The 72,089-nt window shown below is 37.6% G+C and overlaps 2 pseudogenes; one reads left to right on the top strand and one right to left on the bottom strand.

Annotated features, from left to right (window-relative positions):
• Positions 1–11,832: 11,832 nt before the first annotated feature.
• LOC143683059 (putative ribosome biogenesis protein RLP24 pseudogene) lies at positions 11,833–12,324 on the bottom strand (annotated as a pseudogene).
• A 32,496-nt stretch (positions 12,325–44,820) lies between these two features.
• On the top strand, positions 44,821–71,867 carry LOC143683058 (phospholipid scramblase 2-like; annotated as a pseudogene).
• The last annotated feature ends 222 nt before the right edge of the window (positions 71,868–72,089 follow it).

Genomic DNA, 72,089 nt, shown 5'->3' with positions numbered 1-72,089 from the left:
TTCTGCAGAAGCTATTTTTAGAAGAATAAATCAATTTTGGAAGAAAATTAAAATCCTAGGTTTCTGTACTCCTCCATTAGAAATCAAAGATTTCCTTGCCTTGCGATGTTTGCTGAAAATAAAGATGAATTATTCATTATAAAGAGAAAACTATGCTTTCTACAACAGAATTGATAATAACTGACAACTTGGTATGTTTTGGGTAAAACACATTTTGTTATTGTATTTATATGGATGGAGAAAGTATTTGCTAAAAGAGCAAAACAATTTATGTTTCCAACCACATAAGAATTTTATGGGAAAAAGAAAAGTCCAGTTATTTCCCATCCAAATTCCTAAGTTCACAATAACATCTGCTGAAGCCAAGCTTTTTTTTTTTAATTTCATATGAGGAAATAAAAGTGATCCTATATTTGGAAATAATTTGAATTTCCATTATTCATGTAAGTAATAATCAACTCACCTTTTACCATTTCAGAGAATTATATATAAGGTCCTCTCTTCTAGATAATGTTTCCAAATACATATACTTTCAAATACTGTAAAAATCTATAGGAAGCATCATACATAATTGTACAACTGTGGAATAATACATGCCTCTTAAAATTAATAATAAAATATGGATGCACGTCCAATTGCTGATACTATTTAACAATGTTTTGGAAGTTCTGACCAACAAAAAAGACAAGAAAAATGAATAAATAAGGAATATAGGTGAGAAAAGATGAAATTGTCAGTGTTTGCAGATATTTTATTTTTCAAAGTAATAAACATCTGAAGGTCAATAGTGTTCAATAGGTTATCAACAAATATCAATTATTTTCCTATAAATCAGCAATAACCAGTTTGAATGGACAATGGCAAAAGATCCTGTCTTAGCTTGTCAGTGCTGCTGTGACAGTGCACCACAGACTGGCTGTCTTAAACAAGAATTTATTGTCTCAGAGTTCTGGAAGCTGGAAGTGTAAAACCAAGGCTTTGGCAGAGGCGTGCTTTCTCTGAAGTCTGTGGCTTTCTCTTGGTGGCTTCTGGCAATCCACAATTCAATTTCTCCCTCTGTCACAGGGACCCACGTTTCTGTCTTAGAAAATATTTCTTTTTTCCATTTTGATCAATTTTGCCCCCTTATTCTTATCTTTAATATGACATCATTTAATATGACATCAGCCCATGGAGATACATCTTGACAAATAAAATAGCAAGACAAACTGAACTGTTTTAATTTTAGGGCAAAAGCAAGGACTTTAAAGAATGAACCATTACTATCCAGAGGATATTTAAACTAAAGCCAATAAAAACAAGAATTGAATCTGATTAGACAGAAAAGTTTGAATGGTTAAGGTCAAAATATTCCAGTTCATATGCTCTTCAAACCAACCCTAAGCAATGGGTCCTATTTTAACTCCAGTTACAGAAGAAGAAGCGAGGTCCTAAAGGGATTATGCAGCTGGGTCAAGATTTCATGTCTAAGCCAGGATCTGAATCCAGCACTCCAGCTCTACTGTCTGCACTTAATCACCAGAATTTGCTGCCTGCAATCATAAATATGACATAGGTGTCAACTGATAGATTTTTGTTTTCACCATTTAATGTAAAAAGGTTTTTTCCCATGGTGTTATATGTTCTTTTTAACTATAATATGTAATGTGTGAGGAGCATTAGATCAAGGATATGGAACCTGTTGCCTATTTCACTATTTTATGACTGACATTCATTCAAGTTATTTCCACTTTTTTATTTTATAAATGATGCTGAGAGAATAAAGCTTTTATTCATAGTTGTCCATGCATGACATAATTTCTTAGAGAATGAACTAATTGTGAAGTACTCAAAACACAATATCCTCTGTCCAAATTATGACTATTATACAACATTTCACATCTGCTGCCAAATTTATTTCCCTAAACACTGTGTCAGCATGAGATTATACTCACGGGTGCTAATCAAAAGTTATACAGATATGAATCAGGAACCAAGAAACCAGAACAGATGTTGTAAACAGACAGAATTCTAAAAATTTCCCCCAAGTATCCTGGACCCTGGATATTCAACCAAGCATTTATGTAGGTAGTGCTGTGAAAGGACTTTGCAGATGTAATTAATGTTACTATTCTGTTGAATTTAAGATAAAGATTTCCTGAATAATCCAGGTGGGCCCAATGAGTCCACATGAGCCCTTAAAAAGCAGAAAAAGGTAGAAGAGGAAGTCAGAGAGATGCGGCAGAGAGGGACGTCCAAGAGATATTAACCATGAAAATTATTTGACATACAGCATGATGTCACAAGTATGGCAACCTAAGACAGCTACTGGAAACCTCTCCCCAAAGATTAAGTGAAAAAAAGGACAATTCTCACTTTTTAGATTTCTGGAAGAAGGTAAAGACTGGAGAAGGATCCCACAAGTGCTAAATCAAAGAAAGAGAAAAATATCATATAGGAAATTTCCATCCCGACTGGCTGGTCCTCTCCCCTCCCCTCACTCAATCCCAACTCGGAAAGTGCCCAGAGGTAGCAACCGGGATGCCTCCTACCTCCACAAAGAACATGGACTGTGATATCCCTCACAGAGGTGAGACAGATCCCCACCTATGTCCAGACACAGAGACCCAGGACCACGGAGACCTGCAGCAGGACTTAAGTCGATGAGGCAGAATACAAAAGGGCAACAAGAAGGAGTTTCCAAAGTAGAGGATTACAGAGGTGGGGGCAGAATTATTCCCAACAGCTGCAAGTAACCAGGTAGAAACTGCCCAAATCAACTGTTTGGGGACCTAGTGGACAGGAGAGGACATGTCAAAGCCCAGGTCAGTGAGAGACAAAGAGTCTGAGAAAGCATGGACAGAGACTGTAAATCCAGCCACGGGTCCTGGTCCAATTCTCACCTGGAGACATTTGCAGACTGATAGAGCTAAGGGAATCCTCAGCCACAAGTACAGAGTACAACACTGAGCTGGATTTTGACCGAAAATGTGAGAGCACAAGGACCCTGTGGTTTCAGCCCCACTCAGTCAGATGCTGCAGGGGTCGAGGAGACAAATGGCTTCTGAGGATGAGTAAGGCACTGAAGAGCACTATGTGATGTGCAGGCTGGAAAGTCCAAGGAAACCTGCAGGGCTTCTCACAGCCTCTTCAGACCATCTCCCGGCCCATCGGAGCTGATCTTATACCCACTGCACAGATATGTGGCCCAGTTTTGGCTGAGAAATATGGATGACCCAACTGTCAAAGCAGAGCCCTAAAACAAACACAAGCAACAACTAAATCCTATCAAGATAGGAAAACTGACCTTCAGAATAGACCCATCAAGATAATCAGATGACCAAATATTAGAAAAAATCATGAGGCATACTAAAACTCAAGAAGAAATGGCCAGTCAACGAAACAGATCAAAAACTCAGAGGAGACACAAAATCTGGAACAACTAATCAAAGATATGCAAACAAATCTCCTGAAACAGTTCAAAGAAATGAAGGAAAATGTGTATAAAGAGATAAAGTATATTAAGAAGACACTAGAAGGGTATAAAGAAGAAAAACAAAGAATACATAGAAAAATAACAGATACATGGAAACCAAAGACACTGTAGATGAAATTAAAAATATACTGGAGACATGCAGTCTTCTACCCTTGAAGAGATGAAAGAATCAGTGAGTTAGAGAATGGATCAATCAAATATGAACAGACAAAAGAACAAATGCAGAAAAAAAATGGAACAACTTGAGGAGTATTTCAGGGAAATGACTGACAGTACACAATCCCAGAAGGAAAAGAGAAGGAAAAAGGGCCAGGAAGAACATTAAAAGAAGTAATAGAAGAAAATTTCCCCATGCTTATAAAAGATATAAACATGCAAATCCTAAGAAGCCCAATGTACTCCACAAGAAATAAATTCAAATAGACCCACTCCAAGACACACAGTAATCAGACCGTCAAATGCCACAGAGACAAAGAAACATTTGAAAGCCACAAGAGAAAAGCAATTCACCACATACAAGGGAAGCCAAATAAGTCGAAGTGCTGATTTCTTGTCAGGCAACATGGAGGCGAGAAGGCCATGGAATGATATATTTAAGATACAGAAAAAGAAAAATTCTTGGCATAGAATTATCGGTACAGAAACACTGCTTTTCAAAAATGAAGGAGAGTTTTAAATATTCACAGATAAAGAGAAGCTGAGAGAGTTCAAGAAAAAAAAAAAAAGACCAGCCCTAGGAGAACTACTAAAGGGAGTTCTGTTGGTTGAAGAGACAGGAGAGCAGTCTGGAGGAGAGCACAGAACTGAAGATTCTGTAAGAGTAAACAAATGATAAAAAGAGAGAAAAGGAATAAATCTCACAAATAAAAAAACAATTGATAAGATGGTTGAATTAAGAACTGCGTTTACAGTAATGGCTCTGAATGTTAATGGATTCAACTCCCGACTCATATTGGACTCATATTGGCAGCATGGATTAAAAGATAAGATCGATATATATGCTGTTTACTGGTGATTCAGCTTAAACTCAAAGATGCAAATAAGTTGAAAGTGAAAGGGTGGAAAAAAATATTCCACACAGTAGTAACCAAAAAAAGATCTGGGGTAGCTATACTAATATCAGACAAAATAGACTTTAAATGCAAAAATGTCATGAGATAAAGAAGGACATTATATATTAATAAAAGGGGCAATCCACCAAGAAGAAATAACACTCATAAGTATCTGTGCTCTTAAACAAGGTGCCCCAGAGTAAATGAGGCAAACACTAGCAAAACTGAAGGGAGTAATAGACACCTCTACCATAATGATAGGAAACTTCAACACACCACTCTCTCCAATAGATAGAACATCTAAACAGATGATAAATAGAGAAACAGAGAATTTAAATAATATGGTAAATGAACTAGACCTAACAGACATATATAGAATATTGCACCACAAAACAGCAAGTTATACATTCTTCTCAAGTGCAACATATGCTAGGGCACAAAACATGTCTTAATAAATTGAAAACATGTGAAATTATATGGAACATTTTCTCTAATCATAATAATATGAAGCTGGAAATCAATAACAAACAGGAAATTCACAAATATATGGAGGTTAAGTAACATGCTTTTAAATAATCAGTAGGTCAAATAAAAAATTGCAAGAAAAGTCAGTAAATATCTCAAGACAAGTAAAAATGAAAATACAACATATCATAACTTATGAGATACAACAAAGACAGTGATGAGAAGGAAATTTATATTCCTAAACACCTACATTAAAAAAGACAAAAGAGTTAAAACCGATGACCTACCTGACCATTCTAGTTTGCTAGTTGTCAGAATATAATATAAAAGAAACAGAATGGCTTTTAAAAAGGGGAATTTATTAAGTTGCAGGTTTACAGTTTTATGGCCGTGAAAATGTCCCAATTAAAGCAAGTCTATAAAAATCACCAACAAGAGGTTACTTCAATCAAGAAAGGCCAATGGCAATGTCAAGAATGTTCGTATGTTTGTTTGTTGTTTACGCTAGAAATATTAAAAAGAAAGGCCAATGAGGTTCAGGCTTTCTCTCTCAACTGGAAAGGCACATGGTGAACATGACAATGTCTGCTAACTTTCTCTCCAGGCTTCTTGTTTTATGAATCTCTCCTGGGGCATATTACTTCATCTCCAAAAGTCTCTGGTTGTATGGGCTTTGGCTCTCCTCATTCTGAAGCTTTTAAAGCTTCCTCTTTTAAAGGATCCCCACCTGGAATGGGGGGAATCACAACTCCATCTAATCAAATGTTTATACCAATATTTGGATGTGTCACATCTCCTTGGAGATAATCTCATCAAAAGATTCCATTCTACATTATTTAGTAGGGATTAAAAGAAACTGTTGCTTCCACAAAGTTGCATTAGGATTAAGATGTGGCTTTTCTAGGATACATAATTCTTTTCAAACCAGTGCACTGACCAACTGGAGAAAGAACAGCAAACTAATCCCAAAGCAAGCAGTAGGAAAGAAATAACAAAGTTTAGAGCAGAAATTAATGAAATGGACAATATAAACAATAGGGAGAATTGAAAAATAACCGAAGTTGGCTCTTTGAGAAGACCAACAATATTGACAAACCATTAGCTAAACTGGCAAATATTAAAAGAGAGAAGCTGCAAATAAATAAAATCAGAAATGAGAGGAGGCATTACAATGGGCAACAAAGAAATAAAATAGATCATAAGTGGTTACCATGAACAACTGTATGTTAATGAACTGGATGGCTTAGATGAAACGAACAACTTCCTAGAACCGCACCAACAACCTACACTGACTGAAGAAGAAATAGAAGACCTCAACAAAGCAATCACAAGTGAAGAGATTGAATCAGTCATCGAAAACCTATGAACAAAGAAAAGCCCAGGAAGAGATGGCTTCACAGGTGAATTATATCAAGGATTCCAAAAAGAATTAACACCAATCTTGACCAAACTCTTCCAAAATCCTAAAGAGAAGAGATTACTATCTAACTCATTCTATGATGCCAAAATCACCCCAATACCATGCCAGATAAAGATACTACAAGAAAAGGAAATTACAGACCAATCTCTCTAATGAATGTAGATACAAAAATTCTCAACAAAATATTTGCAAAAATAATCCAACAGCAAATTAAAAGAAGTATACACCATGAACCAGTAGGTTTAATTCCAGATATGCAAGGATGGTTCATCACAGGAAAATCAATAAATGCAATACACTGCATTAACAAATCAAAAGGGAAAAATCACATGACCATCTTGATTGATACATAAAAGGCACTTGTCAAAATTCAGAATCTTTTCATAATAAAAACACTTCAAAAGGTAGGAATCAAAGGAAATTTCCTTAACATATAAAGGGCATTTATGAAAAACCGATGGCTAGCATCATACACACTAGTGAGAGATTGAAAGTTTTCCCTATATGGTTGGGAACAAGACAGGATGAACACTGTCAGCACTGTTATTCAATATTTTGCTAGAAGTACTAGCTAGAGCAATTAGGCAAGAAATAATAAATAAAAAGCATCCAAATTGTAAAGGAAAATTGTTACTATCTGCAGATGATATAATCCCATATTTAGAAAATCCTAAAGAAAATAACAGCAAAGCTACTTATTATTAATAAATGAGTTCAGAAAAGTGGCAGGATACAAGAGCAACATGCAAAAATCAATGGTGTTTCTATACACTAGTAATGAGTTATCCAAGGAGGTAAAAAAAAAATCCTATTTACAATAGCAACTCAAAGAATCAAATATCTAAGAATAAACTTAACCAAAAATATAAAGGACTTGTATATAGAAAACTACAAAACATTGCTAAAAGAAATCAAAGAAGACCTGAATAAATGGAAAGACTTCCCACATTCATGGATTGGAAGACCAAATGTCATTAAGATGCCAGTTCTACCCAAATTGATCTACAGATTCAATGCAATGAAAATCAAAATTCCAAGAGACAACTTTGCAGACATGGAAAAGCTAGTTATCAATTTTATTTGGAAGGGTAAAGGGCTTTGAATAGCCAAAAATATCTCAAAAATAACAAAAAAGTAGGAGATCTCACACTTCTTGACTTTAAAATATATTATAAGGCCACAGTGATCAAAACAACATGATACTTTCATAATGATAGACATATGGATCAATGGAATCAAATTGAGAGTTCAGATCTATGGTCAATTGATTTTTTTACAAGGCTTCAAAGTCCACTAAAATGGGACAGAACAGTCTCTGCAATAAATGGTGTTTGAAGAACTGGATATCCATAATGAAAAGAATGAAAAAAGGCTCCTACCTTACACCCTGTTTTAGTTTGCTAAAACTACTGGAATGCAACACACCAGAGATAGATTGGCTTTTAATAAGGGGATTTATTTAGTTACAAATGTATAGTTCCTTGGGGGAAAGGCAACAAGCTTTCATCAGAGTTCCTCTGTTACAAGGGAAGGCACATGGCAATACCTGCTGGTCTTCTCTCCTGGCCTCTGGATTCCATCAGCTTTCCCAGGGGTGTGTCCTTTCTGCATCTCCAAGCATCTGGGTCTGAGTTGCTGACCTCTCTTTTGACCTCCATTTTTTAAGCCTTCAGCTAAGTAAATTAAATACCACTCGTTGCAGAAGGCACTCCCCTTAGCCTGCCACAGATGTAATCAACCATAAATGAATTTCAAATGCTGGTGATTTAAGTCCACAGCAACAGAAAAATAGGGCACCATCACTTGGCCAAGTTGACACCTAAATCTAACTACTACACACCGCATTCAAAAATTAACTAAAAATGGATCAAAAACCTAAATGTAAGAAACCAGGACTATAAAACTCCTAGAAGAAAATATAGGGAAATATATTAAAGATCCAAGGATAGACATTAATTTCTTAGCTTTTATACCCAAAGCATGAGGCATGAAAGAAAAAAATAGATAATGGAAACTCCTCAAAACCAAAAAACTTCAGCACTTCAAAGGACTTTGTCTAAAGGGTGAAAAGGCCACCAACTCAACAGGAGAAAATATTTGGAAACCATACATCTGATAAGGGTTTGAATTCCAGAATGCATAAAGGAATTCTACAACTCAACAATAAAAAGACAAACAACACAGTTATAAACTGGGCAAAAGACATGAATAGACATTTTCCCAAAGAGGATACACAGATGGCTAAAAAGCACATGAAAAGATGCTCAGCTTCATTAGCTGTTAGGGAAATGCAAATCAAAACCACAATGGGATAGCATCTCACAGCTACTAGAATGGCCACTATTAAACAAACAGGAAACTACAAGTGTTAGGGAGGATGTGTGGAAATTGGAACATTTTTTCACAGCTGGTGGGAATTTAAAATGGTACAGCCACTGTGGGGGACAATTTGACGGTTCTTCAGGAAGCTAGTATAGAATTCCTGAAGTGGCCTGTCCACTACTTGGGATATATCCAGAAGATATATGAACTGGCCTGTCCACTACTTGGGATATATCCAGAAGATATATGAACTGGCCTGTCCACTACTTGGGATATATCCAGAAGATCTGAGTGCAGGGATGTGAACAGATATTTTCACATTGATATTCATAGTGGCATTATTCACAATTGCCAAAAAAATGGAAACAACTCAAGTGTCCATTAACAAATGAAAGGATAAACAAAATGTGGTGGATGCATATGATAGAATAGTGTTCAACATAAGGAGGAATGAAGTCCTGAGATGCACAGCAACATGGACAAACCTTTGAGGACAGTATGCTAAGTAAAATGTCAGACACAAAAGGATATGAATTAATTACAATATGTAAACTCAACACCATAAAATATAGAATTTAAGCTACCAGGATACTGAAAGAGGCTAAAGAATGGGGAGCAGTTGTTTAGTATGTGCAGAACTTTAACTAGGTTAAACTTACACCATAAACTCATAGCCATAAAATATAGAATTTAGGTTACCAGAATATAGAATGAGGCTACAGAATGAGGAGCAGTTGCTTAATATGTGAAGACTTTTAACTAGACTCAACTTAAACCTTTGGAAATCAACTGAGGTGAAATCAACAGAACTACTTTTAAAAAGGGAATTTATCAAGTTACAAGTTTATAGTTCTAAGGCCATGAAAATGTCCAAACTAAGGCATCCAGAGGGATATACTTTAACTCCAAAGAAAGAACCAATGAGACTTTGGGTTTTGCTCTCAGCTGGGAGGGTACATCATTAGCTTTCTCTTCCCATTTCATAATGCTTCCCCCAGGGGCATTTTCCCCCTGCCTCTCCAAAGGTCTCTGGCTGTGTATATTCTGTCAGCACTATAGGCTCCTTCCAAAATGGTTCCCTCTTAAAGGGCTCCAGTAAGCAACCCCACCTTGAATGGGTGGAGATGCATCTTGATGGAAAATATCTAATCGATAGTTATCACCCACGATTTGGGTGGGTCACATCACCATGGAAACAAACAAAAAGATCACCCAGCAATATCAAATGAGGATTAACATGCATGGCTTTTCTGTAGTACATGACAGTTTCAAATCAGCTCAGATGGGGTATATAGGAAAAAAGTTTACTATTGAAAACTATGTACTACAGTTAGCAGTAATATTGTAATACTCTTTCATCAACAATAACAAATGTACCACACCAATACTGTGGGTCAACAATAGGTGGGGATAAGGGATATGGGAGAAATTTCATTTTTATTTTTGCTTATTTTCTAAAAATGTTCTAAAGTTGATGATGAGGATGTATGCACACTAGGTGAAAATACTGAGAGCCAGTGGCTGTATACTTCTGATGGTCTGTATGGTGTGTGAATATATCTCAATAAAATTGCATTAAAAATTAGATTAAATTTAAAAAAAAGAAAATAGGAGATGGTGAGGATGTAGAGAAAATAGGAGCCCTTATACACTGCAGGCGTTACTATAGATTAGTACAGTCACTGAGAAAGTAATATGGCAGTACTTTAAAAAGTTAAAAATAGAATTACCGTGTAGTCTAGCAATTCCATTCCTAGGAATAACCCCCACAGAATGTAAAAACAGGGTCTCGAACAGATACCTATACACTAATATTCATAGCCAAAAGATGGAACAACCCAAGTGTTCATTCACACATGAATAGATCAACAAAATGTGGTATATACACACAATTCAATATTATTTAGCCATAAAAAGCAATGAAGTTCTGACATAAGTTACAACATAGATAAACCATAATGTTGTGTGAAATGAAATAAGCCAGACACAAGAGAGACAAATATTGTCTAGTCTCACTTATATTAAATACCCAGAATAAGCAAACTCATAGATACCGATAGTAGACAACAGGTTACCAGGGGCAGTGAGTGAGGGAAATGGAAAGTTATTACTTAATGGGTGCAAAGTTTCTGCTGACAATGAGGGAAAATTATCAGTAATGGATTTTGGTGATGGTAGCACAATGTCGTGAATATAATTAATACGACTGAATTGTACACCCCAAAGTGGTTAAAATAGGAGGTTTTGAGTTATGTATGCCACCACAATAAAGTTTTTCTTTTTTACTTTGTAAATTATTTTATCGCATCCAAATAATGAACCAATGCTCTACCCATAAATTCACAAAAACAGCAGGAGCTTTTGTAAAGAAAACAACACCAATTTTAAAAGGCACAGGGATTACTCTGCTTCTAAATTAGAGCCAAGCTGGAAAAATAAAACTTGTTCCACCAGGAATCTCAGGTTAGTGGAAATTAAAAGAGTTTAGTCTCACATCAGGAAAAAATTATTCAGCGCTCGCCCACAAAACCCACAGCTGGCTAACAGAACACTTAAACCAGTGCAGAACGGTCCAACCTAATTAGGCCTCAATCTCAGGGGGGCAAAATGCTCATGTAAGATTCTAGTAAACGAAAACAGGAAATCTTACAAATAAAAGTATCATTTAAGGCCCTTTTTCAAACAGACTGTTGGTTGCTTATTGTGGCCCCTCTTCTATAACATTAATAAAGGGAGCATTTTACTGCAAAGAAAGTTTTATTATATGTCATTAGTCATAAACTTTTGTCATTCCTTACCATATAAATCCTGCCTAGGGCCGTTATCCAAATGATACGAAGATTTTATGCCCATAATTCACCTCTATACTTACAGAATTTTCACAATTTCCGTAAGTACAACTTACCAATGAAAGTTTAAAGTTGAGATAAAATCTAACATCTGATGTTTTATAGGTAGCAATGTAGGAGAGATGTATTTTTAATTACCTTTCATTTGAATGATCTTATGGCAAACATAAATCAATAGTTTAGCAGTTCCAAGTCTCCAGGAGAGACTTTCAAGCACACATATAGAAATGGTTACAGACAGTGAGATTTTTAATAAATATCTTCCACATCCACATCCTGTTGTCATCACTGAACCATTTTTTTCCTCCAGCTGCTTTTCTTTGCCTGCAAGAGGAGTCCGGATAAGACGATGCTTTCCTTGACTTCTCTGATGGCCTGAACTCTCTGTAGGTCTTTATTTTTTTTCAACCTGTTCATTATAAATTTATCTTGACATTTTTGTTTAATTCCTTCGACTCTCTTCATTGCAACAATAGTTTTATTCCACAGTTCTCACTGGTACTTGACAGGTTCATATCTACGTTTTTCAAATTCAAATGAATTATGCACTGTAGACACTTTACCAGCCTCCATTCAGAGTGCCTTAGTCAACCCAGCCATGTGAGGATTATACATCTTTTAAAAGTTTTTGTGACATTTGGATTTACAGACGTAGAACACCTTACAATCGTTGCAGAGGAGCATGAAGCCGTGGCTGGAGTAGATTGGTCCCGAACAGAAATAGCACTTCTCCATCCACATATTGAGCCCACATGCTTACCCACAGGAAAAAGCTGAGCCTGAGGGGTAGTGACAGAGCCCTGACACAGGAAGTGATTCTCAATAAACAGGTTTTTTTAAGTTAAAAAAGTATTTGACATGTAATTGCTGCTCTGACTCGCAGGCATCTGTGTGCAGTGCTAAGGGAAGCCCCCAGCTGAGAGTCAGTAAGGAAATCAAGACCTAAATCCTACAACCACAAAGAACTGGATTCTGCACACATCTGAAGGCTGGAAGCACATTCTTCAAAGAGCCACCAGATAAGAGCATTGTTGGCCGACACCTTTATTTCAGCCTCTGGATCTAAGAGTAGAGACCCAGTTGAGAAAACCCAGATTTCTGACCTACAGAATAATACCATAGCCACTTTGTGCTGTCCTAAACTGCAACATTCACAATGATTTAAGGCAGCTTTAGGAAAGTGATTGTTGAATCATTTAATATAATTCGAAAGTCTATACAGGTACCTAATATCTAGATATCAGACCTGGCTACCTTAGGTAAAATTTTACCTGAAACTACTGTTACTGTCAAATGAATTGCTGAAATACAGAAAGCTTATCTGTGGCACATTTCCTCCCACATATTGTAAAAATAATAATAATAATAATGCATAAATTCAATACCAGAATATTCATTCCCCATACATACTAGTCCCATCATTACAAATCCTGCTCTCAAAAATACTTTTTGGAGACAAAAAGAAATATCAATTTAATGCCTCAGCGTTCATATTCATTTGTTAAGTCCTATCTTTTATGTATAATTCCACTATCACCTTTGATCTTTCTATACCTCTCCGTCGGGTTGTTTGGGTTATGGCAAGTCTAAATTTTTTATATTGAAAGGGTCTGTCACTAATACATGGTAGGGAGATGGAACTATCTGATGTTCTGGAGAAGCTGGGCTAGGTTTCAAGACTTCTCTGGACCAGGGACCCATCTGGAGGTTGTAGGTTTCTAGCAAGTTACTCTAGTGCCTGGAACTTTTGTGGAATTTTATATATTGCCCTAGGTGTTCAGTAGGATTGGCTGGAATGGTCCTGGTTGGGGCTTGGCAGGTTATGTATGATAGGTAGCAAGGTCTACCTGAAGCTTCCAAAAGAGCAACCTTCAGAGTAGCCTCTCCACTCTATTTGAACTCTCTCTGCAGCTGATACTTTATTAATTACACTTCTTTTCCTCATTTTGGTCAATATGGAACTGTTGGTCCCACGATACCAGGTCTATATTCATCCCTGGGAGTCCTCTCCCACATTGCCAGGGAGGCTTTCTACCCCTGGATGTCATGTCCCATGAGCGGGGAGGGCAATGGTTTCATTTGCAGAGCTGGGCTTAGAGAGACTGAGACCACATCTGAGCAACTAAAGAGGCCCTCCAGAAGTAAATCTTAGGCATGCCTATAGGTAGTCTAAGTTTCTCTGCTACCTACATAAGCTTCACAAGAGTAAGCCTCATGATCAAGGGCATGGCCTATTGATTTGGATGTTCTTAAAGTTTGATACAGTATCAGGGGATTCCCTGATGGTAAGGTTTAATAGTTCCATCTTCCTTCTCCCCTCCCTCAGGGGACTTTACCAATACTTTTTGATTAACTGCTTAATATACTCTAAGATGTTTCCAGGCATTACCATAATCTATCCAGAATTAAAGGATCGCTTTCTCATTCTGTGCTTCCTGTGTTTCAGTTGTTCAAATGAGCTGTACAGATAGGTTGAATTAGATTATGCAGTACAGAAAATTTCAGTTCCAGATAAAATAAACCTTCCTTCCATTGTGTGGTTCTAAAATATGGACATTGTCTTCTTTACCACTTTGTTCTGAATTACTTTAACCCCAACCTGTTCGGTTTCATTCTTAACTCTAAATATCAGGTTACATATATAAAACAGTCTCTCAAAATCCAGAAATAATAATCACCACTCCAGACTTAATGTGTCTGCTCTAAAAGTTTACAATCTAGGCCCCAGTTTTCTCATAGGCATTTTCTAAAGGTGACCAATACCCTTGTTGTTTTTTTTGTTTCTGGCTTATTTTTCTCACCAAATGTCACACATGTTCATTCACATCGTTGCATGCCTCACAACTGTGCTCTGTTTTGTAATAGGACAACCTTCATTCATAAGCATACCATCATTCACCAATCTACTTCTCCATCAGTGCATCCTTCAGCCACCTGCATTCATTGGGCATCATGTAGAGGGCCCAAAGTCCACAGTCCATCAACATTCTCTATTTTAGATAATTTCCTTGTTCCTAAGAGACAGAAAACCAGTAAACACACCCTCATCAAATAGGAAATCTAAACCTCCTCTTAACTCTTGTCCCTTAATGCATTATTTACCTCTGCTGTTGTCATGGTAGTGCCAATGGTTTCCTTCTGAACACAGTTCATAGCATGCAATAGCAGTTTTTCCCCTGTACCCTGGATGTAAACACTCTTTATACAAGAATCATATCTTTGAAGTAATTCTTACAAAAACTCATTCATATTTCTAGTGTGAATCAGTGGGACACGTAGGTCTACACAACCCCTTTCAATCTTGCTCATCTTCAATATGGTAATTTTACTTCTAGATCCACTAGAGAATCACTTTCACCCCTATCTGTTCCCTTACATTGGAATTCAACCTCATTAGCTAACAGTTCACCCATCTTTAGCTTCTATGTATCTCTAAGTCCCCATATTCTGCATTATAAGCCTCTGACTATACCTTTATGTTGGTCATAAAAGTGGAATCATATAGTATCTATCCTTTTGTGTCTGGCTATTTTCACTCAGCATTATGTCCTCAAGGCTCATCCATCTTGTCATGTGCTTCTTGTCATTTTGTCTTACTGCTGAATAATATTCTATTGTATGTATATCCTACATTTTGTTGATCCATTCATCGGTTGATTGGCATTTGGTTTCTTTCCACCTTTTGGCGATTGTAAATAATGCTGACATGAACATCGGTGTGCAAATGTCTGTTAGTGTCGTTGCTTTCAGCTCTTCTGGGTATATACCAAGTAGCACTATTGCTGGGTCATAGGGCAACTCAATATTTAGTTTCCTAAGGAACCACCAAACAGTCTTCCATTATACATTATAAATTCCTTTATGCACCATTATACATCTCCACCAGCAGTGCATAAGTGTCCCATTTTCTCCACTTCCTCTCCAACATTTATAGTTTCCTGTTTGTTTAATAGCAGCCATTGTTATAGGTGTGAGGTGGTATCTCATTGAAGTCTTGATCTGCATTTCCCTTGTGCCCAGTTGAAATGAGCCCCTCTTCATATACTTTTGAGCCATCTGTGTTTGCTCTTCAGAAAAATGCCTATTCATATCTGTAGCCCATTTTGTAATTGGGTTGTTTTTCCTTTTGTTGTCGAGTTGTATGATTTCTTTGTATATACAGGAAATCAAACCTTTGTCTGATATGTAATTTACAAATATTTTCTCCCATTCAGTTGGCTGCCTCTTCACCTTTTTACAAAGTCCTTTGAGGTGCAGAAGCATTTGATTTTGCACAGTTCTCTTTTATTTTTTGTTGTTGTTGCTTGTGCCTTGGTGTAAAGTTCAGGAGGCTACCTCATATTATTAGGTCTCAAAGAGGTTTTCCTACATTTTTTTCTAGAAGCTTTGTGGTGCTAGTTCTTAGTTTAGGTGTTTGATGCACTTTGAGTTAATTTTTGTGTAGGGTGTAGAATAGGGGTCCTCTTTCATTCTCTTGGCTATTGATATCCAGTTCTCCCATGCCCAATTATTGAAAAGACTATTTTGTCCCAGTTCAGAGGATTTGGGGATCCTGTCAAAACTCAGTTGGTGGTGTATTTGTGCACTCTCAATTCAAGTCCATTAGTCAGTGCTTCTGTCTCTGTGCCTGTACCATGCTGTTTTGACCACTGTGGCTTTACAATAGGTTTTAAAGTCAGGGAGTGTTAATCCTCCCACTTCACTCTTCTTTTTTAGGATGCTTTTAGCTATTTGGAATCTCTTTCCCTTCTAGATGAATTTGGTAGTTAGCTTTTCCAAATCTTCAAAGTAGGTTGTTGGAATTTTGATTGGTACTGTGTTGAATCTGTAGATCGATTTGGGGAGAATTGACATCTTAATTATATTTTGCCTTCCTATCCATGAGCAGGGAATGTCTTTCTACCTATTTAGATCTTTGATTTCTTTTAGCAATGTTATATCATTTTCTGTATACAAGTCTTTTACGTCCCTAGTTAAGCTCATTCTTAAGTATTTGATTCTTTTAGCTGCTATTTTGAATGGAATTTTTCCTTAACTGACTTCTCAGCTAGGTCATTGCATGTGTATAGAAATGTTATTGATTTTTTGCACATTAATTTTATATCTGCCATCTGGCTGTATTTGTTTATTAGCTCAAGTAACTTTGCTCTAGATTTCACAGGCTCTTCCAAGTATAGTATCATATCATCTGTAAATAAAGAGAGTTTTAAATTCTTCCTTTCCAATTTGGATGCCTTTTATTTCTTTGTCCTGCCTGATTGCCCTAGCTAGAACATCTCGCACAATGTTGAATACTAGTAATGACAGTAGGCATCCTTGTCTTGTTCTTGATCTTAGGGGAAAGGCTTTCAGTCTCTCCCCATTGAATATGATGCTGGCTATCAGTTTTTCATACATTCCCTTTATCATATTGAGGTAGCTACCTTTGATTTCTATCTTTTGGAGTGTTTTTATCCGAAACTAATGCTGAATTTTGTAACATGCATTTTCAGCATCAATCGAGATAATCATGTGATTTTTCCCTTTCAATTTGTTAATGTGCTGTATTACATTAATTGATTTTGTTGAGTTGAAACATCCTTGTATTCTTGGTATAAACCCCCTTGATCATAGTGTATAATTCTTTTAATGTGTTATTGGATTCGATTTTCTAATGTTTTATTGAGAATTTTTGCATCTATGTTCATTAGGGAAATTGGTCTGTAGTTTTCCTTTCTTATAGCATCTTTACCCAGTTTTGGTATTAAAATGATATTAGATTCATAAAATGAGTTAAGTAGAGTTCTTTTTTCTTCAATTTTTTGAAAAAATTTGAGCAGGATTGGTGTTAGTTCTTTTTGGAATGTTTGATAAAATTCCCCTGTGAAGCCATTTGGCCTTGGGCTTTTCTTTGTAGGAAGATTTTTGATGACTGATTGAATCTCTTTATTTGTGATTGGTTTGTTGAGATCTTCTATTTCTTCCTGAGTCAGTGTGGCTTGTTTGTGTGTCTCCAGGAATTTGCCCATTTCATCTAAGTTGTCTAATTTGTTGGCATATAGTTGCTCATAGTATCCTCTTATGGTTTCTTCTATTTCTTAAAGGTCAGTGATAGCACACCCCTTCTCATTTCTGATTTTATTTATTTGCATCCTCTCTCTTTTTTCTTTGTCATTTTTGCTAGTGGACTATCAAGTTTATTGATTTTCTTAAAGAACCAACTTTTGGTTTTATTGATTCTTTCTATTGTTCCTTTGTTCTCCTATTCATTTATCTCTGCTTTAATCTTTGTTATTTCTCTTCTCCTATTTGCTTTTGGGTTAGTTTGCTGTTCGTTCTCAAGTTCCTCAAGGCTTGCTGTTAAGTCCTCAATTTTTGCTCTTTCTTGCTTATTAATATAGGCCTTTAAGGCAATAAGTTTCCCTCTCAGCACAGCCTTTGCCATATCCCATAAGTTCTGCTAAGTTGTATTCTCATCTTCATTCATCTCCAGATAGCTACTGATTTCTCTAGCAATTTCTTCTTTGACCCACTGGTTGTTTAACAGTGTATTATTTAATCTCCATATATTTTCAAATGTTCTTGTTCTTTGGCGGTTATTGAAATCCAGCTTCATCCCATTGTGATAGAGAAAGTGCTTTGAATAATTTCAATATTTTTAAATTTATAAAGGCCTGTTTTGTGCACCAGCATATGATCTATCCTAGAGAATGTTCCATGATCACTGGAGAAGAATATAAAACCTGTGCTTTGGGGTACAATGACTTATATATGTCTGTTGTATCTAATTCATTTATCAAGTTATTTAACTTTTCTATTTCCTTGTTGGTCTTCTGTGTGGTAGTTCTACCTATAGAGGAGAGTGGTGTATTGAAACCTCCTGCTATTATTGTTGAAACATCTATCACGCCCTTCAGTTTTACCAAAGTCTGTCTTACTTCCTAGTCCCATGTTCCCACTTTTGCACTCCCACAGGCTCCACAGCTCCATGCCTTCATGCCAGGCTCCAGATTTCTGCCTCTCAGTTCCTCGGCTTCTGCAACCAGGGCTGCTGCATGTGGTGCAGAAGGCTCTCCCAGGTCAGTAGCAGTCCAAATTGCTGCCCCAGTTGCAGTCCTGTCCTTCTCTAACTTTTCCATGGATCAGGGTTAATCTCAAGCTACTCTTGTTGGCCATCTTCCCGTCATTTATATTATTTTAAGCAATATTCTTATATGAATGATAACTGTGTCGAATAGTTTCTAATTAGTGACTTTCCTTTTCAAATTAATTATGCCTTTGTTATTTCCTCACATTAATATTTGGCATATTAAATACTTTCATTGAAAAACTTATGTTCATATGTTTTTATAAGGAAGAGCTTTAAATTAAGTTCATTATTTTTGAAATTATATAGATACAGAGGTAGAAATTACATTTATCAAAACTATTTTGTATTATTAAAATAAGGTTACTCGTTCAACTTTGTCTGCACATATTTTTTAAACAGTTTAGTTTTGCAGAAAAGTTAAGCAGATAGTACAGAGAGTTCCCATTTATTTGCCCCACTCCCTATATATAGTTTCCCCTATTATTGATAGAATACAGTAGTATGGTACATTTAATAATGAACCAAAATTGATATATTATCATCATACATTATTGTTATTGGTTATATTGTTTTTCTATACATAATTACTAACTAAAGTCCATAATTTCTTCAGATTTTTTTATATTTTACCTAATGTTTTTTGTTCCAGAATCCCAACCAGGACACCATATTACCTTTAGTTGTCAGGTCTCCTTAGGCTCCTTTGGCTGTGACAGCTTTTCAGGTTTTCTTTGTTTTGATGAATTTGATGGTTTTGAGTTTTTGAGAGACCTGTCCTTCTGTTGGGATTTGTCTGACTCTCATCATTGGACTGGAAGGAAAATCACAGAGGTGAAGTGTTTGCCATCACATTACTTCAAGGGCACATACAATCAGCATGAGACATGACAGCTGATGTTGACGTGACCATCAGGTTCCTTCACTAAGTTACACCCCAACCTCCTGCCCTCACTTTGCTTGTTGTCCTCTGGAAGGAAGTCACTACACCCAGCCCACACTCTCACATGGAGAGTTACGTGCCCCCCCCCCCCCACCTGAAGGGTGGAGTAACTACGTAAACTATTCGGGCATATCTGTTTTCGTAAATAAAATATGTCCTATTTTCCAAGTATTTAATTCTAGAAGATAAATAAACTTCAAAATAAACATTGTGAGAGTATAAATAAATGTTCGTGTGGAAATATAATTTTGCACAATTCTTTTTCGAAAGTGTTTTGGCAAAATATATAAAGAGGATTAAAATGTTCAAATGCTTTAGATCCAGAAATTTTTCTGGAAATTTACCTTAATGAAATAATCCAAAAGAAGAAAGCCAGATAAATGATGGATTTTTTTCCCACTTTTTTCTAGTTTTTTAAGGTTATAATCTTTAAAAAAAAAAAAAGTCTATAAATATCTATTCTGAACTGTCTGGTTTGCTCATCTCCACAACTCAGATTAAACCTAACATGTTAATGCTCCAATTTGTGTAAACCCTCCAGGTCTGAAGGAATTAATTACAAATTCAGCACTCACTGAAGAAAAGTCTTGGAATCTTTGTCAGGATAATAAGAAATGCAAATTACATTCCTTGAAATAACTATATTTTCACACATGGCTATGAAAATGTCTTATTCACTATAACCTATTTATAGATGAATCAATGACCAAATAAATAAATATAATTCCTGCCCAGGTATGACTTTAAATTATATTACCTTGCAAATGAATTCAGATAATCATCCAAATCTACAAACCTGCACTAAACATCATTGCCAAGAATTTTCTTCTTTTTATCATGAAAGACATAACCTTAATATCATCTCATTCCTAGGAAGTTCAAGATTAAAAGTCTTCCTTCATAAAATGTAGATAAAATGCTGAACCACCCATTTTTGAAATTGGTGAGAGCGTGATTAATATCTAATAAAATCATGCTATGCTGTTGCCAAATGTTGCTGTTCATTTCCAGTATGAGTTCTAGTGCTATCTTGAGCGTAGGTTGTTCAAAAAAAAGTGATCAGAGGAGAGACCAGGCAAGGACAACCAAGATGCAGGATAATTAATTAATTGAGATTTTTATCTGTTGACCTTATTTCAAAGTACTCAGGTTACCTACATTTTTCTGGAGTCAAAGCATCCAGCTTTTGAGAACAGGAACTCTTTGTTACTTTTTGAGGCCTAAATATAGTCCCTTGTACTGAGAAGACATTCAATTATTTTGAGAAGACTGAATTAATTAATAAATAAAATCTTATTCTGCTATATGTCTCTGAATACAAGTATTACATTTAAATTTTTATCTAGAGATAAAAAATTTAGGGATTAACATGTTAATTATTTCAGAGCACTAAAATTCTGCCCCAAGAGCTACATTCCCCAAATTCACTTATACTTAAAACAATTAGACTGATTCCAAACTCTAATAAAACCTAATTTGTAATACATGAGTGTTTATTAGAATAAAAATACATATACAGAATTAACATTAAAATTGCTTCACTTCTCATGTCAGTTTTTCTCTATCAGTTTCTTTAATGGTTTTAGTCTATGCTTAAATAATTTGCACATCTGTAATACATCTAAACTTACCAAAGACACAATGTACCTATTAGATATTGAACATCAAAATTTAGAGATAGGAACTGATAGCTACATCCTATCACACTACATACTTTTGTAGAATTTGGAAAGAGGATAATTAGATTAAAATAATTCACTTGACGAGTGGTAAGCTGCATGAAAAAGGATTTTAGTAGCAAATAACGCAATGTTGAGATAAGAATATTAAAAACGTTCATGGAAAATGAAAAAAAACTTTGAATTCAAATCAAATTTATAGTAACATGATTATAATGACTTATTGAAAAGTTGAAAGCATTATTGCAACTTTGGAGGTATATTGCTGGTATGTTTTTTAATGTTCTGTTTAAATTTGGCATTCATGAAAGACTTTGAAATTCAAGGTTCAGCCTCAGTAAGCAAATGTTTATAATTCATTATAATCTGAATATGAGTCTCTTCAGATCACAGTGTTTCAAAATGTTTTTAGAACTTTCTTAACATGTTTCTTCTCTTATCTGAGCTGGTGAGGATGCCAATAAAGTTTATGTGTCCAATTAAATGTTTCCTCCAATGGATTTGTTATGAAGCCATCACCCTTTTGGGTTTTATGTTCATCATGGTTATTGATCTTGATATTTGCTTATAATTACTTTCAAAAATAAGCTTGGTTAGCTATAATTCAAGTCACTTTTTATCCTAAATTCACTGTCTATATTTCATTACCTTCCATTTCATCATTAAAACCATTGAGATATGATTTCTACCTGCATCATTCCAACACTTTCTGGTGTCTAAGATCAGTATTGGCCTTTGCATTATAAGACCCGATGGAAGTATTGAATCTTTAATTGATGATGTCAGAGAAGTCTGAGAAAAATTCCTTTCTGATTTTCTGATTTTTCTTGTAAAACCTAGTAATGATTATTTCTTTTTATATGGTCATTTGATGATTAGCTATAATAAGTAGAAATCTTTAAACCACAAATGTAAGCATTTTGGTGTGATGTTGTGTTGGTTTGGATTTTGAATCTGTTGAAATGATTTGATTTGTGAGAAATGAATCACGTTTCCCTCCATTTCCCTCCAAACTCTAAATTCATCGGATGGCCGTGTGGATTGAACAGTGTAACCCGGTTTGGGCATGTTCTCATCTTGTCTGCATTCTGCTGGGTATAGACTCATTGTCAGTAAAATCTCTTCAAAATGTTACTTCAGTTTAGGTCGTGACTCAACTGAATCACATTGTGCTTTAATCTATTGATTGAAGTCCTTTATAAACAGAGAGGAATCTCTGCCAAATGGAGATGGAGCAGAAAGCCACAATGAGCAGCCAAAAGTTGGAAGTCAAGAGAATCCAGAAGAGAAATGAGAAGATGCCACCGTGTGCATCATCATGTGAAAAAGCAGCCAAGGACCAAGCGTCACCAGCAGCCAGTCTCAGAATGCGACGCTCTTTAGAGAAAGAGCACTTCCTCACCAGTGCCTCAATTTGGGGCTTTTCCTAGCTTCAAAACTATAGGCCAATAACTTCCCATATTTCAGGCCAAACTATGTCGTGGTATTTGTTTCAACAGCTAGAAAACTAAAATAGATAGTGACTGAAAATACTACCGCTGTATTTGGTTAATCACATAAAAATATTGAGTCCTTGACTCTTCCTGAGACAATGTGATACAACAGCATGCCCACGTCAACCCTGCAGACCGAAGCCATACTCTCCCTCTCCTGTACCTGAGGAAAGAATGACAACTAGTGCATTAACGGGACCTGCAAGCCACAGCAAGGTCCAACTTTCTTCCCTCCCTAATACCCACCCACTATGCGTCAAATTAGGTCATGACCTTGTGGATTATCTTCTGCCTAATCATATCTCATCCCTTCTGGTATTAGGGAAATGGAGAGCACAGTACTTTAGGCATTGTGTCTAACCTAAAGGTATGTATGAGCACTTTCCTTCTTATTAGGTTCAAACAAAAGGGCAAAATTCTGTGCCCTCAATAGCTGTACTTGGACACCACAGTCAAAACTTATTTTATCTCCCATCCCTGCAGCTGCAATACTTTTGATCTTGTTCCCATTTGAAAGTCACTCCTGCCTGATTTCCAAAAACACACACTTGCTTTTCTTCTGTTGTTGTTTGCTTTGACTTTAACAATGAGAAGTTGTTGATTCACTGTTATGAGGAGATAGGAAGTCCAAAACCAAGACACTTTCGACAGGAGTCTGTACGTTTTGGCACTGGTTGCTGGCAATCCTTGGGTTCCTGCGCTTGTATTTCTTTTCCCATCATGTGGTGATGTCCTCTCCTTTCTTCCAAAATCTGGAGCATTCTCGCTTCTGTGATTTCTGGGTCCTCATTTTGTTTCTTTGTTTTTCTTCTTATTATAATTGGAGAACTTGCGGGGTTACAGAACAACCACGCATACAATACAGGATTCCTTTATACCATCCCACCACAACAACTTGCACTGGTGTGGAACACGTGTTACAACTGATGAGAGCACTTTTTATAATTGACCTCTTTTTTTAACAGAAGTAGACTTTGTTACAATTGAGAAAAGACTATTATAATAGTACTATTAGCTATCACCCATAGTTTACATTAGATGTATTTTACCCTACACCACCCTATTATTAACACCTTGTATTAGCGTCATCCCTTTGTTATAATGTAATCCATGAAAGAACATTCTTATATGTGTGCTATTAACTATAGTCCATCATCTATAATAGGGTCCACCATGTTATATAGCCCTGTGTTTTATTTTTTAATTTTTACACTAGTAATATATTTGACCTAAAGTCTCCCGCTTTTGACCACATTCACTTAAATAATTTGGTGCTCTTAATTACAATCCCAAAATTGTGCTACCAGCACTACTATCCATTTCCAAACCTTTACAATCAACCCAAACAGAAATTCTGTACAATAGAGCCCCCCCATTCTCAAAAACCAAACTATCCCCTGGTAAACTATAATCTAGACCTTAACTCCATGAATTTGCTTACTATAATAAGCTCATATACATGAGATCATGCAATACCTGTCCTTTTGTGCCTGGCTTACTTCACTCAGCACAATGTCCTCAGTGTTCATGTGTGCTATTGCATGCATCAGGACTTCTTTAGTTTTTCCAACTGAATAATATTCCATTGTATGTTTATTCCACATTTTATTTATGCATTTGTCAACCTAGACATTTGGGGTGTCTCCCTCTTGTGGCAATTGTGAATAATGCTGCTGTGAGCATCAGTGTGCAAATATATGTTAGAGTCCCTACTTTCAAATCCTCTGGTTATATACCTAGTAATGGGACTGCTGGATCATATGGTAATTATATACTTAGTTTTCTGGGGAACTGCCAAACTGTCTTCCATAGTGGCTGCACAATATTACATTCTCACCAGCAATGAACAAGTGTTCTTATTTCTCCACATCCTCTCTAACGCTTGTAGTTCTCTTTTTTTTCAATAATAATCATTCTAATTGTTGTGAATGGGTGCCTCGTTGTGGTTTGGATTTGCATTTCCATAATAGCCAGCATTTCTTCATGTGTGTTTTAGCCATTTTTATAATCTCTTTTGAAAAATGTGTATTCGGTTTGTTTGCACATTTTTTTTTTCTTTTTATTGTTGAGTTGTAGGATCTTTATATATTCTGGATATTAAACTGTTACTGGATATGTGGCTTCCAAATATTTTCACTTATTGAGTTAGGTTGTCTTTCCACTTTTATGTGAAAGTACTTTGAGGTATAAGAGTTTATTAATTTTGAGGAGACCCCATTTATCCATTTTTTCTTTTGATATTCCCGCTTTGAGTGTAAAGCCTAAGAAACCATTGCTTAGCACAAGATCCTGAGGATGCCTACTTACATTTCTTCCAGCTTTATACTCCTGGTTATGTTTAGGTCTTTGATCCATTTTGAGATAATTGTGTATATGGTGTGAGAAAGAGGTCCGCTTTCAATTTCATAAACAGAATATTCTTTTCCAAGGGAGTGAGTTTGGCAGTCTTGTCAAAAATCAATTGACCAATTAATATTCAAGGAGATGTTTCAGGAGAGGTTGGGTTCAACCAAATTCTTAAGAAGACGTCTAAAGCACATTTTCTTTTATAGAACGACTGCCTAGGGAGCCAGTGGAAAACAGAGATATTATAGTATGCATGCATCTGATAAAGTGGTCTCTGTGCCTTCCTGCCTCCATTATTTACCAGGAGTTCTAGTTTGCAAGCTGCTGGAATGCAATAAACCAGAAAAAGGATGGCTTTTAAAAGGGAATTTATTAAGTTGCAAGTTTACAGTTCTAAGGCCATGAAAAGTCCCAAATTAAGCAAATCTATAAATATGTCCAAATTAAGACACCAACAAGAGAGTGCCCTCACTCAAGAAAGGCCAGTGAAGTTTAGGGTCTCTCTCTCAACTGGAAAGGTACTTGAGGAGCATGGCGACATCTGCTAGCTTTCTCCCCAGCTTTCTTGTTTCATGAAGCTATCTCAGGGACATTTTCCTTCATCTCCAAGGTCTCTGGCTGCCTGGGCTCTTTTGGTTTTCATGGCTTTCTTGGGCTTTGTTATTCTTTGAATCTCTAGCCTTTCCAAAATGCTTCCTCTCTTAAAGGATTCTGGTAAACCACACAAGATCCACCTGGGATGGGTGGAGTCACAACTCCATCTAATCAAGGTTAATACCCACAATTGGGTGAGTCACAACTCTGTGGGGCTAATCTAATCAAGTTTTCAACCTACGATTCTGAGTAGGGATTAAAAGTAAAGGCTGCCTCCATGAGACGGATTAGAATTAAAACATGGCCTTTCTAGGCTGTATAATCCTTTCAAACTGGCACACTAGGGGTGTAAACATTTTTAAAAATCATTTTAAGTTATAGTTTGAAAAAAATCAATTGACTGTAGATGTGAAGGTTTCATTCTGAACTCTCAGTTTGTTTCCATTGGTCAATATATCTACCCTTGTGCCAGTGACATGCAGTTTTACCACCTACCATTGCAATATCTTTTGAAGTCTGGAAGTGTGAGTCCTCCAACTTTGTTTTTCTTTTACAAGATTTTTTTTTGTTTATTTGAGGTTCTTCACCCTTCCAAATAAATGTGATATTTGGGTTTTCCATTTCTGCAAGTGTTGGAATTTTGACTGGGATAGTGTTGAATTGGTAAATCATTTTGGGTGGAGTTGAACTCTTAATTATATTCCATGAATATCCATGAATATCCATGAAATCCATGAAATCCATGAATGTTGACCATCCTTTCATTAATTTATGCCTATTTTGATTTATGTTAGGAATGTTTTGCATTTTTCTGAGCACAAGACCCTTAAATCCTTGGTTAAATTTATTTTTAGATATTTTGTTCTTTTAGTTGCTATGGTGAATGGCATTCCCCCCCTGATTTCCTCCTCAGATTGCTCTTTACCAGTGTATAGAAGATTACTGATTTTTGCATGTTGATCTCATGCCCAGCCAATTTGCTGAATTCACTTATTAACTCTTGTAGATTTTTCAAGATCACATCCTGCAAATAGTTAAAGTTCGGCTTCTTCCTTTCCAATTTGGATGTCTTTTATTTTATTCTCTTCCCTAATTGCTCTAGCTAGAAGTTCTAGTACCATGTTGAATAACAGTGGTGATAATGGGCATCCTTGTCTTGTCCCAGATCGTAGAGAAAAAGCTCTCAGTCTTTCAGCATTAGTGTAATGCTAGCTGTGGGTTTTCCATATATGCCTTTTTTTGTGTTGAGGATGTTTCCTTCTATCTTCTGAATTACTTTTATGAAGAAAATATGCCAGGGATTGAAAGGCAAGGCAAGATGGCAGCTTAATGAGGGTTGGAATTTAGTTTGTCCTCCAAACAGCCAGTAAATAGCCAGGAATGGTATAGAACTTCTGGGGAAACATCAGTGACCAGACACACAGCATACATCAGTCTGGACCAGGGGGAATGGCTGAGACCCCACACAGAGCTGTAAGTCCCCCAATCCACAGAGGCCAGCGCCCCTCCCTCACAGGCACAGCAGGCTGGTTCCCTAAGGGGAAAGGAAATAGATGTTCCTAGCAACAAAGGCTTAGCTCAACCAAGTTCTAATTACTGAACTGATTATCAAATTCTGACTACTGAAAATAGGCCCCTAGCACAGATAAACCTGGAATAAGCAGTAAAGGTACTAGGATTTTTTGCCCTAGGAGACAGGGCACAGGGCTGATGGGGTAAAAAAAACAAGGCTTTTTAAGGTGGACAGCACAAAATACAGGAAAAGGGCTAGACCCCAAGGAAAGGGGGTACATGGGGCCTGGAAGTGCATAGAGTTACATACCAACTTAAGTTTCTGATTGACAAACCCAAGGAGCAAGGATCTAGCTCTGAGACGGCTTTTTTTTTCTGCTTCTTTTCTACTCCTTGACAGCTCCTTGGATAGAATTTGAAACATTCTCAGGCTCCAGCACTGCCCCAGGCAAGGGCAGAATTAAGCTTGTTTGAGAGGCAAAGTAGCTAGTTAGGGGAAAAGAGTTAATCCCCTGATGAGTGTATCTCCCCAAGAGAAAGGTTGGGCGCAGCTCACACAGAATCCCTCCTTCAAGGAATTCAGGCCCCAGAGACCAGAAAACTAAAGCAATTAAAGCCAGCCTACAACCTCAGCTCTGTCTCAACCACGCCTCACACAGGGAGAGCCTGCTGAAATTAAAGGCACCACATCACTTTATGCTGGTGGGATCCCATGAGCAAACTAGTGCCAAATACTGGGTAGGATAGGAAGAACTCAGAGTCTAGAGGCTACATAAGAAATTCTGACAACCTCTTGGGTCTCTGTTTTCCACTGGCTCCCTAGGCAGTTGTTCTATTAAAGAAAGTATGCGTTAGATGGCTTCTTAAGAATTTGGTTGAACCCAATCTCTCCTGAAATATCTGAATATTAATTGGGCAATTGATTTTTGACAAGACTACCAAGCTCACTCTATTGGAAAAGAATATTCTGTATATCAAATGGTGTTCAGAGAACACTATATGCAAAAGATTGAAAGGGGTCTCTTTTTCACAGCATATACAAAATTATCTCAAAATGGATCGAAGACCTAAATATAACCAGGAGGATAAAACTGGAGGGAGACAGCTGAGCACTGATAATGGATTTTTGATTACTGGATTCAGGTCACCAGACCCCAGCTCTAAGGTGATATTTCAGCCCACTGGACAGGGACAGCTGTGGCTATTGTTTCAACCCTGCCCCTGAGAGGCCGAGGTCTAAAGGCATAGGTTGTCCTTAGGGCTGCGAGGAAATAATTGTTGAAGCGCAGGCCAAGAAGCTCTGGGGAGGCATCAAAAAGGCTTTAATGTCTTTCCTGACCCTCTCCCCAGGGACCCTTGGAGCTAGTCTGTGCCCCTTTTGTAGGTCCCTGGCCCCAATTTGGCTGGTAAATACCCACCTGGCAAAGTTTCACCAATGTGACCCTCTTCCCAGAATTTCCCCTCCAAGCAAAAGCGATTAAGACCACAAAAGGAGTATAAAGCTCAATATATAAGCAAAAAGAAAAACAAACAAACAAACAAAAAAAACAGATCAAGATTTGCAAATAAAGAACAGAGGAAAGGAAGATTTCTGCTAGGCATGAAGCAATTGCACTAATAGTGCAAGTCTTAAAAACTGCACTGCACATCCTATTCTGGGCCAAGTATCAGATGCAAAGTGAACAAATCTGATCAGTTAAACAAGGGCATTCCTAAAGTCTAAAATAAGTTGAACCAAGTGTCAAAAAAAGAGTCTTAGCATAAAGCCAAAAGATATTAGAACTCTAGACAAGAAAGAGAGATACAGACCTTTGCAGCAAACTCATCAAGATAATCAGATACCTCAAGATCAGCAAAAAATTACAAGCCATACAAAAAAAACAGGAAAATATGGCCCAGTTAAAGGAAAAAATCAAAACTTTGGAGGAGATACAGAATTTGGAACAACTAATCAAAGATGTTCAAACAAACCTCATAAATCAATTCAAGGAGATAAAAGAAAATATGGCTAAAGAGATAAAGGATATTCAGAAGACACTGGGTGAGCATAAAGAAGAATTTTAAAACAGATAAAGAAATATAATAGAAATTATGGGAATGGAAGACACAATAGAAGAGATTAAAAATACAGTAGAAGAATGCAACAATAGATGTGAACTGGCAGAAGAAAGAATCAGAAGACAGGACAATTAAAATCTTAAAGGCAGAAGAACAGATACAGGAAAGAATGGGGAAAAATTGAGCAGGGTCTCAGGGATTTGAATAGCAGCACAAAGCGTGGCCACAAATGCAGTTCCATATTAGAGACAAAGAGATCTCCAAGATAATGCTGTCATTTTAATTTACACATTGTTTTAGTTTCCTAAAGCCACTTATGTAAATCCCATGATATCAGTCAGGTTAGGCAATGGGAATTTGTTTTCGCTAATGGTTTTGAGGCCAGAAAAATGACCAAATCTGTGGCATTCTGGGGCTGGCTGCTGTTCGCGCTTGGCCCTTAGCTTGTCACTTGGCTGTCTCTCCTGGTCTCTCCCAGGTTCTGTTTTGGCTTCTTGCTTCCTGTGGCTTTCTTTCTCTTTGTCTGAATTTCATTTTCTTATAATGGACTCCAGTGATAGGATTAAGACCCATTTTGACCAAAGTATTTCACACCTTCTCTGAAGGACCCTTATCAAAAAAGTTCCTATGTACATTGAGTTCACACCCACAGAAATGGATTGATTTTAAGAACATGTTTTTTCTGTTCTTTTTTTTCTACAATTCCAAACCATCACAATCCTCATAAAATTCCCATAAGGTAAATACTAACACTGTTTTCATTTTAAAAATTTAGAGAGGCACAGAGATGTCAAGTAATTTTCCCAATGTCACAAATCTGTTAAGTTAAAGAGAAAGGATTCCAACCCACGTGGCTTGGTGTTCCTCCCAAATTTTCTCAATTTCTCACTTCATTCTCCTTTCCCATCCCCTTCATTTTATTTTCCCCCTCCCCATGTTTTAGTAAATTTTCAGTCTGTTAACAATTTAATGGAGAGAAAATTGGGATGTGTAAAAGGAAATGTTTCTCTCTTGCTTGCTTCCTCTAGCTTTTTTGTCTAAAAGATCATGAGATACTTTTGTAAACAAAAGTTTTTAAAGAGAAAAAAAACAAACAACCCTTCAGTTCTGTTCAACAAGTGTTTATTACACCTGTGTGCCTGTGGTGGGAGTGGAAAACGAGACATTCTAAAGGCTTCTGGTCGGTCTAACTTAAAACAAGTTAAAAAAAAAAAAAAAGAAAGAAAGAAAGAAAGAAATATTGTTTAAAGGAAAGAGAGAACAAGAACGGAAGAGTAAATTCATCCAGTAAGAAATACGATCTTGACCTCTCGATTTGCACTCCAAACCCCTTTTCCTCTCTTCATTTAGGTAATGCACCGTTAGTTTTCATGAGTTTTGGACACTTCGCCCTTTGAAAATAATTGTTTCTATTGTGGTGTCTGTTCCTGTTTTCCTCTCTGGTGCATTTTCTCTCCAGAATGTCTAAAACCCATATGCTGAATATTTAACAATACAGCCCCCCACTCCGCCCCTACCCTTCCACCCCAGCTCCCACTCTGAAAAGCCACAAGGCATCCGAGGGAAGGCGGCCAGGGGGAGAGGAAGGAAAGCTCGCCTCAGCCCCACCCTGCAGAGCACCTTCAGTCCCTGACTTTCCATGGACTTTCCGGGCAGGCGCAGGGCTGGAGCTTGCACGGCTCTGGGTACGAGCGGCTCGTGTTCCAGACCAAGAGTGCCCGCTGGCTCTGCGTGCGCCGCGGGCGGGCTTCGGAGCGGCTTTGGGAAGCGAGTCCAGACGCGCAGCGGTCCCTGGAGCTCCAGCCGGCCCAGCGGTTCCCAGGACAGGCTCTGCGCCAAAGCGCGCCGGTGGGACGGCTCCTGCCTGAGTCTGTCCCTACAGGACACTTGCTTGGGTTGAGCCGCACCGCTGGACATCACAGAGGGCGGTCCCGCATCACAGACAAAAACAGGCTCAGAAGTACCTGCCACCGGGCTAGGAGTCTAAGAAAGGACGATTAATAAAGTCATCTAGCTGGCCTTTAACAGTGAGCATTAATTGGAAGCATAGCTGGAGCTCAAAAGTACGCTAGGCACCCCAGAATCCGCAAAGAATGCAAAAGACAGAGACCGTATCTATATGGCCTCTATATAAATACAGATGTAAAGTGACTAAGACCCCTAACTCAGGAGTCTGGCTGCCTACCTTTGAATCCTATCTCTACTACTTAATGTCTGTAGACTTTGAGCCACTTGTTTCATGTAGGTGTCTTCCTTGCTTCATTTCTGAAACAAAAAATCACTCGAGTTAATATGCTATGTGATTAGAACAGTGACTTGTAATACAGAAAGTACTCAATAAAAATTACTTTTTATTGAAAACAAGAAAATTTTTACAAAGCCCCTGTTCTTCAAGCTCATCTGGTTTTCCATGTGGTTTTATTTATATAGTTATTTCTGGCGTCTTGACATGACCACTTCCTAGTTCTATGAACAGGCAGTCCTTTTCCCACCCATATTAGCAATTTGAGATATGGCGTACGTTTGTTTAGTGCTAGGTGTTAGTTGATTTAGAGCCTCTTTTATCTCCCTGTAACTTGCCTATCAACAGAACTTTTTCTTGATATCACCCTAGAGTTTAGCACAATCGTGAGGCTTTGGGCAATAAACACCATAAAAAACCATGAGGAAATAAAAATAAATGAAAAGGGAAATGAATAGATTTATGCAGAGGATAGGAAAATGGGATGTAAAATAGCTTGGTTAGATGAAGCAGCCTTCAGATCTGTAAGAGTGTTCTAACTGAAAGGAAGGAAATAGCGCTATACATTTTGATTTAATAAATCAGCATGTTGATGCTTATCAATTTAGTACATTGTCCAAGGCCAACTTCTGGCCTTTTAGAACTTAAAGTGCAGGTGGAGAGACCTTTTTGAAGGTGCATGAATTGGCTCCTAATATACCTTTCCTCTTCTCCAATGACCTCGCCCTCTTTGTTCTCTGTAACCCTGTTGACCGCTTATTTCCTCGCGTGAGCCAAGGTCCCTCCAGCCTTGGGACTTCTGTCTGTGTGGTTCCCTCTGTAATCACCGACTCCCTCCTCCCGCACCCGGTGGGTTAATTCTACCTGATGTCTGAGGACTTTGATTCTAGACTTCTTTCAACTCTCAGAGCTGATTTTCCTGACAGCCCATCACCATCAGGAGTTAAATTAGTGTCCCAATTACCCTATCTAAAGCATTATGTAGTTTTATTCATAGCACAGAAATTTGTAATAATATATTTAATTGTACATCTGGTCCCCCCACCCTTTGCTCATCTTTGTAGTTCTAATGCCATGCTATAGATACATGCCTTCAATCAACATTCCCTGAAGAACCCTCCATCTAAGTGAGCATTTATACAAGTATTTGTCTATATATGTATGTACACATATAGATATATATGCACACACACAAACTCTCTAACTTGGCTAGTGCTAAATTTAAAAGCCAAACACTTTAGTTTATGAATACTACCAAATCATACTTTCCACTTTCCAGATTTTGTTTTTAACAAGTGCTTGAAAAAAATTGTTTGCCTGGCTTAGTGAAAACTAAGTAGCCACAAAAGTAAATTCAGTTTCTAGGCTTTTCTACCTTACCTAAGGTAAACACATTAAAGGTATTCTTTTAACAAATGTCACTGAAATTTGACAATTTTTGAGAATGCCCCTCCCCAGTGAAATAGAAAATTTGAGTACAAAGGACACGCCCATGAGAGTCCATGTAACTCAGCTTGGCAATGAGCTAGCTGCACGGCATGAAATAATCATTTCATCTCTCTGAGGTTAGGAGGAAAGGAAACAACCCAAATCTGAGAGGGTGGTCTGAGTTGTCAGGAAAGGCTTTTTAGGAGCAACAGTGGACCCAAAGACTATTTTGTTTTGTTTGTGTTTCTTTATCTTTGTGGTTTACTTGTTAGTTTTATGAAACACTTGATTGCCAATATCTCACTTGTCCCCCTCGTTATTCACCGGTTTATTATAAAATATTCTTCCACATTGTCTGTATTTTTGTTTTGGTTTCTTGAACCAAAAACATAGGAACATATTTTTACAGGAAGACTCTGTTAGAATGTACTTTGTATTAGATTTGGCCTCGGTCACACCCATGTCCCTCCAGAGATGTGATAAATCACACATGTGGTGTGCTTTTGTGCAGTGTGCTAAAAATGATCTAAAGCTTTCCCGTCCTTGCCCCACCTTTTGTGTAAATACATTTTGTTTTGCTCAGCTTACTGTAACTAAGGTTGAGCAAACAAAATGCTTTTCTCCTTAGATGTTGCCTAAATCTTTTAAAAATGTATGAAATTTACCTGCTAACATAAACTGAACAACATGGAAATTATCTCATTGGTGATTCACCTCAGCAACTGTTGCGTTCTCCCTCCAGCTTTCCTCCAAACCTTCGCTTGCCCTATCTAATTTCTCATTCCAAGAAACTTGGAATTCCTGTAATATTTTTTTTCAGAGCAGTCTAGTTATACTAAAATAATTCAGAACATAAATGTCCACCTTAAGGCTATGAGGAGAATGTGAACAGGTTATACTGTGGAGTTTTTGTTTACAGAAAAATGCGTGCTGTGTTCCTTCTCTTGGCAACCGCTCAGGACTTGCACTTGAAATGAAGTGTCTTCATGACATTGTCGGCAAGGGGGAAATAATTGAAACAACAGTCCTTTAAAATTGCAGTTAAAATTGGTCAGTGGCCACTGATTTTTTTTTAAACCAAGCATATTAAAGAGTGGTGGGAGAGAAAGATACCAAAAAAGGCAAAAACTTTAGAGACATTCAGTCGTGTGTGTTAAGGAATATTATGCATTTCCACTCAAGAATTTGTCAGTCTTTAATTGTATATATCTATTAAAGTACTGTTAGAGTATTTTAGGGTGGTAAGTATTAATTTTAAGGTATTACCCTTTAATGATGGAGATGTGAGGTTGTCAAAAGTAACGGTGGCCTTTTGTGTGTATGAATTTTGTCTCTTTTTATAGTTCCTCATATGATGGAATCTAAGACATTAATGTAACTTATCAAAACTTTATTCTCCTTTGGCTATACGTGTTTATTGGCGTATTTTTCACCTTATATATGAGTTGCAGAAATGTAAATTTTAATCTTTTTTTGCCCTCTGATCTGACAAGATCCACAACAGTTGATTTCTGACCAGTTAATTCAAACCAGGAGTACAACTGTTTTAAGAAAATTCAAGTCAAATCAGTAACCCAAACAAATTTTTACATTTATTCCAAACCAATTCTGAATTATTCTAGCATTGTTGAACTTCTTGAATATATATAAAGGGATGACTATAACTTGAATTTTTTAAGAGTTTTACTAGATTATGAAATTTTACAATTAAAGTAGGCAATGATGAAGAAACAGTTTTGATGGAGAGGAAGGACATGGTTTCTTCATGGGAACACCAGATTTCAGTCAAGGATACAGAGGAACTGGTTGACGTTCATTTACCATTCAGGACAGCACAAGGGAAGGACCCATGCAGGGGTAGCTGGGGTTTGGTGTGGGCCAGGAAAGGAGCAGGACTGACTCATACCAGTCTGTGGGTCCAAAATAAAAACCGCCAGGTAACACAGTTTTCGCCTTTATGATAAATGGAATTAAGAGGTCTGAAAAAGGTAGGGATTTACTTTGGGAGACTGGAAAAACAATTTCTGAGTAGTAGTGGGAAAGCCCAGGATGGGATCCAGGACTGGAAGGAAGTTGTACTGAGTAGAATGTTTTTTGTCATTATGTTACTGTAGAAATAACCAAGCACAAAGTTTTGGTTTAATTGTGAGAGTCCAACAGCTATGACCACCCTTAAGAGTGGGTTCTCAAGCTGAAAATATCTTAATGCACAGAACAGAGGTTAAAACCTTCCTAAACTTGTCATCCAGCTGGGCAGAGCATGACTACAGCACAGGGGGCCTCCAGAGATGAGTGGACTGGTGTGTCCTCATAAGTAAGCTGTGTTTCTCAGCCCAGAGGCCCCTACAGGACCCCACACTTCCGTGGGTTGCAGAGGCTCCAAATTTGAACTTGGTTACTATCTGGGGTCTTGGGCTCTCAGTGTTCTTTGATGGCTGTCTGTCCTCGTTGGGCCCTCTCTCTCCAAGGCTTTTAGGCAATGTTCACCATCCTGGACGGACCTGCAACCTGTAAGGTCCCACTCAGAAACTTAGCATGGGGAGTGGGGTCAGGTAAAGCGTAAATGACCAGGTACCATTAGACTAAATGAATAAAAGAGCACATCCCAAGCATTTGACTATACCATTTTTCATTTGAGTATCCCATTTCAACAGTCCGATTTGAGCTATGAATCTGAAGGCAAAGTCTTAATAGTAGGTCTTTCTTTTTCAGAACTATTTAAACTATGGACAAAGGAATTTGTTGCATTTACCTTCCCCCAGTATTGTTAAGTCTGTTGTTAACTTGTTGTTTGGCATAATGCTTTATTCAGTTTCTGAAAAGAAGTGATTGGTTTTTTGTGGTTTATGCTCCAGAATCCAATGTCTCCTTCAGTGTTTTGGCTATAGAGAACATGTACACAAATATCTATTACTGCTAATTTTTCCATTTAAAAAAATCCTAGAGAAAACTGAGAAGAAATGTTATACTTCTTAGGAAAATTATTGTGTAATTTATACTATATTCTATCAAGATCAGTTTTATTTGTGTGCATCTTATATACATAGATATTATTCAAATCATACTTATTAACAGAAAATAAAATTTAATGTCAGTTCATTATGATTAAATCTTCCAATTCATTTCCTGTACATACATTTCATAACATACACAAATGTGTAGGATTAAATAAGAACCAAGCATATGTTCTAATTTTTTTCTCCCAAGAAAATCATAAATAAGACAGGTTCCTATCAAGTATGTAATAAGAGTCTTTTCTATTTAATAATTTAAGATTCTGTAGAAGAAAACACTGTAGTTGGAAGAAATGATCAAAAATAAGCATCATTTTTTCTCAAATGATTTTTAATCTTTATTTTATCTGTGTTAAGATAACCAAAAAGATGCTTAACTTTCACTACAGTATCAGCCTTGCAAGAGATATTAGACTCCCTGCAGGACCAGCAACTTCCTTCATGAAGTTTCATGGTCTTTTACTCACTGCTATACTTATTTCATTTTATTTATAAAACTAAATTAAAGCATTTTAATGGCAATTTATATAGTATTAAGCTGTTTCATTTTCCACAAGTTTTAGGATTCTTCAACACAATTAAGATTCATTTTTGCCCTGCTCACAGTAAATTTTTTAACTCTTCAGCTTCATATATGTAAAATTGAATTTGTGTGCATATATATGTGTCCATAGATAGAAATGAAGTTTATCTGTATGTAAACATGTTATGTAATATATATGTACATCTACACACAAGTAAAAATAAAATGTCTTCAAGACAATGTGATGGCCCAGTGATTTTATAAACTATTGTAAATTGCATTTCACGAATGGAGAAGCTGTCATCTGCAATTCATATGCTCTTCAGTCTACCTGGCTGCTGGTCTTTATTTTTAACTTATATGTGTCCCTTATTAAATTTCCCCTGAAATCAGGATCATTGCTCTTGTACCAAAACCTCAGAGATTATGAACTATTGATTTCTTGAATCTTTCTGTTCCTGAAAGATTAAATATGTGTGCATTTAATATTATTCGGTGTTAGCTGTTAAGGGGTGCCAAAGTGTAACGTATCAGTTAAGGATAGTTCATTAAATCATACTTGTGACGTATTTCCTTGCTATCTGTTCTGAGGCTGGTCCTGTGTTGTTTCCAACTTGGACTGGTGTTGTGGGTTGCAGGCAGAGCCTTTAATTAGCTAACTAAGGAGCCAGCAGCATGGTCACTCACCTGAGGCTGAGAAATAGAAAGAGAATGGCTTGGAATGTAATGAGCTGTGGTATTTTGGAGATCTGTGATGATCCAGGGAGTATTGGAGCATTTGCCCAGCCCTGATAGGAGTAGGGGATTTCTTGTTGCACAGTTTCCATGAACTCCATTCTGCTGAAATTATTATGAAACCAGTACTTGAATGGAGGAAGTGTGCAACCTAGACTTCCTGCTAAAGCTATGTGAATGAAATAGTTGAATGGTGTTTGAAGGTCCGTAATAGAAAAATATAGAGAAAATGTTAAGATTGAAAGCTTGACCAACTTATTCTTCTATATTAATGCCATGTCTCCATATTTCAAAAACAAAATGTTATAAATTAACAACCGTTAAACCACAAAGGAAACAGAGAAGATTGTGTAAATGTAGAGTCTACTAGACAATAAGTTCCATGAATGCAAAACCATAGTAGCCCCAGAGCCTAACACACTGGTTACATAGTAAACGCCCAATAAATATTTATTGGCTGGCTGGGCTAGCTAAATAAAGGATTGGAGTGACTTGACTATGAAGAACTGGTAGGCTGAATCATTTGTGCATATGTAGAGATCATGTATATCATGTTAATGAACAGATAACAAAGTTTAACATGATAGCTTACTGTAACTAAGTTAGTATAGGCTTTTGTAATTCTCAATCAGTCATATATTGGCAATTCCATACTGTTCAATCTTATTGGTACAGTTTCAGTATAAAAATAAGGATATTTTAAACACTTAAGTACATAAATTATTTTAAATATTTAAAGAAATAATTCTTATAAGAATGATTATAAATATCTTAAAAATAGCACATAATCCTACTACTACCATCCCCACATCAAACTATTTTCATTTATCTCTTTCTTCACCGTCTATATGTGGCCTTAATCTTTTTTCTAATACTAGCAAGAATCAAAGTGAGGAAGTGAACACTCATCAGCATATTTGAAAAACTAGAAATTCAATTCCAGTAATTCAGGTATCTCATTTTATCTTAAAGAGAATTTGTCTGTAAGATTTTACTGAAATATGCCCTGATAACAGGCACAACTTATGTCTAATAAAAAATTCACTTTACTTATTTCAATATACCACAAGAACATTCAAGTGGAAATTATCTAAGGACAATGCATTTTTCTTTCTAATATATATTTTATTAAAGCAAGCATATATTTACCTTTCTTATATTTGCAAATGTGTAAATGAAAACTCCTCACCCAGAAACAACTTTTCCAGGTGGGTCTCTCCTTCAGAAGCATTTGACAGCATTTCAAGTTAAATTTCTTCAAAGAAGAAAAACCAAAATCAATCAATTGTTGATATTTTCCAAAGGGTTAAGTGCATAATGTGGTTTTAGTAGGACTTTATTCAAAATCACATGAAATTTTGGAAGTCTGGTTCCTGATATTGAACATCTATTGTCATAGAATTAATTTTTATTTATGGAGGTGAGTAAAGCTAATAAAACCAGCAATGATTTTGCATCCAGCAAATGAAATATAAAGCTGTGCATATACTAAACCTCAAAAAAAAAAAAAAACAGATACAAAGTTAAAGATTTTTGCTGCTGCTACATCTATTCTGAAAATTGTGGTCACAGAATCACATTTAGAGGATTTATCCCTGCATATTTTCTAGTCATATAATTAGCTAGGACTAATTTTATATATATATATATAAGAGAGACACACATGAAAAAGAAACTATGGCTTCTAGGCAGACACTTTGAGCAATAGACTCATAGCTATCTGGTGATAATTCTCTTTTCATTTTGTAACATATATGGAAAGCTTCACTTTTGTATATATGGTGAATCATACCTTGCATTTCAAAGAAAAAAAATTATTACTGCATGATTAGAAGTACATTTTTCTTTTGAACCAATGCACAAACAAATTCATAAAATTCATCTAGAAAAAGGCTATCAAAGTTATCTGAACTTTTCCAAATTGCAAAGTGCATCGTGCACCCAGATTTACAAGGAGGCAGGATACTCACCTCTTCAGAGTCTATCCTTAGGATTTAGGATCAACGGGTTGATCCATTTAATTTTTTTTTTCTCTGAGCAAACAAATATGCCTGATTGCTGAATGACCCTTTAAATGTCTAAGCCAGAAACTTCCCGTGGGTGGTTTGCTCTTCTGTCCAAATGTTTGCAGTGAAAAGAGGAGGAGCTAGAAGACATCCTAGTGTTAAGGTGGCAGTTCACAATGTTAGGTGTACTGAAGTTTAGCCTGGGGAGCAGTTTAAAATAAAACAGCACCAAGCTAGAAAAATTAAATCAGAACCTTGGGTAGTGGGACGCAAGGATTGATAATTTTTTTAAATTTCCATGTTATCCTAAAGTGCAGCCAGGATTGAGAACCAATGTGCTCAATTCTTATAAGATTGATATTTGGAGAATGATTGGCAGGTCCATAAAACTCATCCAAAGCAGTTGGAGAATGACTTAATCTTCCCTGTAGTAGATTAAAAGTAAGTGCTACAGGGTGGGCCCCGGTGGCTCGGTGGCAGAGCTCTCACCTGCCATGCCAGAGACCTGGGTTCGATTCTTGGTGCCCTCCTATGCAAAAAACCAAAAAAGTTAGTGGTACATAATAACATTCAATTGTAATCAGACTTCAGAAATTTGTGAAAAAAACAAATTTCTTTGTCAAGGCCAAGGTCACTCATAACACAGGTCCTGAGATAAGAACGTTGCTGGCAATAATAGCTAAAAAGTGAGAATTCACTGTATTTTAGGTATTGCTCAAAGTGCTTAATGTGGATTAACTCAATTAATCCTCGGAACACTCTTATTATGTAAATACTGTTAACTTCTTTATGCAGGTAAGAAAACTGAAGCTGGATCTGGCTTCAAGTTCTGGCTCCAGTACTTAATAGTTGTATGGTGGTTTTAAACATGTTGCCATACCTCCAAGCCTCAGTTTTCTTATCTATGAAATGGGGATACTATTTTCCAATCAGGTTTTCTTAGGGATTGAATGAGAATATATGTAAAAACTTAGCACAATTTTTGTAAATAATAAATGAAAAATATTTGCTGACACATTAATAATATGTTAAGTCATTAAAACATTTTGTCATTAAATAACATAAATAACATAAGTCATTAAAACATTTCCCCAAATGCAGGTAATTCAATATACTCAATCATTGATTGGGGAATAATCAATCGTACTCTTTCTCTGAAAGTCTTGAGAGGATTAAGATAACACTAATAATTAACCGATTAACTCCCATCCCATGTCCCCACTGACTTGCCTGTGCTGTAGTCTCTGCAATGTAGCTAGTGCCTCAAAAATGCCAATCTGGTCATGTGACATGATATTCACCCTCTGCTTTATCATTTTCTCATTGCTCTTAGAATAAAGGCAAAAATATTTATTCAGTCCTCCACACCCCTGACCTCTCTTTAGCTGTCTCTTAAGACTGACTTTCACTGGACAGCTGGACAGTGCTTTTTTTTTTTATTTTCAGATTTTAAAAGCTCCTATGTTTATGACTCTCCCAGAACTTCTCTCTGGAATATTCTTTCTGTGCTCCTGCCCTACTCATCTCCTAGAGCTTAAGAGAAAGATGGGCCCTCAGGAAAACTGTCCCATCTCCTTTCCCTCACCCCATTTGTTACGCTTAGTCTGAGGTATCAATGCGACTAGGCTATAGTGCCTATTTTATTTAATAAACCATTCATTGAAGTGCTGATGTGAAAGTATTTTGTAGATGCAGTTGATATCTACAGTCAACTTTTAAAAAAATATTTAAAGTTGACTTTAAGCAAGGGATATTACTCTTGGAAATATGGGTGGGCCTCATCTGATCAGTTGAAGGCCTTAATAGCAAAACCTAAGGTTTCCCAGAAAAGGAGAAATTCTGCCCCAAGGCTACAGCACAGAATTCCTACCTGGATTTCTACCCTGCCAGCCTGCCCTATAAATTCTGAGCTATAGGCTGAAACATGAACTTGTGTCTGAGTTTCCATCCTGCCAGCTTCCCCTGCAGAGTTTAGACTTGCCAGACACTATAATCCTATAAGCCAATATCTTAAATCTCTCCCTCTCTCACTCTCTCTCTACATATACATATATATATATATATATATATATATACATATGATGAGCTCAGGGCTTCAAATTCTCAGCTCAAATGCCATCTAAATGACTTGAAAGTTTCTATGACTGCCTTGAATTAAACCTTTATCTCCCATAGCCAAAGATCTGAAATTTCTGAAAATGAACCCCAGGTTGGCTTCATGATAGTACAAATTGAATACCCAAACTACTAGACTGTCTGCTGTTAAGACAAGGACATTGGTTGGAAAGGAAGGACTGGGAAGCTGCAATTTGGAATAGGGACATACAGGCAGATCATGAGGCAATGGAAGACATTGGGCCCCTAAAACCTGCTACGTCGTCTTTGTCAGTAGGAGCACCCCTTCCTTCTCTGGGAAGATTAACCTGCCTTGTGTGATGAACCTTTAAGGGCATACTCTGAAGGAGTTGTCTTGCACGAAACTGCTGATTCTCCTCAGGACCTATTCCTACCCCCTTTTGCATCTCAACATACAACAGACTCAGGTTCCAGGAAAGGAAAGAACCCATTACACTGCACACTTTACACTACCAATCTTTTCTACCAGCTTTCCTCAAAGAGATTTTCAGCCTTGTATCATAGTGACTGTGCTTTGGGTAAAATAAAGAATCAATCCGTTTGGAAACTACTGGACACTGACTTTGAACTAACACTAATTCCACGGGTCCAAAATGTCACTGTGGTCAGTTAGAGCAGGAGCTTAAAGATCAAATGACCCATGGAGTTTTATCTTAGTTCCATTTCTCAGCTGGTCCTCATATGCATCCTGTGGTTATTTCCCCAGTTCTGGAATGCATAGTTGGAAGAGGAATACTCAGCAACAGGAAGATTCCCCAGATTTGTTCCCTGACTTATGGCATGATAGCTATTATGGTAAGAAAGGCCAGTGGAAGCCACTAGATCTGCCTCTTTGTAGCAAAGTAATAAACCAAAAATATTACCACATTTCTGGATGAATGGCAGAGATTAGTGCCACCTTGAAGGACTTGAATGCTGCAAGTGTGGTAATGCCCATTCAACAACCCTCTTTGGCCTGTGCAGGAAACAGCTGGATCTTGAAGGATGACAGTGGATTTTCATAAACTTAACCAGATGGTGACTCCAGTTGCAGCTGCTTTTCCAGATGTGGTGTCATTGCTTGAGCAAATTAACATACCACATGGTATCTGGTACATAGCTGTTGTCTGGCAAATATGTTTTCAAGAAAACTGCTGCATACCTGAGTAAGGTTCAAGTGTCAACTCGGCCAGGTGTCAGTACCCAGTTGTTCTGTTGTTGTGGACTTAAATCATCAGCATGTAAATTTCATCTCTGGCTTATTAGATGTGCAGTCAGCTAAAGGGAGTGCCTTCTGCTACAAATGAGACTTAAAAGGCAAAATCAGAAGAGAGAGAGTAGAGTAACCCAGAACAATGCAGCTCAAAGTTCAGAGCTGGCTCAGACCCAGACATTTGGCAAAGCAGAAAGAAACTGCCCCCGGGAAAGCTGTTTGAACACAGAAGACGGGAGAGAAGTCCAGCTGACACTGCTGTGTGCCTTCGTATGTGACAAAGAATCCTAGATGAAAGAAAACTGCCTTTCCTCTGAGAAACAGTAAATTTGTAACTAAATAAATCCCCCTAATAAAAGCAATCCATCTTAGGTGTATTGCCTTCTGGCAGCCTTAGCAAATTAAAACAATATCTGTTCATAAAGACCACCAGAAGCAGTTTGCTTTTAACTAGTAAAGCCAGCAATACTCCTTTACTGCCCTACCTCAAGGGTATATCAACTCTCTTGCCTTATATCATAATTTAGCTTATAGGTGTAGTGATTGACTTTCCTTTCCACAAGACATCACTGGCCCATTACCTTGATGATATCATACTGATACAACCTAATGAGCAAGAAGCAGCAATTACTATAGACATATTGGTAAGACATTTGGTGCCACAAAGTGGGAAATAAATTGACAAAAATTCAAGAAATTTCCATCTCAGTGAAATTCCTCAGTCTAGTGTTGTGGGGCATGGTAAGGTATTCCTTCTAAGTTGAAGGATAAACTATTAAATTGTGGCCCCTCCTACAACCTAAAAAAGAGGCACAACTGCCAGTGGGCCTCTTTGGATTTTGGAAACAACATATTCCTCATATGGATGTGCTATTCAGGTCTATTTACTGAGTGACCTGAAAAGCTGCTGCTTTTGAGTGGGTCCCCTAAAAGGAGAGCACTCTACAGCAGGTCCACGTGGCAGTGCCAGCTGCTTGCCACTTGAAGTAGAGGATCCAGCAGAGTCATTGGCACTCAAAGTGTCAGTGGCAGGTGTAGATCATGTGTATAGCTTTTAGCAAGACCCCATGGGTGAATCGCAGCACTGGCTTTTAGGATTTGGGTACAAATCCCAACCATCTTCTGCAGCTAACTACTCTCCTTTTGAGAAACAGCTTTTGGCTTCCATCCAAAAAGAGACAGAATGCTTCATTTTGACTATCAATTTACCATGCAGCCTGAGTTGCCTATCATGAACTGGGTATCGTCTGACCCATCAAGCAGTAAGTTCTGAATATACAAGTATATTCTATCATCAAAAGGATGTGGTATATCAAAGACCAGGGTTGAGCAGACCCTGAAGGCAAAAGTAGGTGACATGAGGAGGTGGCCTAAATGCCCACAGCCCCTGCTCCTGCTACATTGATTTCTCTCCCAGCCTGCAGTTATGGCTCCCTGGGGATTTCCCTTTGATCAATTGACTGACCAAGGAAAAGCTCAAGCCTGGTTTACATATGGTTCTGTTTGATACATAAGTACCACCTGGGAGTGGCATCTTCAGCAGTTTTCTGGGTCATTCCAGAAGAACAGTGGTACAAAAAATCCTCCTAATTGGCAGAACTTCAAGGAGTACACCTGTTATAGTTTGCTAACTGCCAGAATGCAACACACCAGAGACAGATTGGCTTTAAGTAAAGGGGATTTATTTTGTTAGTTCTTCAGAGGAAAGGCAGCTAACTTTCATCTGAGGTTCTTTCTTACGTGAGAAGGCACAGGGTGATCTCTGCTGGCCTTCTCTCCATGCCCCTGGGTTCCAATAACTTTCCCCAAGGTGATTCCTTTCTGTGTCTCCAAAGGCCTGGGCTGAGCTGCGAGTGCTGAGATGAGGTATGCCAAGCTGCTTGGGCTGTGCTACATTGCGCTCTCTCATTTAAGCACCAGCCAATTAAGTCAAACATCATTCATTGCAGCAGGCATGCCTCCTAGCCGACTGCAGATATAATCAGCCACAGATGAGGTTCACACGCCATTGGCTCATGTCCACAGCAACAGAATTAGGTGCCTTCACCTGGCCAAGTTGACAACTGAATCTGACTACCACAATGCCTAATTATTCATTGTGCTTAGAGGGGGAAATGGCCAGAGGTGTATTTGTATAACAATTGAACTGTGCCCAATGGCTTGTCTGTGTAGTTAGGGATTTGGAAGAAACATGATTGAAAAATTGAAGATGAGGGGTCAGCGCCAATAATGCAGAGAAGTATGTGCAGCCTTTTTGAATGGGCAAAAACATGAAGATATCTGCGTCCCACAAGAATTATCATGGGACCTCAGCAGAGAAGGATTTCAACAATAAAATTGAGAGCATGGCCTGTTCTGTGGATGCCAGCCCACTGCTATCAGCCATTGCCCAAAGGGCTCAGGAACAAAGCAGCCATGAAGGCAGGTGTGTAAGTTACACATGAGCTCAGCAACACGCACTTTCACTTCCAATAACAGCCTGGCTGCAGCTGCTGTTGAGTGCTGGGTCTACCAGCAGCAGAGAGCCACCTGAGTCCTGATATGGCATCATACCCTGAGGCCATCAGCTGCTTTCTGCTGACAGATTATGTTGGACAGCTTTCATGAAGGAAGGGACAGCATTGTTTTCTTATTAGAATAGATACTTTCTCTGAATATAAAAACTCAAAACTTCAGCTTCATAGAAACAGGATTTCTGAACTGAGGTTCTGCTTGTATATGGCTGGCATAATACTAAAAGTTCTGATCCTTCTATTTTTTAGTGTAGTTACATTTTTTCACTTGTTAATATTTCAGGACCTGTAGGCCATACTGGCCACCCTGACGCCAGCCTAACCACTCCAATGCTGAGACTGACCATGCAGTCCCACCAGACCACTATTCAGATGTTTGTCCAGCTGGCCGCCCTGTCCAACAACAGCCAATATCTAATCCTTCTGGTGAACCTGCAGGGGTACAGTGCATGCCAGCAGAACTGTCTCCATAAATCTGTGCAACTGGATTGGAATATTTAATTCAGGTAATTTGAAGTACATATAACAATCATAAAAAATAAAACGGTGCTCCCATTTTACTTAGCCAGATTAACGAATGACAAATTCACAAACGTCTAAAGTGGCAAACCACAATATTGCTAATGAATCACTCTAATTCTTTTAGGTCAGTTTCACTCTGAGAGCAAAATACAAGTATCTTAAGAAATTGCATTTCTGTGATTTTGAATATAGTCTGTAAAATAGCCAATAGCCAACATTTATGAGGCACTGTTTTCCATGCATTTTTCTAAGCATAATACATGTATTCTCATTTAATTCTCATAGAAACTCTATGGCATATGATTATCCCTATTTTACAGAAGAGGTCCAAAGAAGTTAAAGAACTTGCTCAATGTCAAAATCTAAGGAGCATCTGGGACATGCTTTTTAAACCTAGGACCTTGGTTCTGTATCCTGGGCTTTTTAATCACAACACTGAATTATTTTCTGGGGATTTAAAAGAAACTTTAAATATAGTTTAGATTTGAATTTCAATATTGTTACTCAAAAAGCAGTTAATATTTTGTTTTATACACCTGTTTATTATAATTTGTAAAATATATTTTATGATCCTTCCCTTTTTTTAGCATTCATAAATGCCACTAATAAGAGAGAGAGAAATATTTTGAGTATATTTTGATATACTACATGATATCTTATCTCAGCAAAGTGAGATTTAATATCTGTCTGTAGTTGGAAATCCAGTAGGTAACGTCAGAATGTGAAGTTCTGTGTGTCCAGTCTATAAACGAATAAATATTCTTATGTTATCAAACCAGTGTTCCATAAATAAACTGTCTCTTTTCACACTCTGTACTAACTTAATTTCCCACCATGCACTTGGGCAGCACATATTATAAGAACTTTTAGTAGTTTTTATAGTCTTTTAGAAATACTCTGAAGCAGATTTTTAAAAATCAGGGTCTCATAAAAAATATAAGGGAGTTTATCATCAACCACAGATGATGACCTCAAGTACACTTCAAAAGAACAATTTTGAAATGGATGGGAAAAAAACTCCTTTAAATTGATGAAAAGTTCTTAATTTCTGATTTTACAGAGATTGCAGGGTAAATCATTTTGACTTGATCTAAATTTGCCCACATTAATAGTGAGTAAAAGTGTAAACATTCTGAATACTTTCAGTACATATTTTTTCAACTAGAATGTTAACTTAGTTTTAAAAATTAAAAAGTAATTAAAATTATTATTAAATATTGATAGTGTTGACAAATATTGCTAATTATATATATTTAAATATATAAACATGAATATTAACCTGGTTGGCCTAAAAACCTTCATTTGACATATTCTTACAGCTCAATTTTCTTTCTGCTATAATAGATAGATCAGATAGTGATTGAACAGCAGCTTGAACTTCTAGAAGGTATGTATTATTGTATTGATTATATTTCTAGAAAAAGTAGAGGTTTATGCAGATGAAGGCATATCAGCCTCCACAAATATAACCCTCTTGCTACTATGGGAAGGTTAACCCTTGTTATTTACAAGTGCCTCTCTTTGAAGTAATGAAAAATTTTCGTTTCTGAAAATTAGGAACTGTATAGTAAAATACCATTGTTCCTGAACATCTGGTCGAATGATATGTCTTAACTTGGAAGGGCAATCAGACAAAACTTCTGCTCCCATCTCTCTCTAGAAATCACTCAAAGTAGCATTCTGTCACTTGACCTGGCTTCTTCGCCTCTGCTGTCTTCCCCCCAATTTGTGATCCTTGTCTGATTGGCACAGAACCAGATGCTTTAGTGCATTTTCACTAAAATTGGCACAGAACCAGATGCTTTAGTGCATTTTCAAAATGAATGAAGTTTTGAATTTGGATAGGGATATTTTGAGAAATGTTCATTCTTCCTGATGTTTTCTCTTGGGAGTTCAGAAGAACCCTCTAAAACCTTTGCTCCATGGACTCTAGATTAACTAACTTGATTTTCAGGGCCAGTGCAGTGCTGGAGGATGCAGGCAGAGCTCTGTCTTCCTGGAAGAGCATTCCTGTTCATCCACCATGTGGCCTTCGACCCCACCAGGTGTTTCCATGGGTCCACCACTCCCCAGATGCAGGAAAATACACTTAGGAAACCCTGGACACTCCAGGACTCCTGCCAAGTCAGAGAGAGCCTGGGTATTCTCATTAACCGTAGTTCTCCTGCTAGACATAGAGGGCTAATGAAACTTCTAGTTAGTTTTTCGAACATTTCTGTTCCATCCGTCTTCACCAGTGTTGTTTCACTGGAACAACAACTGTACTAGAAGAGTAATGGATTCAGTTAAAACATCCAGTCATCACTTTATACCTTGAAATTTCTTACAGTGGGCAGCTTTAGATATTCATAATTCCCATGGTTGTGTGTAATTTCTCTAAACTAAGTTTACTATTAAAAAGGTCCTCTTTCTTGTTTGATGATTTGTATTCTGACTGTTTTAAATGTTTAATTCTACAGTATATACTATTGATATTATACAACCTAAAAGACCAGATACTATACATTATATACATTCCATCTTTTTAAAAAATTTACAAGCTTTATATATTTTTGAAATAGATATATATAATATATATGCCTTAATCATGAAATCTAAAGTAAGTTCCAAATGTACTAGCCTTTAATTCTGCTGTTTTTCAAAAGGGATATCTTTAATTTTGTCATTGTTGTTTTTTCATCTGTAATTGAAAGTCTATGTTAGAGTTTTTTAACAATATGAATAGCGTAAAGATGACAATGACTCATTTTTCTTGCATTTGACACTATGACAGGCACTTATACTTTGTCCCAATTTAAAACTCACCTGGACAATAAAGAGAGAACCATAGAATTGATTTTTTCCAGTTTTCATTTTTTTAAGTAAATAGAGGGATTGTGTAGCCCAGTGATCTCCTTTTATAGGAATGCAAATGGAAGAGTTTTGAGTTAAGGTCCGAATGAAAATCCTCGTGCATAGACATTGCAGAGTGATTTTTGTTTCCATGTATTTCTCTCAGTTGTCCGTTGTTTTCGTCAGGCTTCTCTTAGGCCTAGACCCAAGTTCCTAAGGGCCAAGGACAAGGACTGTTAACTGCTCCTTCCTGACTCTAAGCAAGCAGAGGTTTTAAATGTGTGGCTGAAGATAGGAAGCCCTTTCGTAAAAAGCCACGTGCCTGCCAGCATGGAGAACCCCTTCATTTCCCACTGTGGGAGATGAGCCTGTGAAGGCACAGCGTCCACTGGGAACGTCAGTGTTCCAAATATTCTGTGCATCGCGTGGGGTCCTGTCCCCGAAGCACCGTCCCCTCTTGTCCAGCAGCCGTCTTCCACCTCTGAACAGCTACTGCTGTGCTAAACCGAGGTCCTCTGGGCCCAGTGTGACCTTCTAGTTCAAGCTCATCTTCCCTTTCCACATGTGTGATAGTCGCCCCCTCATTACTTCCCTTCAAACACAGTGCGAAAAATATACCATGAGTGTGGTTTATAAAATAGATCTTCTCAAACCAATTTAATCGACACACTATTTTGTAGAGCATAAATGCAGCGATCATTCTATATCCATCTGCATAACTGAAAATAGCATCCCAGCATTTCATAAAATATTCCAGCAAGTGGCCTTTTTATCGACATACTCATCGCCTCTGAGCCCACCTGCACCACTGCTCCAATCCTGAGCAGCAAAGTCTCCTTTCTGATACAAATTTATGGAATTAGGAAGATATGGATCATTTTCTTTTCTTTGTCACACATGGAGTTTCCTAATTTCTTAGAGCTTAATACCCTCTCCTTTCCTTTTGCCTTTTTCTCTGTCTGTATGATCTCTAAATGCCTTTCCTTTTCCATGTGCATCTTCTGCTATTTAAAATTGTCCAGTTAGATATTATATTAGAATAACCCAACATGTTTTAAAATAATGCTGATCATGTTTCCTGTTTTATGTTTTTAGTTGTAACACTATTTGAAGCCAATAACAAATATGTTAAGGACAAATAACAAAAAAGTTAAGGACATCCTTGGACAGAGGATTTACTTTGCAGCAGAGAAAACTGATTGCTGTATCCGAAATATCCTTAGGTCTACCAGGCCTTTTACCATTGTGATTCTCGATAACAAGGGCCTAGAAGTCATACACTTGAAGAGACAGCTAAGGTGTAAAACCTGTTGTTTCTCCTGCTGCCTTCAGGGGGTCGGTGAGCAATTACTGCGGCAGTGTATAAAGTAGTTCAGTCTGAATTGGCACCCTTTCATTGAACCTATGTAAGCAATTGAGACTTAAAGGGAAATTGACCCACGAGCTGTTGTGTTTCTTCAGATAAATTTTAAAGGAAGGAAGGCAGGTGCAAAGCAGTGAGTTATCCCCATATCACCATGCAGTGTGCATTATGGAGTTGAGAGGCCATGCAGAGACCAGACATCTTCAGGGAAGGCCGAGAAGGCAGAGTACATTGGTTGAGGCTCTCACTGAAAATGACTGCGAGAGGCCTCATCAGGGTAGGAAAGTTATAATATCGAGAGCATCCTAAAAATATTTCAGGAACAAGTGATCAGAAGAAGGGAGGAGAGAACAGATGTGTTCATTCCACAATTTTGTTTCCCTTTTCATTCCACAAGGTTGGTTTCCCAACCTCCTAAAGAATGAACTTAGGAGAGATGCCCTCTGAAAAATCTCAGCTCCTGTATTTTTCATTGCTGTATTTTCTTATAGTTTATAGAGATGAGTCCCCATTTGTAATACAGGTACCTGTATGTGGGAGAATCTTCAGCTACTTAAAGATCAACTATATCTTTGGCACATATTAACTGGCAGCTCACTCATAGAAAAATATCTCAGAGGAAACACCAGGGTACATGTGTTCTCAGGAAAGTTAAGATTTGACCTGAGACCAGCCCTACCAGGATCACTTAGTTATCCTATGCAGTTTGCTGTGAAACCATAAAGAGAAGGAGATAGAAGTACATGAATTATTTGAATTCTCAAAGCAAGTGGATACTGCACGTGCTTTGAGAGATAACTGCAGTTATTCAAAGTGATTTTGTTTCCCTCTTCTTTTAGGTTAACTGTAATAATGTGTCCATACAGATATCTGAGGAAAAGGATAGTTTGATGGGGGAAATGCCTTCCGTTTGTATAAAGCTCTATGATTTAAAGAGCACAATACATACAGTATAGTATTTGATCTTTAAAAGGTCCTGTGAAGTCTTCATTTACAGAGCGGGAAACTGAGGCACTTTCAACGTTGCACAGCTAATAAACGAACAAGATTCCAGGCTCCATATTGTTTCATTATAGCACCACTAACACTAATATTTGAAATACCAGCAATCAGAACTCTGATTCAAGCATATGAGCCACCGTTTGTAAAGGAATTATAATCATTTATTAATACCTTAGACTGTGTCATAAGTATAGCAATTAAAAATGTGCATGAGGCCAGAGAGCAGGGGGTAGGATCACAAACTTTGCATTCAGCCTACCAGAATTTCTATCTCTCTCTTCTACTTTGTAGCTAAGGAATCTGACCTCTCTGTTCCTCAGATTCCACTTCTATAAAATAAAGCTAATAATGATACAAACTTAACAAGGTTATGATGTGAATTAGATACATTAATGTACATGCAGTTCTTACAACAGTGCGTGACACTTAGAAAGTGCTCAGTAAATGAGAGTTACTATGAGACTGCTACTACTTATTATCTTTTTTTCTCCTTCTTAGTTAGAAATATATGCTCCTCCTGATGTACCAATAGGTTATATTATTCAAATCTGGCATCCCTGTTTGCCAAAATTTATAATTCAAAATGAGAAGAGAGAGGATGTACTAAAAATTACTGGTCCACGTTGTGAGAACAACTGTTTTGCAGATGCTGATTTTGAGGTAAGAGATGTGATCGTGTTTATAGGATTTACTTCCCTAATATAAGAAAAATCTAACTTTGCAGGCTTTTGCAGATATTTTAAATAAATATGTGTGTATTTGTATCTTGAGGGAGATAAGGCACTCATATATTAAATTTGGTCAGAGAGGGAGTTATTACTCTTGTTAAATGTCAGTGGTGATTATACTAATTGAAAAAAAATGAGAAGCAGAGCCATGTAACTAAATAAAAATAAACCAAATGATAACATTTAAATGAGTGTTTTTTATAGTGATATTGAATATTATACATTTGAAATAGAATGTTAACTTGTCATTTAAGCCTAACTGTCTGTGCCAGTTTGAAGCTATTATGGACCCCAGAAAAAGAATTTTCTTTAATCCTCATTCAGTATTGTTGGGTGGGGTCTTTTTGATTGTTTCCAGGGAGATGTGACCCACCCAGTTGTGGGTGGTACCTTTGGATTAGATTGTTTCTATGGAGATATGTCTCCACCCATTCAAGGTGGGGTTACGTACAGGAACCTTTTAAGAAGGAGCCATTTTGGAAAAAGCTTTAGAGCAACTAAAGCCAATAGAGTCCACACAGCCAGAGACCTTTGGGGATCATGAAGGAAAATGTCCCCAAGGGAGCTTCATGAAACAGGAAACTTGGAGAGAAAGCTAGCAAATGTCACCGTGTCTGCCATGTGCCTTTCCAGTTGAAAGAGAAACCCTGGACTTCATCGGCCTTTCTTGAGTAAAGGTAGCCTTTTGTTGGTGCCTTAAATTGGACATTTTTATAAAGTTGCTTTAATTGGGACATTGTCATGGACTGTAAACGTACAACTTAATAAATGCCCCCTTTTAAAAGCCATTCTGTTTCTAATATATTGCATTCCAGCAGCTAGCAAATTAGAACACCAATGTTTGCCAAACCACAGCCAAAACCATTCCTGTCTATCTTAGAGAACACATAGGGCTTTATCTATATTCTACAAAACTTTCATGCACTAAGATTACTTTCCAGAAAACTACAAACTCTGGGTTCCTAGGCCAGATGAATCCTGAAACTGAGAGGTGCCAGGCTCTCCAAGAACACCGACTAGTTCCATCCCATATTGCATATTATCATGAAATATTAGATGAAAAATTTAGAATAGCTATAGCCCAAATAACCCCAAAACAAACTGGGAGAAGGACCAAAGGAGAAAGAGGAGTTATAACAGAAGATAGCACTTAACAAATGAGGATGACTGCTGAGTCATTAGATTGAGATTTCTATCAGTCTCCAGCATCTTGGAGCACCTAGAAGAAAAGACCTAAAATTGTAGAACTGTCACCCATGCCACAGTCTGAGATCTGTTCTATAAATGCGCGTTACAATGTACTTTGGCATTGCTTTTTTGTATCTGTGTTATATTTCACAATAAAAAATGTTTTAAAAAATTATATAGAAGGGCAAGAAACCCCAAATAGCCAAAATCATCCTTAAAAAGAAAATAAAAGTTGGAAGACTTATAGTTCCTGAATTTAAAACTTATTGCAAAGCTGCAATAATAAAAACAATGTGTTACTGGCATCACATATATATGCCAAAGGACTGGAATTGAGAATTCAGAAATAAACCTGCAAATCTGTGTCCAACTGATTTTTCACAAAGGTGCCCAATCCACTGAATGGAGAAACAACAGTCTCTTCAAAAAAATGGTAAGGGAAAATTGGACATATACATGCAAACAAATGAAAGTGGACCCCTACCTCATACCATATATAATACTTAACTCAAAATGTATCAATGACCTAAACATAAGAGCTAAAACTACAAAAGTCTTCAAATATAGGGAATTATCTAGAGGCCCTTATATTAGGTAATGCATTCTTAGACTTTATACCAAAAAGCACAAGCAACAAAGAAAAAAAATGGGTAAATTGAAATTAATCAAAATTTAAAACAGTATCAATAAAGTGAAAATACAACCCACAGAATGGCAAAAAATATTTGGAAACCACATATCTGCTAAGGGATTTATATCCAGATTATTTAAGGTACTCTTACAATTGAACAACCAAAAGAGAACCCAATTAAAAAAATGGGCATGGATTTATTGTACAATTAGGATGGATTGTATGGTGTGTGACTAAAACTGTTTTAAAAAATAAACAAAACTGCAAGTGCTAGAGGAGATGTGTAGAAAAAGGTATTTTTATTCACTGCTGGTAGGGATATAGAATTGTGTAGTTGGTAGGTTGGCGGTTCCTCAGGAAGCTAAATATAAAATTATCATATGATCTAGCAATCCCATTACTAGTTATATACTCAGAAGCACTGAAGGGAAGGAAATGAGTAGACATTTGCATACTGATGTATTTGGTGGCATTATTCGCAATTGCCAAATGTGTGGAGTGGCCCAACATTTCATCAACTGATAAAGTATGTTGCATAATATGATACGGAATATTATGTGGCTACAGAAAGGAATGAAGTCATGAGATGTGCAACAATGTGAATGTACCTGGAAGATATTATTTTGAGTGAAATAAGCCAGAAACAAACAAAAAAAAATATTTTATTATCCACTAATGTGAACTAACTATAAGGAGCAAAATCTGAGAGTTAAAGTTGAAAGCCTAGGTTATCAGCATATAGCAAGAGGGCAGAGATATGGCAACTGATGCATAAGGAGTACAGAATGTTCAATAAGATTGATTGTAAAGGTGAATTGTGCTACCATAACACAGTATTGTACCATCATAATATACTGTGATGGTAGCACAATGGTGTAAGTGTAATTAAAACTGAGAATGAATATGGTTGAGAGAGGGAGGCTATGTTTGTATATACCAACAGAGGGAAAGCTAAAAAAAAAAATGGGAATTGTATAACTTAGTGAAACCTAGAGTGGACAATGATGGTGATTAATTCTATAAATATAAAAAAGTTCTTACATAAACTAGAACAAATGTACATCACTATTGCAAGGTGTTAATAATAGGGTTGTATATGGGAAAAAATGATGTAAATTAAGGTCTATAGTTTACAGTAACATTGCAATATTCTTACATTAACTGTGAAAAAGGGACTATGCTAAAGCTAAATGTCAATAATAGCAAGATATAAGGGGTATGGGATTATTCCTTTGGAAGAAATGAGAATGCTCCCATATTAACTGTAGTGGTGAATGCATAACTACATGATTGTACCAAGTGCCGTTGATTGTACACTCAGGATGGACTGTATGGTGTGTAGAAAAAATCTATTTAAAAAAATGAATGCAATAAATAAACAAGAAGAAAAAATGGTCAAGGGACTTGACTAGATATTTCTCTGAAAATATATAAATAGTCAATAAGCACATTGGAAAGATGTTCAGCATCATTAGCCATTAGGGAAATGAAAATTTAAAACAATGAAATACCACCTCACACCCACTGGAACTCCTATTATATTAAAAAAAAAATAGGAAATAACAAGTGCCGGTGAAGATGCAGAGAAATAGGAACTCTAGTACATTTACACAGGTGGCAGTGTAAAATGGTGCTCCACTGTGGAAAACCTTGGCAGTCCCTTGAAAACGTAAAGTTACCATATGTGACTCATCAATCCCACTTCTAGGAATATGATTAAAAGAATCCAAACCAAGGACCCAAACATATATTTGTCAACCAATGTTTATAGCAGCACTATTCACAGTAGCAAATGGTGAGAAGCAACCCAAATGTCCACCATTGGATGAACGGATAAATAAAATGTGCTTTACACATTCAGTGAATATTATTCAGACATAAAAAGAGAATGGTTCATACAGCAAGGCTGAACCTTGAAGACATCATGTTGAATAAGACACACATAGAAAGACAGATACTGAATGATTCCACTTATGTGTGATAACTACAATTTACAAATTCATAGGAACAGAAAATAGAGCATAGGTTGCCGGGAACAGGAGGAAGGGGCAGTGAATACATAATGGGTGGAGGGTTTCTGTTTGGGATGATAGAAAAATTTTGGCAATGGATGGCATTAAAGGGTATAACAGCATTGTGCCTGTGATTAAGCCTGCTAAATGTTTTGCTTGAAAGTGGTTGAGATAGGGAATTTATGTTGTATATTTGTTGCCACAATTTAAAAAATGAGAGAGCAACTAAAGAGACAATAAAATTCAATACATGATCTTGAACTAGATATGACAATGCTTTATAGCAATGTTAAATTTACTGAACTTGATAATTGCGTTAAATGAGCTAGAAAGTGAATGTCCTTATTCTTAGGAAATATTAAGTGTTCAAGGAACACGATTAAATGCAACTTACTCTTACATGTTTAGAAATAGAAGATAGATGATGGATAGGTAGCTAGTAGATAGAATTATATAACAAATATAACAAAATGTTAACAGCTGGTAAATCTGGGTATCTGGAAAGAAGATAAATTGGGGGGTATATGGAGTTCTGTTTGTTGGTTTTATATGATCTTGCAATTGTCCTGTAAGTTTAAAATTATTTCAAAATAAAAATTTTTAAACAAAAAGAGAACAAAGACAGTGCTTTGATTTCTCAGCTGCTAAAGCAAATACCATACAATGGGCCAAAGGAAACCATGGGAATTTGCTGGCTGTGTTAGTTTGCTAGCTGCCAGAACACAATATACCAGAACTGGAAAGGGAATTTAGTAAGTGACAAGTTTATAATTCTAGGGAATTGAAAGTATCCGACAAGAGGTTACCTTCACTCAGGAAAGGCCGATGGGTCAGGAACACCTCTGTTAGATGGGTGTTCACGTGGCTGGCATCTGCAGGTCCCTTGTTCCTGGGCTCTGCTGCTTTTAATCTTTGTTTCTGTGGAGGTCCCTTGCTTTGCTTCTCTGGGGCTGGTTTTGATCTCTTGGTTTCCCTTGGCTCTCTCCAGGTTCTGGCTTGCTTAACATCTCATGTTGACATCTGCTGGGCTCCAAACACCTCCAAATATCTGTGTCTCTGTTCTCCAAATTTCGGCATCTGTGTCAGCTCTGCTCTGAAGTTTCTGTTGTCTCTGTCGTTTCTGAGGCTTCTCCAAAATGTTTCCTCTTTTAAAGACTCTACTGAACTAATCAGGACCCACCTGGAATGGGTGGAATCACATTTCCATCTAATCAAAAGGTCACACCCGGGGTTCAGAGGTAGTTCAGAGGTAGAATTTTCGCCCGCCATATAGGAGACCCAGGTTTGATTCCCAGTCCATGCACTTCCCAAAAAAGCAAAGAAACAAGCAAAACAAACAAACAAACAAAAATTCAACAAATGGTGCTGCATAGGAAAAAATAGTGAAATGTGACCCCTGCCACACAGCATCCAAAAAATAAAAAGGTACACCCACAGTTGTTCATTTCACATCTCTGTGGAGATAATCTGATGAAAAGTTTCCAACCTACAGTGTTGAATCAGGATTAAATGAATGCTGCTCCCACAAGATTGGATCAGGATTAAAACATGGCTTTTCTGGGGTACGCATAATACTTTCACACGGGCACACTGGCTCAGGGTTTTGATTCTTGAAGTCCAAAATCAAGGCACCAGCAGGTCATGCTTTTCCCCCAAAGACTCTGCCATTCTGGGGCTGGCTGCCAATGATCCCTGGATCCTTTGCTTTTCTTTTCACAGAGCAATGCACACGGCTGCATCTTCTTTCTCTTCCATGTTCTGTTGATTTCAAGCTTCTAGCTTCTTCCCAGGGTTCTCTCAATGTAGCCTTCTCTATAAGGCTACCACTAATCCAAAAGATTCAAATGACTACACCTTAACTAAAAATAGCCACATCAAAGCATTCCAATTGCAATGGGGTCACATCTATAGGACTGGATTAAGATTAAGAACATGTTTTTCGGGGTGGGCCACGGTGGCTCAGCAGGCAAGACTGCTTGCCTGCCATGCCAGAGGACCCAGGTTTGATTCCTGGTGCCTGCCCATGTTAAAAAAAAGAACATGTTTTTCTAGGCTATGTAATTCAATCTACCACAAAGAGTATAAAACATACCACCCAATCATGTTCTTCTATCGTCTCTACTTTATCCTTATATTAAATTAGATCACTGGAAACCAGAACATATCTGTGTGCTGATTACATGGAAGAATTGCATTAGAGGAATTTCCAATTACATGGATGAATTGCATTAGAGGAATTTCCAACCATATGGCTCCATTTCTTTTTAGTTGAGAATGTTTAAAAATTAGGATTTTAAAATCAATTTCCTAATTCTCATGGAAAGTCAAAAAATCTGTTAAACCGAGCACCCATTTCTACGTGGTAGAAATTTGCTCAATCTGAGTAGCACTTCCCCCATTTGACAAAACCTGTGAACTCTGCCATAGTTGCGACCACTTCCTAAGGGTTTCCACTATCAATTCACTCATTTCCATTATCTGCTTGACTTATCTAATGATGTGATTTTCAATCCCTCTGTCAGATCCTGATTGTCCGAAAATGAGCCCTTCCCCTCATTTGATGTCTGAGTCTAATGAAAGAGAGAGACAATACTGAGAAAACACACATGATGTAAAATAGACATTATAAAGGCTCTTATAAAGGGATTTGTGTAATGTGCATCTGTCTATGTGTGAGGGACGTGTGTGGGTGGGTGGAATATAATATGTATAATACGTATGCATGAATACCTTACATAGAAGCATTTAAATAATAGTTTAATATGTGGGTAGTTGTTCTAATCAAAGATCCAGGGAGTATAAAGATAACATTTTTCCCTGCAAGGGAAAATACTAACAGATGTTTAGCTGGAATATATTTAACATGTAGAAAATAAGTGAAAATACTGGAGAAACAAGTTAGACCACATCAGGAGACTCTTATATTTCATGCTAATGAATTTAGATTTCATCCAGCGGCACTTCTGTAATGAACTCCCTAGAGTGTCCATTACATATAAGGAAATAACTTCTCTCCTGTGCATCAGGAATAGTACAGCTAGGTGCTGTCCTTGAAAGAATTGAGAAATAGTCTCACACTCCTCACTGAAATCATTTTTTGAAGGGAAGACAATGGAAAGTTTGGCTTGTTAAAGCAGGAAATAGTATGAGAAACCACTATGGAATGTGAACTCCAGAAGAGTGTCAGTTTGCATGGAAATTTGGAGTAGAAAAGAGAAAGTCTGAACTACTGTTGAGGCATTGGGAAATGATTCTCATGTTGCATGTTTGAAAAGCTGTGTAAATAATGATGACATTGACCAAGTTAGGAATCTTGGAGGAGATGCAGTTGATTTGTGGGTCATGATTGATTTCTATTTGGGTCATATTGGATCTCAGAATTTGCGTTGGTTTGAGATGTTGTGTTCCCCAGATGAGCCATGGTCTTTTTCCTAGTCCAGGCTTGTGGGGGCAGAGTTATTGTTTGGATGAGATTTTTTATTAAGTTCTTTCCATGGAGGTGTGACCCACCCAATTGTGGATGGGACCTTTTGATTATGCTTCTTCCGTGTATTTGTATCTCTTACCCATTCAAGGTGGGTCTTAATCTTCTTACTGGAGTCCTTTAAGAGGCAATCATTTTGGCAAGACCTCATAGCCAACACAGACAGAGATGTTTGGAGATGCAGAAAGAAAATGCCCCCAGGGACGGTGTTTGAAACCAGAAGCCAAAGGACCAGCAGATGCCAGCCATGTGCCTCCCCAGCTGACAGACAAGTTCTGGACACCATTGGCCCTCCTTGAGTCAAGGTATCTTTATCTGGATGCCTTAGTTGGCACATTTCTATGGCCTTAGAACTGTAAACTTGTAACTTAATAAAGTCCCTTTATAAAAGCTATTCCATTCCAGCAGTATTAGCAAACTGAAACAGGTAGGTAAAGGAAAATGATGGGGATTTTTCAGAATTACAGGTGGGAGTTGTTGGCATGAGAAACTGTAAACTTCAAAGTAAAATTATAAATCTTGAAAGTAGCAAGTAGGGGGGAAAAGGTTATCTTTAATATGCAATCCCTGGCCAATAGGGAGTATGAGGCAGATTAACTAAGACGTTGCAGTGTTGATTGATGTATATAAAATTAGTTGAACAAACAAAATATCCAGCAGTAGATCCATACAAACATGGACAAGTAACTTTTTTTTTTGCAGTATAGTTATATAATCACTATTAAAGATCAGAGTTACTGGATTACAGTTCAACAAATTTAGATATTTCTTTTTAGCTATTCTAAAACACTAGACTCTATAAGGAAATATCTATATTTTGAACCAGTAGTCACAGTCATTTATTAAATCTAGTTTCTCAGTCACATCTCCATCCTCTCATTTGATCTTTCTGTCAATCTACAGGGATATCTGTGCAATGATCATTTTAACTTCTTTGTGCTGGAAAGGGACAAAGGAGCTGTCTTCTGGGGTGAAGGAATGAACCTGGTATAGGCACTTAGATAAATCCCGGGCACTCCCTAGGGTTTTCAGGAATACTGTTGGCTGGGGCTTGGCATGCTGTGGCAGTTGAAATACCTGGCTAGAGCTTGCTAAGAGTAACCTCCAGAATGACTTCTCAAGTCTTTGACATCTTTTGGTCACTGAAATTTTATTTTATTCCTTTTCTTTTCCCCCCTTTTGGTCATTCTCAGTGTCATGATGCCAGGGCCAGACTCATCCCTGGGGGTCATTTCTCACATTGCCAGGGAGACTTATATTCTTGGGAGTCATGTCCTATATAGGGGGAGGGTATTGAGATTAGTTGTAGAGTTGGCTTAAAGAAAGAGGCTACCTACCTCTGAGCAACAAAAGAGGGCCTCTGGGGGTGACTCTTAGGCCTAGCCTTGCCATTGCAGAAATAAGTTTCATAAGGAAAAGCCTCAAGATTGAGCACTTGGTTTACTCAGTTGGGAGTCCCTAATGCCTGAGAGGATATCAGGAACTCCCCAGGAAGGAAAGTTTAATTGTCCACCTTCTTCCTCAGTTCCTCAGGGTGTTTTTGCAAATGTATTTTTATCTTCTGGAATTTATTTGGATATTACATTAACCTGTACAGAATAATAAGATCGCATTCCTTATTCTAGGTTCCATATAATTAGGTTGTGTGAAAAAACTGACCAGACAGGTTACATTAGATAGGGTGCTATAGAAAATTTAAATTTTGGACCAAATAAACATCTCTTCCTTTGGTCTCCCACTGAGATTGAAGTTTTAAAATACAGACAATATTATCCTTTACCCCATATTCTGATTTACCTTAGCCCTAACCATAAACCTGTTTTAATGAACGTGTTTATGATGTTAAAAATTTTCCATCCCAGAAATGTCTTTATTTATTCATATCTTAATTTGTACCATTCAAAAGACCATAATGGGTTTTTTCATATGGAACTTCCAACTTTTTTGTTAAATTTTTTCTGAAGTAGTTTATAGGAATTATCATATTAGGGAGGAATATTTTTCCCATTGATATTTTACGGTGTTTATTGCTAGTATCCAAAAGCAACTTATTTGTGTTCATTTTTTATTCAGTCATATAATAGGATTCCAGTATTAATTTTAGAAACCATCTTTGCTAGATTTACTTGCATTTTCTGGATTTACAATCATAAAGCAAATCAAGGGATTTTAGCTCTTTGATATTTATTCCAGTTAATTCTTTTTTTCTAGCTTACTTCCACAGCAATGATGAATAATGACAATAGTGGAAATATTTACTATGTTCATGATTTTAATGGAAATAAATAATTCATAATTTGGAAAGATATGGCTGATGTTTTTCATTTTGTTTCTCTATTCTTATTTTACTTGAAGAAGAAGTCAGCAAACATCTTCTGTAAAGGGCCAAAGAGAAAATATTTTACTCATTGTGGGTCACAAAGTCTGTCGCAGCTATTCAACTCTGCCTTTTTAGCGTGAAAGTAGTGGTAGACAATACGTAGACAAATAGTGTTACTGTGTTCTAACCGACGCTTATTCACAAAGACAGGAGGCAGACTGGATTGCAACCACTAACCATTGTTTGGGAGCCCCTGACCTAGATTTTTATTAAGAATGGACAGTTAACTTTCCAAAAGGCAGCCAATTTCACTGGTCAAGAGTAGAGACTCTGGAGCCAGAATGCCTGGGACTGAAACTCATCTCCACTGCTTCTTAGCTCTGTGACACTGGACAAATTAACCTCTCTTTGCCTCTGTTTTCTCACATGAAAGCTAAGCATATTAACAGTCTTTCAGGGTTGTTATGGGGACTTAAAGACTTAATAATTGTAAAGCCTTTAGGACAGTGCCATGCATATAATAAATGCTATATAGGTGCTTAACTGGTGCCTTTGCAGAATCATATACTTTGAATTGCATAGATTTTCCAATATCACACACTTAATCACAGTGTATTCTTTTTATATTTACCTAGGTTCTGTGTGGTAGCCTGCTAAATAGTGCATTTATATTTATATGTGAGATGCCTCTATTATTTTCTTTTTAGACTATCTTTATCAATTATTTCATTAATTTATGGATTTCTAAATTTAATGTCAATTTGATACCATTAAAACACCAGTTTGTTATTTCCAGTGAGTGAAATAATTTCATGATTGGAAGTTTCTGTTTTTAAAAGGTTATCTAGAACTTAGCTAAAATTTACCTTGTCCCAGTGACTATTCACTTGTAGATCATTATGATCTTTTCATTCAAAAACAGCCTTTTGTACTTCTTATGTAAATTTTTTAATTTTTTAAAATTTTCTTGCTGTAGAAAGCAAAAATGGAAAATGTTCATTAAAATGTTAATATCTGTTAAGATTAGGTAATGGTTAAGTTATTCTTTGCAATTTTTCTTTTTTTTTACATATTACAAAATTTTTAAACACATTTTTTCAAATGTGAGGTCTATTACTTGCTTCAAGTGCTTTGATAACAGCTGTTAGCAGATAATGTGCTAATAGGTGCAAGAAGGATTTGTTTTAATCTGTTTTGTCACAACAGTGTTGCATAACAAAGCACCCCTTCAACTCTGTGGCTTAAAATAATAAGCATCTATTCTCAGCTCTGGGTCTGAGCTGATTTAGTGGATATAAGTGGGCTCAGCTATGCGGCTCTGATTTAGGTTGCAGGTGGTCTGAGCTTGGCTCCAGATATAAGTTGGACTGAGGTTTGCTCCAGATATATTCATTTAGGGGCTGTAGGGCAACAGATAACCTGGATCGTGCTTTTATGCTGGCCAATCACTGGAGAGCAAAAGCTGAGCCAAACACGGAGCCACGTTTAAGGTCACGTCCCATCTTTTAACATGAATATTGGTCAAAGAAAGTCCCGTGGCCAAGCCCAATATCAATGGTCAGGAAAATAGAGTCTGTCAACAGTGGAGGAGAAGCGAAATGAGCAGTTGACGAGTCACAATCCATCCCACTGTAGTTTTCATATCAGTAGTTTATTTCAGTTTCCTAAGAACCCTTCCATCTGCACCCAAAATAACTGTTTTTGATTTCCCCATGTTTAAGTAACTGGCTCCAAACTGAGGCTAGGGTTTAGTAAGGGTGTTGCTAGCATATGCAGCACCTTGCGTAAATTTGAAAAGTAACACTGCTTCCGTGGAGTGACAAAACTTCCTCATATGTAGTTTTATGAGTGTAGGCTACATTTAGCCCCCGCCTGCCACTTGCCTAGATGCTTTTGTCCTGGGCACAACCCATTCACCTCTATAAGATGCTCCTGGGATTTCCTTAGGTAGAATTGTACAATCAGAATTTTTTTTTTCACTTTGGTGCTCTTTCTTTCATATACTCTTCCCTTTTTTTGTAGTTCACAACCTGGCTGTTATCCAATTAAACTGTGACTTGGGGCATCATATCAAATCCCTTATTGGTTATTTCCTTTAACTAAAAACTGCCAGTTCTGTTTTCCAGATTCTTAGAATTTCACTTTTCCCTACACATAGTGGCTATAATAAGCCCTCCTATCATATTTAAATTCTCAGCCTATGTAAATTCTCTGTACTTCTTTTAAAGCAGAAGTGACGGGGAAGTTTTGCTTAATATATTCCTGATGACTTTTAGAAATTCCATCAATGAAATATTTCAGATATTGCATCCTTTGTTGTTTAAAGTTTGTTTTGGATCAATTCAGATGGCATAACTATTTGTCAATGTAAAAATACAACATGTTAAATATTTTAGTAAAACTACTTATATAGAAGTTCTCTGTAGCAATCAAAGAGGGTTTTTTCCATTCATTTATAAACAGATATGAGATATTTATAGTAGGGAATATAATATTTATGGTTATATATAGTACATAATTTCAATATAGTATTTGTTTCATTTTACTCTCATTTGTAAGTAGTTTTGTTATTAGTTTCTTAGAAACTCTCCTTTTGCAATTTAGATTAAATCTCTTGATGAAGAAGTTGTAACTGGCAAGATTTCCAAGCAATGGACTGGCATTTTGAGAGCATTATGTGCAGATATCGATGACTTTGGAATCCAGTTCCCATCAGACTTGGATGTTAAAATGGAAGCTGCGGTGCTTGGCGAATGTTTCCTCATTGTAAGTCTACTTTTACTGACCTTGTTTATGGATGTTTTTTCTACTATTCTTCTGAAATGATTCAAAATTTTAAAATGATCATCTTAAATTTACAGGGTTTATACAATGGGTCCCACTTAAACCTAGTTTTGAAATTCCATTTGCTGCAGGTACCCTGGATTCTCAGGTGACTAGTTTCTATCTGGAAAGTTTCTGCAGCTTCATGTGGTGGCAAAAGGTTGACTCCAGTCAAGCCTCCAACATATGTACCGATGTAGAGGAAATAGATGGGATAGCACAGTGATTCTAAACCTTGTCTGCATACCAGAATCATCTAGGGAATTAAAAAAAAAAAACCGAGTCCCAGGCTACACTCCAGTTCAACAAAATCAGACCCTCACAGGATTCTGAATCAATAGTTTTTAAAGTTGGTTCAAATACACGGGCAGGGCTGAGGACAACTGAGATCAACCATGGCTCTCTACTTTAACTGCACAGTAGAGGCACCTGGGTAACTTGTCAAAATTCCCATGTGCAGACTGTTTACCTACCTCTACTAAATACAAATCTCTGCAGGTGGGATGAAGTCGTCGTTATGTTTTAAATTCCCAGGTGATTTCAATGTGCAGTCAAGGTTGAGAACTACTAAATGAAGATCTTAAACATTGATTTGGGGATGCAGTCAGAGAAATATAAAATTTGAGAAATTATACAGTGAAAAGGACCGAGTTCCTTCAAGACATAAATGACCTAGAAATAAAAAGAGCTGGAGCTGTTAAAGACTTAGAGACGTAAGAGACATATCAACCTAATGCAGTTTTTGGACCTTCTTTGGATGCTGATTTGAACAAAGCAAGGTAAAAGGACATTTATGAGGCATTCAGGGAAATTTGAACATTGACTGGATATTTGATGATATTAAGGAATAATTTAATATTTTTAAGCGCAATGATTATATCGTGGTTATGTAAAAACAAAGCTGTGTCCATACCTTAAAAGGACATGCTAAAAATTTTCGGTTTAAAATGGTAGGAGATCAGGAATGTGGTATTAAATTACAGGGATAAAGGCAGGAGGAGCTAAGAGACAGAGTAGTACATGAAACAAGATTGACTGTGTTAATAATTATCGAAGCTGGGTGAAAGGTCTCTAAGACTTTATCTAATATGTGATATGCTTAACATTTCCTATAAAATTTTAAATTTCTATAGAACAGAGGATAGAATATTAGTCAATACTTAAAAAATCATGTTTTCAAATATTATTTATTTCACATACAAAGTACCATCTAACACGAACCTTAAGGGAATTGTTTAAGCACAGGCAGAGCAGCATAAAAACATCCTGGTATGTTTGAGGAAGAGAGGGCATCCTGGTGTTCATCCTGGTGTGTTTGGACTAATGAGAAATGGGACTGGGCATAGTAACAGAAAGAGTCTTGAGAAATGACTCTGAAATATTAGGCAGGGCTTCTTCTAAAGGCCCTTTAAAGGTTGGGCAATTTCTTGTAGGCATTAGCCATTGAAAATAGTTTGATTACAAGTTGCCTTTAAACTAGGTTTAGATAAAGTAGTTATAAATCCAAATTTTAGAAAAATAAATCCCAGTAACTACATGAGAAATGGATGGAAGAGAGGTAAATTGTGAAAGTCTTAGTGATTTGGTGATAAGAAGAAAGGATTTCTGTGTGAAGAGATAGAGGAGGACAACACATGTGGAAGAAATAAAATTCAAAGATTTGGACTGAAGTCCTAGGGGAGGGAGTAGGATGAGGTGCTGATGGAGTGAAACGAGCCAGGAAACACAGTCAACAAGTTTAGAAGAGAAATGATGAAAGTGGGCCAAAAAATTTTAAAAGGCCTTCTAATTCTAAAATGGCTGTCACGCTCCTAAAAAAGATCTCAAATTTACATTTGAAAATCCAGTCACCTTTATTATTAGAGGCCTATAGCAAGTAGATGAAGTGAGACTAAAAAGGAAGATTCCAAGGGGACCATGAAAAAGAGAAATTACCAGAGGATTAACTAAACTCATTCAGATATCAATTGATGAATAGAATTATAGGTTTTAATAACTGTTAAATTGGAAAGCTGAATGCAGAGCTTTTATAGCTATCAGTTTTTCCCAGATTTAATAGTTACCCGTGATATTTTTGGTTTAACTAACATGTTCCTATGTCTGTTTCATCAGATCCCAGTAGCATTTCTACATCTGAGAACTGACCTCTGTTTTGTTGTTGAAAATTCCTTTCTGAATTTCTGTTTTTATCTCAGACTTCATGTTTTATGAAAGATGAGACCATGAAGAGACAGCAGGGTGTGTGGTAGTAGATTAAGGAAAGTCTTCTTGAGAAACTTGAAATCTGTATATTTAATTGGAAAATCTAAAAGAAAAATGGATTCATTGTTTTGTTTTGTTTTTTCATTTTAAACAGTGGAGCATCACCTCAGGTGATATTCTAAACCCTGAACATTTAACTTCCCCTACCCTTTCAAATTTCCATTAATAGGGCAAAAGTATATGGTACTTTTTTTAGTGAAAGCTGTACCAGTGCAGGAAACTAAACTTCTTATGTACCAGAAACTTAATGGAATTTCCATAAGACATTTTGTAGGGAGGATTGTATTGAGAGAGAGGAAAATCAATGCACAATTTGCCTCATGCAAAAGAAAGTATGCTAGCAATTTAAATGAGAAATTCCACAAATTACAACAAATAACTAATTTGTAATCTCTATGAGATTTGAGGAAAGGTTGCATACTTGTTTCTGGGACAAGCAATAGAGAAAAGAATAAAGGGAACATTTTGATGTAGCGAAGTTTAATAGAGTTGGAAAATATGATGACCACATCTTAAAATATGATGAAGACACTGTAGAAACAGTAGAATACATAAAGTAGAAAGCTAATAAATATCATAGAAGAGAGATTTTTAGAAGCTATCTCAGAAGTCAGAAAAAGACATAAAATATCAAGAAAAAGGTTGAGATCTGAGGAACAGATGCAACAGCTTCAATTTATGCACAACAGGAAACCCAGAAGCAGAAGCACAAGTGAGCCTGGGGAAAACAGTTTTCTTTTTTTCAATTAAGTCAGGCTATAGTCTCTAGATGAATGGGTTTACCACATACCAATCAAAATTAATGCAAATGTCCTATTTATGATTGATTATTCACATAAAAAAACTACCGCATGCTTACGGTGTGCCAGAATTTGTTAGACACAGTGGTTTCTGTGGCTTAACTTTTCTTTGATGTGTCCACAATCTAGTTCATTTTTTCTTATCTCACTAATAAGTTTCAATCAAATTCAGCACTCTTTAATAGCAGGCATAGGTGGTGCAAGACCTAAAATTAAGTTTCACTATTATGGGCCACCTTAACATTGGGTGAAACCTGAAGGGCCTTGGATGACCTACTGTGGCAATTAGATTCAGGTGTCAACTTGGCCAGGTGAAGGTACTTAGTTCTATTGCTGTGGACATGAGCCAATGCCATGTGCTCCTCATCTGCTGCTCATTACATCTGCAGTCAGCTAGGAGGTATGCCTGCTGCAATGAATGATGCTTGATTTAATTGGCTGGTGCTTCAATGAGAGTACTCAACGTAGCACGGCCCAAGCAGCTCAACATACCTCATCTCAGCACTCGCAGCTCAGCCCAGGCCTTTGGAGATGCAGAAAGAAATTACCCCAGGGAAAGTTGTTGGAACCAGAGGCCTGGAGAGAAGGCCAGCAGAGATTACCCTGAGCCTTCCCATGTAAGAAAGAACCTCAGTTGAAAGTTAGCTGCCTTTCCTCTGAAGAACTAATGAAATAAATCCCCTTTTATTAAAAGCCAATCCATCTCTGGTGTGTTGCATTCCAGCAGTGAGCAGACTAGAACACCTACCCACAGCTCCTCTCCCCATTGTGCTGCTGCAGATAAGATCCACAACCAAACAACCCTCCTTTTCATACAGACCAGACAAGTACCAGCATGTGCCTAAATAGTAGGATTCAGTTCCCATACATCCACGGAATTACTCAAATCACATCCTCCTGCAGGAACCAAAGTTCACCTCATGCTCTTGGTTATTACACATCCTGCTTTCCACAGCATCTGCTGGTCCACTTTGTGCAACCCCCCTGTGGCCCTGTGTGTCCCAGTATCGTCCCACCCCAGGCTGAGAGTCTGCATGACTAAAGAACCATGGTCAACTTCATCTTTCAGTGTTAGTTACCATATGTTCCACTCTCTCCTTTGACCGCCTGTCACCAACAAGGTGAATAGGAGGCCATCAAAGCAGCATATAAAATGGACCAAAGAATGGAAGCAAAAAAGGGAAGTCCTCTGAAGGTATTTACAACTTTGTCCCCCATTTCCCATGCCCAGCTTTGACTTAGAAACTTTATCACCTTCGGGATTATTCCCCTCAGGCCTGATGTGATTTATACTGATGTGGTGTCACAGGTTCATTCAGAACAGGGATCACTTTGCCCTGATGAGAGAAAAGCATCACATCTCAGGATTTCATTGTGCACAACAAGTTCTCATCTCTTGGCTTCTAGATACCGTTCTTCACACAAAGGAAGTGGGCTCTGGAGAAATGTTCAATCCTAGAATTGAGGGAGGGAGAAAGTACCAGATGAGCCTTGCTCAGGGATGCTCAAAAAGATGGTGACATGTCAAAAGAATGAAGAAACCAGCTTGAAAGAGCTCCCACCAACCACGTAACTAAAATAAATAATTATATTAAGAGATGATCACCCATTGAATAAAATAGGACATCATGAGTCCATACTGATATGAATAAATAAATGAATAAGTTGACGTTCAATGAGGAACAAGATCCATATAGTTTCAATGTACTCCCCTCACGAAGTCCTTTTAATTACAAAAGGAAAAAGTAATGTGTGTAGTCAGAGTATACTTGGTCCACATGATAAAGGAATATTTATGTTCAAAATGAACATCATCAGTAACTGACAAATTGAAATCAAGCACCACCAAATAGATATTGAACAGAACAGCAGACACTGAAGGTCTTCCTTTCTTAGGTTTGTTTTTAATGCTTAGATATGAGTCTGCTTTCCCTTGTGGCAGACGATTAGAGGTAGGGTCTTGTGTTAATCAGGAGCTGGGCTGGAAATTTATTGTCATGTGTTCTAGTTTGCTAGCTGCCGAAATGCAATATACCAGAAACAGAATGGCTTTTAAAAAGGGGAATTTAATAAGTTGCTGGTTTACAGTTCTAAGGCCGAGATAATGTCCCAATTACAGCAAGTCTATAGACATGTCCAATCTAAGACACCCAGGGAAAGATACCTTAGTTCAAGAAGGCCGATGAAGATCAGGGTCTCTCAATTGGAAGGGCACATGGCGAACACAATCAGGTTTACTCTCTCATCTTGAAGGGCACATAGCAAACATGGCTCATCTGCTGGCTTCTTCTCCTGGCTTCCTGTTTCATGAAGCTCTCCGGGAGGCATTTTCCTTCTTAATCTCCAAATTCACTGGCTGGTGGACTCTGCTTCTTGTGGCTATGTTGTTCTGCTCTGCTCTGACTCTCCAATTCTCCAAAATGTTTCCTCTTTTATAGGACTTCAGAAACTAATCAAGACCCATCCAAATGGGTGGAGACACACCACTGCTTAATCCAGTTTAACAACCACTCTTGATTAAATTACATCTCCAGGGAGATGATCTGATTACAGTTTCAAACATGTAGTACCAAATAGGGATTAGAAGAAACGGCTGCTTTACAAAATGGGATTAGGATTAAAACATGGCTTTTCTAGGGTACATATATCCTTTCCAACCAGCGCACCATGGTTATCCTAAGGCTTCAAATTCTTCTAGTGATAACTTGTGTTCAGAATGTGGGCTAGTTTGCTGGAGGGTTTTACTGTATGCCTGGTCCCTGAAAGAATCCATCTCTTAAAGCATTCCCACCTCTGTTTATTCTTTTTACCCAATGCTGCTGGTGAGGATGGGGGCAGGCAGCCATCTCTGACCTTCTGATTAGGCCTCAGTCTTAGATAGCCCCTTGAAATCTAGAGCACTCATGCCACAATTCAATGTAGTCCTGAAGCCAGAGTCTGGGGGGATTTAATCCATTCATCTAGTCATGATATTACACAGCAGGTGTCTACTGAGGGTTCAGGACAACCTAGAAATATGAGAGCTGTGTCTAGCTGTGTTTATGTGGGGGGTTTGAATGGAGGGGGCTAGAAAGGGTTGTTAACATTTTTCAGTCAAAATATGTTTAACAAGTAGGCAAACCTAATGCTCCTGGTTAAAAACATTCCAGAGGGGAAAAGTTGAGAAAAGCAAACTGAGGAATCTCCTCCTGGAGTGATTTGTCCTAAGCAGCTTGGCTGGGGGTGGAGGTAGGGCTGCTTCTCCTATGACCCTCAGACAGGCAGACAGCAAAGTGCCTCTAGCATGGCCCCTCCTCCTTCCATCTGTCATCTACACCTCTGGAAGCCAAGTGTCCTTGGCCTGAGCAGGAAGGCAGCTGGGGAGCCGTTTCTCATCCAGCTCCAGGAGGGCCTGAAGCCTGGGGAGAGGAAGCTTAGGGGGTTGCCTAAGACCTGTTATCTGGAGCCACAATAGGGTGGTTTGGAGCATTGCGTGGAAGGAAGTAGATATCTATGACTGTGATGGTTCTGGTGTCAACTTGGCCAAAAGATTATGCCCATTGTCTGGTCAGGCAAGCACTGCATTACCATTGCTTCAAGGATATTTTGTGGCTGGTTGATGGACCAGAAGGCTGGTGTATAAAGTCATCAGTCAATTGATTGCACCTGTGGCTGATTACATCTGTGTGTCTCCCACCAATGAGATAATCCAATCATTTGAAGCTTTTTAAGGAAGAAGAGAGACTCTTTCACTGTTTCTTTGGCCAGTGAGCCTCTTCTGTGGAGTTCAGACCCTCCATCAGTGCTGCCAGCTTCAAAGCCTGCCCTGCAGATTTTGGACTCTTCCATTCCCACAATTGTAAGAGACACCTTTATAAATCTCATATCTAAAGATCTTTCCTATTGGTTCTGTTTCTCTAGGGAACCCTGACTAATACATTGACTAAAGGGTAAGCATGGGGAGGAGGGGTTGCAGAGGCTTGGGTTGGGATGGTGTTTTCAGTCCTAAGAAGGAGCTTCTGGGATATTATGCAGTGAGGAGGATGGAGAGGAAAGGAGGAAAAGAAAGGCTGCAAGGCACAGGACCTTCTGGTTCTTTGTGCTTACTGACCTGAACACTTTTGGAAAATACAAGTAGAGTTGAGACCCACCCGGGAGAGAAACATACAGTTAAAATGGCCAGAAAATCACTATCTGATTGACAATGACATTTAAACCAAGATGGCCAGTTTGCTGGGCAAAAGGGATTTGGGAGAAGATTGTTCCAGGCAGAGGAAAGGACATGGGTAGAAGCCATGTGGGGAGCTTTGCAGTGAGGCTGGAAGCTCTGCAGTGAGGCTGGAAGCTCTGCAGTGAGGCTGGAAGCTTTGCAGTGAGGCTGGACCATCAGCTTTGTGTGCCCTGGGGGAAGGACAGGAGGTGGCTGGACATGGAGGAAGGGCTAGATCATGACGTGCCTCATGAGCCACATGAAGTTCAGATTTATAGTTTTATGTTGCAAGTCCTGGAAGTTCTCAAAATAGCCAAGGCCCATTCCATGGGGGGAGATTGGCATTAGCAGTTAGTTTTTGCAAGGTCCCAGGGCCTGGACCCTGCCCCCTCCTCTGTTATGAGAGCTAGTCGCATAGCTTCTACATGATCAGGAAGATGTTAAAGGTCAAAAAATGTAGGCCACCCCTCCCCTCTCCCCTAATGACCAAATCTCACCAGAGTCTGCTGAAACTTGGTTGTAACCAAATCTCGGGAGACTGTGACACTTCATAAGCCTTTCCCTGGGCAGCCTCTCTTGGCTTTGGGCAGCGTGCAGACTCCGTCATCCAATGGGCCTCCACTGGGACGATCTTCCTCCTGTCAGTAAGCCCCTAATTAAACTCACGGTTAATCTTGTGTCTAGAGTGTTCTTTCGTCTCAGGGTTGTGATGGACTGGAACAGTTATTTAAGTACAAATGCCAAGCAAAGAGTCATAAAAAAAGGTTAATGATTCTTTAAAATAAATTAAGGGTAAATTATGTCACCATTCATTCATCTGCCATTCTTCTGATGGAAGGCCAAAGGCCAGGAATGGAACTGCTGTTCTGC

This window comes from Tamandua tetradactyla, chromosome 5 (genome assembly GCF_023851605.1).
Source record: "Tamandua tetradactyla isolate mTamTet1 chromosome 5, mTamTet1.pri, whole genome shotgun sequence".
NCBI lineage: Eukaryota > Metazoa > Chordata > Mammalia > Pilosa > Myrmecophagidae > Tamandua > Tamandua tetradactyla.
The sequence above is the reverse complement of the archived record's forward strand: the minus strand, read 5'-3'. Positions and strand labels throughout refer to the sequence as shown.